General features: G+C 43.2%; 4 protein-coding genes across 7 annotated transcripts in view; 3 read left to right on the top strand and 1 right to left on the bottom strand.

The window, feature by feature from the left end:
- Positions 1 to 3,572, top strand: part of phlpp2 (PH domain and leucine rich repeat protein phosphatase 2) — a gene marked incomplete at its 3' end in the record, with an annotated part of 54,037 nt that extends 50,465 nt beyond the window's left edge. The window contains exons 16-19 of the mRNA XM_083650955.1: positions 329 to 442; positions 755 to 949; positions 1,844 to 2,075; positions 2,256 to 3,572. Coding sequence (XP_083507081.1) covers positions 329 to 442; positions 755 to 949; positions 1,844 to 2,075; positions 2,256 to 3,572 — 1,858 coding nt within the window. The remainder of the gene's footprint in view (positions 1 to 328; positions 443 to 754; positions 950 to 1,843; positions 2,076 to 2,255) is intronic.
- An 11,524-nt stretch (positions 3,573 to 15,096) lies between these two features.
- Positions 15,097 to 19,403, bottom strand: marveld3 (MARVEL domain containing 3). Its single transcript, XM_083650965.1, has 4 exons — positions 19,341 to 19,403; positions 18,607 to 18,864; positions 16,732 to 16,829; positions 15,097 to 16,031 (listed from the first exon to the last, which is right to left on the bottom strand). The coding sequence occupies exons 2-4, from the start codon at positions 18,852 to 18,854 to the stop codon at positions 15,424 to 15,426; spliced, it is 954 nt and encodes a 317-aa protein (XP_083507091.1). The 5' UTR covers positions 18,855 to 18,864; positions 19,341 to 19,403; the 3' UTR covers positions 15,097 to 15,423.
- A 1,233-nt stretch (positions 19,404 to 20,636) lies between these two features.
- On the top strand, positions 20,637 to 58,879 carry usp10 (ubiquitin specific peptidase 10). Of its 4 annotated transcripts, none has more exons than XM_083650959.1 (15): positions 20,637 to 20,835; positions 34,278 to 34,346; positions 36,916 to 36,961; positions 37,378 to 37,437; positions 39,992 to 41,248; positions 43,209 to 43,300; positions 43,889 to 43,998; positions 44,118 to 44,176; positions 44,427 to 44,530; positions 46,306 to 46,405; positions 47,099 to 47,279; positions 49,101 to 49,266; positions 49,747 to 49,891; positions 53,758 to 53,823; positions 54,819 to 58,879. In XM_083650959.1, exons 1-15 carry the CDS (start codon positions 20,815 to 20,817, stop codon positions 55,004 to 55,006), a joined length of 2,664 nt encoding a protein of 887 aa, XP_083507085.1. In that variant the 5' UTR covers positions 20,637 to 20,814; the 3' UTR covers positions 55,007 to 58,879. The 4 variants fall into 4 exon arrangements, with proteins under 4 accessions (XP_083507085.1, XP_083507084.1, XP_083507083.1 ...); XM_083650958.1 differs by having other exon boundaries at positions 39,989 to 41,248; XM_083650957.1 differs by having other exon boundaries at positions 34,278 to 34,367.
- Positions 58,880 to 68,917: 10,038 nt separating this feature from the next.
- The window catches only part of crispld2 (cysteine-rich secretory protein LCCL domain containing 2), a gene marked incomplete at both ends in the record, with an annotated part of 17,131 nt that continues 13,959 nt past the window's right edge, over positions 68,918 to 72,089 (top strand). The window contains 2 exons of the mRNA XM_083650657.1: positions 68,918 to 69,205; positions 71,833 to 71,951. Of these exons, the coding sequence (XP_083506783.1) occupies positions 68,918 to 69,205; positions 71,833 to 71,951 (407 nt within the window). The remainder of the gene's footprint in view (positions 69,206 to 71,832; positions 71,952 to 72,089) is intronic.

Genomic DNA, 72,089 nt, shown 5'->3' with positions numbered 1-72,089 from the left:
ACACCAGCAACACGCATAGTATTCTAGTGCCTTTTTACACACACACACACACACACACACACACACACACACACACACACACACACACACACACACACACACACACACACACACACACACACAAAGAAAGACAAAAGAAAGGAAAAGCTTTGTATCCCTTCTTAGTGGTAAACGAACACAGAAATTCACAAGTTAACGAGTGAAGAAGGAACATCTGACAAACATCTGAAAGGGCCATACACAAGTAAAACATTGAAAACAATGATTGTGTAATAATATGTTCAGTCGTATTTAATCTCTTCTCCTGTGGTTATTCTTTCATTTGTAGCCACATCACCACCCTGAAGTTAGACCAGAAATCAGCCACCACAGCAGGAGACTCGCTGAGCGCCTCGACTCCGTGGACCCACGGTTACTCTGAGATGAGCGGCCAAAGGAACAAGTAAGCAACGCTTTGTGTGTCTGCATGTTTCCAGTAGCCGAGGCAGAGGAAGCCAATACTTCTGCTGGATCTAATGGCTGTGAAATAGTGTTTAGTGCATCATTGTTGACAGACCGGTAAAGCCTGGCCACCCCTCCAGGGTCATGGCCACCACAGCGACCCACACAGTGGTGTCTTGTATCAGCTCTCACCCCATGCTGTGCTGCCTCAGTAAGCCTGGAGCTCCAGCTTCCCGTGTTGCAGTATGCATGATCTGTATGTGAGGGCTTGGCTTGTCTGTATGTTCATGCGTATCTCTTTCCGGGGGGGCAGGTTGTGTGTGTCTGTGTTGGCAGTAGACCGCTTTGGAGACGGCGCGGGGGCATGTTACGGCATCTTTGACGGAGACCGCAACGAGGAAGTGCCTCGGCTGCTGCAGTGCACCATGGGAGATGTGCTGTCAGAGGAGCTACAGCACTCCACGGTGGACAGTGTGTACATGTGCAACACCTTCCTCACCTCACACAGGTAGGACTGGTAGTGTTTTTAGCTACGGCCAGCAGCTCTATAATAAGTCACTCTGTTGGTCAGGTTGATCAGTTGGTCGGTCCGCAAAGACTTCACCACCCTTTAGCGGGCACAGTTTTCACCCGAGGATGCTGAAATTTGGCGTGGAGGTCAAGTGTGTGTGTGTGTGTGTGTGTGTGAGGGTGTGTGTTTGTGTTCAGGCCTAAAAGGTGTCAGTGGGGGAGGGGGGCCAAATTTCGAAATGCAGAATGGCAGAGACAGAAGGCTGATATTTCGCATGGAAGTCAAGTGTGTGTGTGTGTGTGTGTGTGTGTGTGTGTGTGTGTGTGTGTGAAGGTGTGTGTGTGTGTGTGTTCATGCCAAAAGCAGAGTAGGGTGGGCTGCCCCTGCCATCCTGCATTTTGGAAATCTGCATACATGTATGTGGTCACAGCTATTTTGCGAATTCACGATTGTTTGTTTGCAAACTAAGTCAGTCTTTAAATGAGTAAGAAAGTCCATAATGCTGGTGGGTAAGAAAATGGACCAAAAATAAGGCGCGTTGATTGCAAACAGGCTTATTTCAAGAACCCAAGAAAAGGGGAATCTGATATTGTGATGTAGCTTTGAAAAGACAATGTTTTGCCTGTAGGCTTCATCATCACACGGCATTGCCCGGCCAATGAGCTTTTAGCCTACAGGCAAAATGTCTTTTCAGTACATGTAAACATGTCAAATAAATAAATCAAGGTATCGTTTGAGAGTGCACATTTCCCTTCCATTGGTTCTCAAAGCCATTCTTTCTCAAATTAATAATAATAATAATTGTGTGCATGCAAATAAACGGATAACTTGCTGCTGTTAGTGAATCGAAGGCTTTATCGACAGATTGTCTCTTTGTTTTGAATGGTACAGGAAACTGGGTATGGCCGGCCAGAAGCTGGGTGCCTCTGCCCTGCTGTGTTATATCCACCATGAGCCTTCAGAGCCAGGAGGCACCTTCAGCCTGACTGTGGCCAACGTGGGCAGCTGCCAGGCGGTGCTGTGTCGGGACGGCCAGCCTATAGCTCTCTCTAAAGTGTTCAGCTTGGAGAACTGCACTGAGGAGATGGAGAGAGTGAAAGTCAGCAAAGCTATTATTACCGAGGTAATGTACAACTCAAGCATGTTGTGTTCAAGCGTTTACGCCCAAGTCACGATCTAAAAGCAAGTTATGATTCTCGTATTCCTGAACAGCTTTATATTCAGAGGTCTCTACTCTAAACTCGTCGACTATTCTTAGATCAGAGCTGAACCCGAGCTGTGAGCCGTGTTTTGTGTTTCGCAGGATAACAAGGTGAGTGGGGTGACATGCTGCTCTCGCCTGCTGGGCTGCTCTTATCTGTCCCCCTGCGTGCTGCCCAAGCCGTGGGTGCACACCGAACCCCTCTGCTCCCAGGACGAGTTCCTGATCCTGGGGAACCGAGCACTGTTCGAAAGGGTCTCCTACCAGGAGGCCGTGCGCACTGTTCAGGCCGTCCGGGATCCGCGCGCCGCTGCTAAGAAGCTGTGCTCTCTGGCGCAGAGCTATGGCTGCAAGGACAACATCGGTGCTGCGGTGGTCTCCCTGCATATCAGCGAGGACAGCTGTACCTGTGAGCCGCCGGTCTCCGCTACTGAACCCCGGGGTCCCCCTCCGGCGCCTTTGCCGGTGACGGTGACCCCAGGCCCCGGGGAGCCGCCCGCCACGCTCTCCTCCAGCAGCGGCCTTGTCTCTGAGTTCAACAGCGAGACGTCGGCCTCGGAGGTGGGCAGCGAAGCCGGCTCCACCGCCTCCGATGAGCACCCGTCCTCCTCGGGCCCCGCCTCCCGCCCGGAGAGACGCTGCAGCCTGCACCCCGCTACCACCACGCTGTGTGGGATCATGGTGCCCGGCTCCAGTGGGGTAAGTCCTCATCCGGTGTTGTTCCAGCGCCAGCCCTCCTGCGCCACATTCTCCAGTAACCAATCTGACAACGGGCTGGACAGTGACGATGAAGCTCCCCTCGAGGGTGTCATCTCCAACGGCAGTAAGCTAGAAGTGGAGGTGGACATTCACTGCTGTGCGTTCCAGCTGCGGTCGGGGGCGCCCGAGAGCCCCAAAGACCTGGACTATGACAAGCGAGGCTCTGATTATCCAAATGGGAAAATGCGCAGGCAGAACAGCGTGGTGGTGTCGGCGACAAACGGCTGCCTGCTGGCTGTTTGTGGGAGAGAGATCTCTGACCTGAAGAAGTCGCCTTCCACCTCCAGCCTGTTTGGGAAGAAGCTCTCCAATGGCTCCGTGGTGGCCCCCGAGGACAGCCATAATCTCATCGAGGTGGCCCTGGAGGCTCCTAAAAAGAAGTCGGGCTACTTCACTGCCCCGGCCCAGCAGGACCCCGAGGACCAGCTGATTGTGCCCCCCAGTCTGGAGCAGGATGTCCGGGAACAGCTAAGAGCCCAGAACCCTCTGGTCCCAGGCCCCCCAGCACCATCCACGCCCCCTTCCATCAGAGACCCAGTGTGGGATCATCCACACCCCCCTGTCTCCATGCTGCATCCGCGGGAACTTACGCCCACCCTGGTCCAGGCTTCAAACCCTGCACCCATGCTACAGCAGGAGGTCTATGATACAGCCCTCTAGAAGGGGGGAGGGGGCCCAACACAGCGCCATGCGGCGGCAATCCTGTGACCAACGCCATACCAGGGAAGTAGAGGAGACTCTTCTCATACATGTGGGATATTCCAGTTCCAGTTGCCATTCAGATGTTTCATGAAGACAAGTGAAGACCTTGATGGCTACTAAGCGATGGCCGCTGCGTGCCATCGGTGTGAGGCACTAAACCAAGTGTTTGTCTGCAGATGAGAGAGCCGCCAAACATCACGACCCATGAGATGAGGTTGTGAAAGGAGAGGCGGGGTATCACAGGCCAAAAACAAGCTCCTGATCTGAAATGGAATACCTCATGTGTTTAAAACATTTCAAAACATGTCCGCAACATTTCCCTTTACTTGGAAAAGACAAGCAATCTGGAGGGTGTGTACCATGAGATCCTGTTCAGTAAGGTCATTCATGTTGTGTAAAGTCTCCTCTCCAGGGGCTCCACGGTCTCTCAGGTCCTGGAAAGAAGCCCTATGTGACTGAAACTTGAAAAAGTGCCTACTGCAGATGACTCGGCCTGCCGCTCCCTCGCTGTGTTTGCGGATGTGAGCTTGTGAGTTAAATGTGGAGGAGGGGAGAGTGTGTCCAAGAGACGACCACTGGCACAGCTACGTCTCTCTGGCTCCCCCTGTGGTTACAAAACATCAAGCAGCACGCTTACTAATAAGGCACATACGATTAGAAGAGCAGAAGACACAAATAACGGCATTTAAATCACCAGAAAAGTTATGGTTGGATTTTCTGAACATTCCCACCCAGTCTAGAATCCTTTGTATAGGATACATTTATTCTATAAAATATGGAACAGTTTTGCAACTAGCAGGCAACTGACACAGTGTGATTGAGTTGCTGACATCAATGTTGAAAAGTACTGCTAGAGGGGGCAATGCATTTTGAATAGTTGTCAAAAATATTAAAAAAATAAGTCATTCACTCAACTGTACAGAGCTGACGTGTTATAGGATTTAAAAATCTCTATAACACTATCTGTGACAATGCATGGTGGAATGATCTCCTTGCAAATTGCATAGATAAAAAGTTCAATTCTAATTCGGGAGGTTTTATAGTCAGTGGAGAATAGCCTGAAGATCCCAGGATGTTTGGAAATCATTTTATTTTATTGAGTCATTTGAACAAAATAATCTATCCGAGTCCAAAATGAGGGTATTGCTGGGTGTACTGTTGAGATGTAAGCTAGATCAAGTATGTGTGTGTATGTTATGAAATATCTCCACCGGTACCAGGATGGCACATTCTAGTAAGTAAAGGCTCCCCCCCCCTCCTTTGTTTTGAGGCTGCTACACATTGAAATACATTTTTTTGTCATCTGTACCCATCCTTGGATAGCCTGGTTAAAAGCATCCGGATCCATGAACTCACATTCTGTTTCGCTACGTGGCTCCACAGAACCAAACAGAACGTGAGTCCATGTGACCGGAAGCTAATCCGTGGATCCTTCTGCAGACAGATTCAGTTATGGTTTGTGGAACATACTGTGGTGAACTACAGTAGAAGACATTTATACATCTCAGTGAGTCCCCCCCCCCTACCTACAGATCCAGAGCAAGTTCAGATTGTGCAACTGTTTGGCCCTTTGTAAACCGGATAGAAACCCATTGTCTTGACGGCAATGAGATCTGGTCTCTGTAGGTGTGGCGTTATGAAACTTGTGGGGCAGAAGTTAAAGCAATCAGTTCCACAGGTGGGTGTGATATTGTTACTGGACAATAGCTGGCAGAACATTTGGGACACAGGGCCATGCTATGCCTTGCTATTGTTTGGCATAGTTTTCTCTTTCTCGTGGACACACACACACACACACACACACACACACACACACACACACACACAGAGCATGGCCGTTTTTAGAGGGCAATGCTTCTGTGGCACCAAACCCTTTGAATATATAAGTCAGTGGTTCCAAAACTTAGGGTCGCGACCCTAAGTGGGGTCACCTGGAATTTTTTATTTTTTATTTTTTTACACCACACACAATTTAATATTACCGAAGATGATTAGGGTCACTTGCGATTTAGTTTTTTTTGTTTCGTTTTGAGTTTAATGTGATAATCTCTAAGATTTCAGTTTTGTTCTGTAATGTCACATAATGTCACTATATATTGCAAAGGCTTCATCCAAATGGACATAGCCTCAATCAACATTGCGAGTGACTCTTTTTTTTTAGATGAAAATCTTTTAGGTTATAACTTTAAATCAGGATTCTGAGAATAAAGTCAGAATTCTCAGATTAAAGTCAGAATTCTCAGATTAAAGTCAGAATTCTGCGGGGGGAAAGAAGCATAATATGTGACATCACTGATGATATTATCGATGGTCTACTGGAATTTGAAACGTCTCGGGTCCCTAGATTTTTGTGACGTCAAAATAGGGTCACAAGCCAAAAAAGTTTGGGAACCCCTGATATAAGTTATTATGATCAATGTAGTACTGTGAGGTTCTCTAATAAGAACATTTGTATGTCCCTTGCTGTGGGAATATGTAGTTCTTTTTTTTCTCCATACAGTAACATACAGTGCTTTACTTACAGCACAAAGACCAAGACAAGAGTTGATATCATCCATTCTCAGTTTGTGTGCTCTTGACATGCGGTTTACCGGTTGTATTTAACACAGTTGAATGCAGGTTGAACACCTACGTTTTTAGCAACTACATTATAAATGGATGGATGGGATGATGGATGGATGGATAGATAGATAGATATAGTGCAGCTCTAGAAAGCCCATTCCTTTACACCCCACCTTGTGCCAAAAGAGAAAGCAGGTCTGCTAGGGCTACCATGGTTGTAACAAAGGCCAAAGTTGGGAAATTACTCTTATCAGTAATTACTACATTAGATGTATATTTTTGGTTGCCACTGCTAATTGGCGGTGGTGTGATTTTACTAGCATTCCACAGTTGTTGCATAGCTGGACCTCTCAATGTTCCCTTTAGCCTTAAAGCAACACTCCTCCGTCTTTTTGTGAGGAGGAGGAGCCCCTTGTTTCATCCCACCTCCCACTCATTTTCTGTTGGTCACTGTTGGCATGAGAGGGGAGGAGGAGGACTTACTTTACTCCACACAAGTGGTAAATATATCAGTTGTGAAGCCTTAATTGATTTATGAGTCGTCTAACTATTTTGTCATTATTCGTAAATCTTAAGTCTCTTGCAAGGATTAAACACTGTTAAAAGCACTTTGTACATAGAAAATGATTATATTCAGAGTTATATATATTTGAGTTTTATGTATGGGATATTTATCGACATGGACTCCTATAAAGCGGGCTGGGATTATTGTGGCCTCCCTCAGCCCAACATATCATCTCTTATGTAAGAGAACATAGCCAATAGAAATGATGATTATGTCACGTGACATCATGACGAGTAATTTGCTATGTTCGCTTTTTGGTGTTTGTTTTTTTAAATGACAGGTATTTCTTTTTTTTCTCATCTCTCTCTCTCTCTTTCTCTCTCTCTCTCTCTCTCTCTCTCTCTCTCTCTCCAGCTTTAATTGTAGTATTGTGATTTGGGGGTTGTCTGGGGCAGTGGTTTTCAAACTTTTTCACGTCAAGGACCCCTAAACTGGCAATTACACCACGGACCCCCATTTGATAAGATTTTGTCCCAGGGTCCCCCATCTGATCAGATTTTTGCTTTTAGATGTTTTATTACAGAAAGTGTATGAAACCCATGACCAGAATAGTCATACATTAAGTCGTTATGTTACTTATGGATGGAATTATAATGAAAATCAATTATTCCCCTTTTTTCTGGGGACCCTCTGGAACCCACTCAGGGATGCCTGGGGGGTCCCCGGACCCCACTTTGAAAACCACTGGTCTGGCGTATTTCTCTCCCTACCCCACATACTCCATTGAATTTTCAACATCAGCATAATATGCTTTCTTGACTGCTCCGCTGCAAAAACTATTTGCCAACATTGCTATACTAAATGATATCACTCATCCAGAGTCCCTTCACTTATTGAAAATACTATATTTCCAAACATATAGTGTTCAAAATACTTCTTTTTGGATATTATGGGGCCCCCTCCTGGTTGGAATTAAGTAATATCTGAAAATGTTGTGCATGTCTTTCCATTAATAATTTACTTTATTTGGTAGCCATTTTGTGCCAATTGATTCCTGCAATAACCTTCTGGTATACCTGCAAATATATCAACATAGCATAACAACACGACACTTGATGAAAACTGTGGTCTGAGATTATCATTTCTATCAAGGCACACACACACACACACACACACACACACACACACACACACACACACACACACACACACATACATACACACACACACACACACACACACACACACAAATCAAGATCCACATCAAAGCACTGGCATTGACCTTAGTCTGCTTATTCAAAAATCCAGTGAATGATTTGAATGAAGTTTTAGGATGACCCCCCCCCCCCCCCCAATTAAGAATGGGGAAAATGTCATTCTTATACGTGTGCAGGACTAAACTCCATGTGTCCAGAGCCCTGTACTACGAAACTAGTTTAACAGATCCGCGATAAGTCCCTTTGATCTGGTTTGACTGAACAGGATCAAAGCTATCTAGTTAACTGATACTACGACGCTGGTTTTTTACTAGGTAAGTGGACCTGGGATCTGCCTGTGCACGCGCACGTTTTTCGCTCGTGCACAGGCGCGCGTCCACGCGAAAGAGGTGCGCCAGCCAATCACATTATGAACAGCTGAGTTTATCCACGCCCACACCCTTTTCCACACCCATTTCCTCGTTCAATGAAGCGCAGTGCATGATCAGAGTTTTAGCGGATATTTAATGTATCCGCGATTTAATGTCAGAATGAAAATCCGCGTTGGATAGTCTGCTGAAGGGCTGTCTAAAGCAGCAGCTTGTACTCACATCAGTCATTTGATTTACTTTGATCAGCGATTGATACAGCTGCATTGATACAGGCAGCAGCAACAAATCTAAATGTGTAATCTCAGTCTATACATTTCCACAATCTGTAAGCCTATTTAGACCATAGATTTAGAAACGCATGCTCAATGAATAATGATCTCTATCACTCATGTGTGTGGTTGCACTGATCGAATAATTCATATATAAAATAGCCTAGTATAAAGCCTAATAGCCTACTATAAAAGAGAAAACTGCTGAACTGAATTGAGACGTATAGGCTTTTCTGGCATGTAGGAGAATATCACCCTCACTCCATTTGAGGGTCCATTCATGATATGCGCCGCGGTGATTAATAGTGATCATATTTCTCCACGCATCGTTGAGCTGTTAAGACATAAAGTGGTAAGTAGGCTTAATTTAATTATGTAGCCTACAGAGCCACAAATGTTTTTCTTGTTATATTCTCAGTTGACTGCAATCTATTTTTCATATGGCGATCTTATATGAACGGTGAGTGACTCCAGAGAGCCGATTATATGGGTCTGTCATGGATTTTGATCTTATCCTCTGAAGCTAACCTGGTCGCGACCAGGTTAGCTTTGCAGCGTCAGTTGCCATGGTGATTGAAAGTTAACTTGCTTTGTAGTACGGCTAAACCAGGTTTAAACTCAAACTTACTCGGATAAGGCATTAAACTAGCTTCGTAGTACAGGGCTCAGGACTTACTGTATATAAGGCTGATAACTAGTTCTCGATGGCTGTAAGGATCAGACTATTGTGTTGAGTCTGAGATGATAGACAGCTGGTGGTGAGATGAAAGCCTCCCTGTGGCTCTGACTGGACATAACGTTGCTATCCGAAGCCACCAACACTGTCAGCCATCCTGCCTGATGTCGTGAGGCACTGCAGGTCTTCTATAGAAGGCACTAGGAAAGCTGTTGGACAGAGGCGTATCGTGGGCAAATATTACACATCTGACATTTTCATACAGCATTTATAAGTTGCGAGCCTGGGAAAACTGAGAAAGGTTTCTCTTTAGCAACTTGGAAAAAGAGAAATGGACTTTTCCCATAATATGGTTTATTATAAACTGGTAGTGTTCACAACGGAATTTGTGAATTTCCTCATACAAATATGCAAAGTGTCATCTGTACATATGTATTTCAGAGCTTCATTTTCCATAACCTAAAACTACAAGAATCCTATTTGTCAAGATCTGTGAAAATGAATATTAAATATGGCACACGTGTGTGTGTGTGTGTGTGTGTGTGTGTGTGTGTGTGTGTGTGTGTGTGTGTGTGTGCGCACGTGTGTGCGCACGTGTGTGTGTATAAACATGAAGTGCATTGCTCTGTTGTTTTGCGGGTTCGTCCAGTCTTTCTGCACGTTTTCAGTTCCCCAGCTAGGTAGTCTCACTAGTTTGACTTACTTTGCCAAGTCCGAGTTGCGTAACACTGCAGTGCAACATTCAGTAGGCTTCAGATGCACTCATGTCATGTGCAGCCAAAAAAGCATTATGGAGGTCAGAACATTGCTTGGACACATCCTTAGCCAAGTTCCTTTCTGTGTTCCCCCCTTAGTTTGGATTGGAGTGTACACTCATCGTCTGCGTCTCTCTCCTTGTTCTATGAAACCAAATGTTTAGCCACTATCCAGACCTATAGACAGTTTCAACATCAGGACAGAAACCAGTGTGTGTGTGTGTGTGTGTGTGTGCATAATGCATACATATGTGTAGATACAGCAAGAGGGAGCACGGGTAGTGAAGTACCCTTTAATTCTTTAGTGGAGGGGGTCCAATAATGCTCATAATCTATTGGGTGCACCAAAATAGATGATATGTGTATTTGAGTAGGCTACAGTGTCAATGTTGTTCAAGTTGCTAATTCATTTATTAACTGTGGATGATCTCCTTTGCACAGGTTAACATGCTGCCTGTACAAGTATGTTGCAAAATGTGTGTGTGTGTGTGTGTGTGTGTGTGTGTGTGTGTGTGTGTGTGTGTGTGTGTGTGTGTGTGTGAGTGTGTGTGGGTGTGTGTGTGTGTGTGTGTGTGTGTGTGTGTGTGTGTGAAATTAAGCTAAAATGCACACGTACAGTATGTATGTATGCATGCTCTTGTGTGTGTAACGGACTGACTATAATTCTGCGAGAATATGGTGAAAGAAGCTGATGGTGATATTATGGGATGCTCCAGTTTTAACATGTGACCAAAGTAGCCATTGTTTAATCTCACAGTTCCTTTCTGTACATTATTTTCTAGAAATGTGTGAATATTTTTTCCTCAATGCCAAGAAGCTGAAGTTTATTTTTGTAATTCATTGTTTCATGCAAATTTATATTTCCCTCTCCACTACAGAATTTAAAGTGATAGGGATTCTACAGTAAACTGTCACTCATTATGGTACTTTAATTTAAGGTACTAATTATAACTGTATTTAATGTTGAAAGCATGCCCTATATAAATCAATATAAAATACATAAGAGTACATACAAAATGTGATTTCTTCGTACAAAATGGAGCATATCTAATATTTTTTAGTTTTTATTCTAGCATGCAGAATACTGCTGAAATTTTGTTTAATGTTTAATAATTCGAGACGTTTTATTATTTGGGAATAGGACTAACAATGAGCACTTTTGCTGTTTGTCAGCCAGAATTGTACTCCCTTGAACTTTGAGAGTTGATAGATGGACATTATTTTATTTGAAATGCTGCTATGATTAGTTTCGAGCAGAAAAAGCTGTTTTTTAATTAACTTTAAGCCAAGTAGCAATAAAACTTTATACTGTGAAAAAAAAAAGTTTTTATTGTCCAGTGTCCATTTTGCACACCCTTCATTTGATGATGACCCCATGCCAATAAATGTCATTTGAAAAACAATTTTTGTTCATTATTGTTGTAGAATGGAATTTGTATCAATAATCATCATTCTTCTCCCACATTAACCAGAGCATTTCAAGCCAATATGAAACCAGTGAATAAAGCCAGGAGTCCAGGAAAGTTTGAAAATATATTGTAGCCAAACATATCTTTGTAAATATCAGGGTTACAAAGAAATTACAGAAATGTGGAAATTCATAGTTGCAGGCTTCATGAGCACATTTGCACATAACTGTTATACAGAGAGGAGAGGGGAGGGGAGACTTGGAGCACAAGGCACACAACATGTTTTGTCTATGAGCTGCAGCAGAGGCTGAGCAAGGTCAGAGAGCGTCAGCCACGTGTGAGATGACCCTGTTACTGTGGGCAGAGGGTGAAATCTGCTTTAACCTATGTGTGCGTGGTTATGATTAATAACTAATACCAATAACTATTTGTATCTGTTATAGCTTATTGATTATGAAATGAAATCAATGGAACTTAAATTTTCTCCATCAAGTATGTTGTAATACTGTATGTATATTGTCATCAGGCTATTTTGTCATTTTCAAATAACAGAATCTTATTCTCAGGCCCAAAAAGCACAACATCCAGACATATTTTATGGGATTTGTTTTTTCTCCATGGGAAATTTCTCCACCTCATTTGGCCTAGCCTAGTATAGTAATACTATCATGAAAGGGTCCATAAATAGATGTCATTTATTGAATTTGAGTTAATTCTCCTACAAGTACATTTGCCTACTTGGTGATTTGAACAGATTTAGTGTCAAACCAACGTGGAGAAGGAGAATACTCTTATGTGCAAATGTTTTTCATTTCCATGTTGGTTGTATCAATGGCAATGAAGATATTTTAACCCGTAATTAAACCAGACACTTTTTCTACTATTCTACTTGTGTGGAACTGATCCAACTATTCTCTGGTGGGAAAGGGTTAAACTGGTCCTATGTGGGAGACTAATATCAAAGGCAGCAAATCAAAAGACGGCTAGACAGGATATGTATGCTGGGATTTGGAACAGCAACATAAGAGTACGAAAGACACAGGGATATTACAACAAATAAAAGGTATAGGAAAAATGATACATGATATTCTCCAGAGTGAAACTGGAAAAAAGATGAGGTATTTTGAAGCATATTATGAATCAGGGCCTGAGGCAACAAAACTCCAAGCCAGACATTTATGGAAAAAAAACAAGCTGCAATTACAATATGTAAGATCAGAGACTCTCAAGCTAACCAGCTGTTATATGAAGCAGACGAAAACAGAGAAGGTGTTTCAACCAACCCCCCAGCTGATGGTGAAGACATGATAAGGTTCCTGAACACATTCGATCTGCCATCTATTGGTGAGCATCAGAATGACACCCTTACCTTATTTAAAACAGCTGAGGAGTTAGAATAGGCAGTAGTAAACGCATTAAAATCTAAGAAAAATCAAGGCAGCAATGAATGTAGATTATAAACTCTATGTACCTTAAACACTTCATAAACATTTGAACCCTGTATGCCCGACCTGATTCATGAAGATCAGGCATGAAGGAACACTATACGCTCAGACAACATAAGGAGAACTTTACATAGCTTATCATAGAGCAGGTTCATAGTGTTAATAATTTTACATTTCTGTATCGAGTGCTGGAGAGATGTGGATTCAGGAAAGAGACAATTCAGCATATTAGACCTACATATCAAGATGCAACTGCTAGTATTAAGAGTCACTTTGTGGGACTGTTTGGATGATGTCATCACCTAACTGTAGAAACCAGACACCTCAATTCCTAATCACTCCTAGAAAACGGCCATTAGTCGGGATATAAATTGGACACAGATCCTACTCTCCAAGTCAAGAAATAAAAGAAAACGGTAGTGCTAAGTAGAATGCCTATGCCAAACTGATCACATAACCAAAACAAACAAAAAGCTTCCTGAATTGTAGGAAACATAACTACAAGCTTATTAATAGCTATATAGGAAAGCTGGGGAAGTAGCCTAGTTTACCATGGATTTTGGTTTTGGTTCAGGGGCTCTGATTAGCCCCCACACCCAGTGTGTGCCCCTGGACTGGTGCAGAGAAGGCTGCCATTTTTTTCTCTTGTTTGTCCTCTCTTCAGATGCATTATTGAGTACAGTAAGTTAGTTGTAGTTTTGTTATTGTTTCCTTTGTGCATTGGCTTAATGAGTATTCTGATCTGGTTTAGATTTATTGGATTACCTTTAGTTAAAGCTGTTGTTTCCCTTTGTTGTTTTAACTAAACCCTTTGCCCTTATCTGTTTCTGTTATAGACACAACTCATCTGTTCTGTTGAGTACATCTACCTGTGTCCATCTGTATTCATCTGCAACATCAACAAGGGATTTTGAACTTGTGAATAAACACCCTTGAAATGTTCCTCTGGTCCTCTTCACTCTGCTCAGTGTCCCACTTGCAGAGGCTAAAAGGGTTAACCACATTTAGTAGTTTTTACACCTGCGATAATCCCTCAAAAGCAATTTATATTCTGGGTTTATCTGGGCTGGTAAAAGGCCAAGAGTCAGATATAAACACTTCAGTTAAGTATCTCCTGATAAAGGCAAGTGGGGAGAATCGGGTTGAAAAAACCTACTGTGCGACATGGATGCTTGTCATTCTCATACGTCTTGTGAACATGTCATAAACCTGGGTGGTATTATATGGATGTAGATCTTAACTTTCAGCACAGCAAGATACTGAGGCAGCTTTTTACCCCAAAATTACACGTACAAACTTTGAAGCTTCTTGTCCCAGTATGATTCAAGGACTAGGAAAATTAAACATTACTCCCAGTACTGAAATCAAGGTACGGTATGATTGCTTGTTTACAATATTAAATGGTTTAGCTCCTAAACACATTTCTAACCGGCTCACTGGCTACAAACCAATCAGATCCCTCAGATCATCAGGCATGCTTCTCATAACTGAGGAACTATTAAAACCTGTGAAAGGACATATGGACTGCTGGCTTTTTCTCACTACTAAACTCTTTGCTAGCTCTGCGTGAGTTTTTAATCCATTTTGAGTGTGCTCACTACTGGTGAGTTTCTCATAACTGTACCTAGAATAAAATCTGGTGATGGGTATTTAGTCACTATGGTCCTTTTCTTTGGATCAAATTGTCTGACCTGAGATATTCCAGCAATCTTGAAACCTCCCTTTTTCCTCAGGCCTTTGGCTAGTTACAGACTCTGTGTCACTCTGCTGTCTGTGTGAGTGCTGTTGTAGGAGTGGGACAGCGGGTTATAAAAAGCTGTATTGTACAGTATGCGTGTGTGTGTACAGCTGGTATTTTATTCATGTAGAGGGTATGTATTTCCTATCTATTTATAGTCACAGCAGTTTTGTCTTCTAATATGGAGCACATTGCGCTTGTGTATGAAATGTGCTATACAGATCAAATTGACTTGTGAAAAGATCATTGTGGTTTGGGACCCAATCTACTCGACACTAAAAGATCTCAAGCTATATCGCCAAGGATTGTACCACACTATACATGTCTGGGAGTTTGGAGTGTGATGGAAAAACGTTAAGGGTGACCTGTTTAATAGAAATGGGGGCAAATGCATTGCCTGTACAAAGAGGACACTACCGTCTCATAATATTTACCAAAAATGTTAGATGGCTAAAAAAAACATGTATCCCACTTATTGTTTGCAGTTTGCAAAATTATCTTTATTTACTATTTACTTTATGTACTTCCTTGTTACTGTACAAAACAGATAAAAATTACTTATCAATGACACATTTAGAGCAAATGTAACAGACACCATACACCAGTATGTTAACTGGAGAAGTGGTACGAATAAAAAAAAGAAAAGAAATACAAATTGATCATCATAAAAGTATGTTATCAATTAACACATCACATAATTATATAAAATATATATATACGAAATTGATTCACAGATCACATTTAACGAGTTGATGTACAGTAACAACTATTATAAAAATACACCTAAAAACATCCATAGTTTTTGTTCAGCACAGGGATTTCAACTCAATCCTGCATTAATGTGGTAAGAAGAAAAGGCCTTTTAAAAATGGTTGTCCTCGCTTGCTCTTTGCGCCTTCAGCTCACGCACCGACCTGAACGCTTTGACAGCCAACACCGCAGTGAAGAGGAAAACGATGACTCCCAGAACGCCGAAGAGCCCTCCGGCGATGTCCGCCCCGTGGAACTGGCACCCGAATTTGTGCCCTTTACTCTTGTAGAGCTGCTCCCGCTCCTTGCAGACGGCGTTGTCGTAGGTTTCCCGCAGCTTGATGAAGTAGAAGGCCAGCGCGGGGACGTAGCCCAGGCCGATCAGGAGGTTGAGCAGGGCCTCTCCCAGCAGCACGGGGGGCCAGCGGTAAGGCACCCTGAAAACCCCCAGGGCAAGCATGGCACAGGCGTACACCATCACGGCCCCGCCGCAGGCCATGGTGAAAATGTATGGAGGCCGCTTGAGCTGATGAAACAGCCGGTCCAGCTCCTTCACCCGCACTGCCTCGGCCCCGTAAAAGGCCTGCGCTCCACCGAAGTGATATTCGTAGACTCCTCCGAGGCTGGCGAGGTCGCGGTAGCCCCCATTGTTGCTATACGGCACGCCTGCACAGATGACTAGGAGCAGATTCACAAACACCTCCATCAGCTGGCAGAGACCTGGGGCAGACAATCAACATGGTTTTTGCCCTTTGATCTTTCACAACCAGATATGCAGGAAGCATTCTCATTGGCTGACATTGGCTTTACAACAGTTATCCTTGTTGCTGGTGATATCACACTGAGATCACAATCCAGCTCATAGGCTTGGGTGAACTGAAACTGATTTTTTTTCCCCCTCCCGCATGGGGATCAACTGTGGGGAAAAGGTCAGGCAATGGGAGACTAAGCTATTGATAATGCTTTGATGTTGGTTAATTTTGGTTTGTTATATCAAATGTTCCAAAAAAGAATAGTCCAATTGGATATAATGCAGAGTTTTTGAATAATGATTGGCTGTGAGACGAGTGGCAATAAAACTGATTTCTCTGGTGATATATGTATTTCACCATTGAAACTTGGCACTGAAAGCCATTACATTTTTCAGTACTCTGTAGTATTGATGTTGTTTTGTTGGGAGGCACGACCTAAAAAAGATCAACATTTTGACACTCAACCCATGCACACATAATGGATTCCCAAAGTCTAGAATGCCTTATGAACAAGACCGGAGGAAAACACATTTTTTAAACTATGTAAATAAATTGGTAAATAAAACATCATAAACCTATTATATTGGAAAACAGAAATGCTTCTTACAAGCAAAACTGGTCCCATCCCAAAGAATGGCAGAAGATCACACAACATAAAGGTTACTTGCCTCTACTTGTTAAAATGTATTTGAGGTTGTAAAGAGCCTGTCTGTGCTGTGGCTCATAATACTCTCCTTCAGAGGGATACATTGAAGACTCTCTGGACCTAAAGACAAGAAGACAAGAGCATTTGTGGTGTGAGATGGCTTTTTTTCTACAAATATATACTGGACAGGTGCAGCTCAAAAAATTAGAATAGCGTGAAAAAGTTCAATATTTTTTGTCACATATTTCAGAAAGTGGAACTCATATATTATACAGATTCATTACACAGAGTGAATATTTCAAGCTTTTATTTCTTGTAATTTTGATGGTTATGGCTTACAGATAATGAAAACCCAATATTCAGTGTCTCAGAAAATTAGAATATTACATCAATAAATCAATAAAATCAAAAAACCAAAAAAAAAGTTAATTTCCATGCACTCAATACTTGGTTGGGCCTCCTTTTGCATGAATGACTGCATCATTGCGGCGTGGCATGGAGGCGATCAGCCTGTGGCACTGCTGAGGTGTGATGGAAGCCCAGGTTGCTTTGATAGCAGCCTTCAGGTCATCTGCATTGTTGGGTCTGGTGTCTTTCATCTTCCTCTTGACAATACCCCATAGATTCTCGATGGGGTTCAGGTCAGGCGAGTTTGCTGGCCAATCAAGCACAGTAATACCATGGTCATTGAACCAGCTTTTGGTACTTTTGGCAGTGTGGGCAGGTGCCAAGTCCTGCTGGAAAATGAAATCAGCATCTCCATAAAGCTTGTCAGCAGAAGAAAGCATGAAGTGCTCTAAAATGTCCTGGTAGATGGCTGCGTTGACTGTGGACTTCAGAAAACACAGTGGACCAACACCAGCAGATGACATGGCACCCCAAATCATCACTGACTGTGGAAACTTCACACTGGACTTCAAGCAACATGGATTGTGTGCCTCTCCACTCTTCCTCCAGACTCTGGGACCTTGATTTCCAAATGAAATGCAAAATTTACTTTCATCTGAAAAGAGGACTTTGGACCACTGAGCAACAGTCCAGTTCTTTTTCTCCTTAGCCCAGGTAAGACGCTTCTGACGTTGTCTCTGGTTCAGGAGTGGCTTGACACGAGGAATGCGACATTCGTAGCCCATGTCCTGGATTCGTCTGTGCGTAGTGGCTCTTGATGCGCTGACTCCAGTCTCAGTCCACTGCTTGTGATGCTCCCCCACATTCTTGAATGGATTTTGCCTGACGATCCTCTCAAGGCTGCGGTTATCCCTGTTACTTGTGCACCTTTTCCTACCACACTTTTTCCTTCCACTCAACTTTCTATGAATATGCTTGGATACAGCACTCTGTGAACAACCAGCTTCTTTAGCAATGACCTTTTGTGGCTTACCCTCCTTGTGGAGGGTGTCAATGACTGTCTTCTGGACAACTGTCAAGTCAGCAGTCTTCCCCATGATTGTGTAGCCTACTGAACCAGACTGACCATTTAAAGGGTCAGGAAACCTTTGCAGGTGGTTTGAGTAAATTAGCTGATTAGGGTGTGACACCATGTGTTTCCAATTTTGAACTTTTTCACACTTTTTCACAATATTCTAATTTTCTCAGACACTGATTTAGGGTTTTCATTATATGTAAGCCATAATCATCAAAATTACAAGAAATAAAGGCTTGAAATATTTCACTCTATGTGTAATTAATCTGTATAATATATGAGTTTCACTTTCTGAAATGAGTGACAAAAGATATTGCACTTTTTCATGATATGCTAATTTTTTGAGCTGCACCTGTATATGTACACGTCTCATTTTATATAGCCCTGCCACTGAGAGTCTCTGTCTACTGTGTGTGCTTGACAGCAAGGGCATGTGTGGGGGAGCTTTGTATAGAAAGTTATATGGTCTCTTACAGTCTCGAGGGCCCTTGATGGTGGCGGTCTCTGTTATCAGGCGGGTCCTTGTGAGAGGGACTTGTCATGTCCCTCTGTCTGCTGGAGAATTCTTTGTGTTCGGCTCTCCTGTCAGCAGCAGAGCTCCTCTCCTCCCGGTCTCTCCTGCCTCGCTCCCTGTCTCGGTCCTCCTGTCTGTAGTCATCTGGAGTGTCCCTCTCTCTGCTCCTGTGCTCTGCTGCGTACCTGTGTCCACCCCTCTCTGGCATCTTCCAGTGACTGGGGGGAGGAGAAAAAAAAAAGATTGTGGACATGAATCTCATGGCAGACACAGCCAAAGAAGTGTATAGTTGAAGTGCATCTCAAGGACCAGCTGTGGACAAGAGGAGAATGATTTAATGAAGATAACAGCTTGGTGAAAGGATAGACTGAGGTTCCTTATTAGTAAATTAAGTTTTGTTCTTTCTCCCCATTTCCAATTAGTTATTTCTCTAATTTTAAATAAACCTAGGATACTGGTTAATAATAATGTATTCACACATGATGAACGTTGGAGTAAACCAGGTACAATCGAGAGATATGTAGGCTATGTGATGGGCCCAAACTAATAAGAACAACCAACAGGCAGCTACAGCCAAACACAACATACACACAAGTTGACAAAACACAAAGACAAAACCTAAGTAAAAGTAACTAAAGAAGTTGGTTGAAGGATCCTGCAGAATACAAAGATATATCACATTATCATTGCCTACCTTTTGGATCCCGCACACAACAGGTTGTTTTCTTTTACACCTCGTGAAAATAAACCTTTTGTAGCTTCCGGGTTTGGATAGTTTTTCCTGTGGGACTACTCGCTCACCTGTCCTCTGCCACGCCCACTAGTTGCGATGCAGTTTATGCTGTAATTTTTATTTTTAATGACTGTAGGCCTACATTACTACATTTGTCATTGAGAGGACACGGCAGTGTTAGTAGTAGTAGAGCGGAACCGTCGCTTCGTACTTGCACGGTTGAAATCAACAAATCAGTGCAGGCGAAGTAGTCTGGCGTAGGCCTACATTGTGAAACTTTCACGCAACTTTAAATTATTGGTTGAAACTGAGGTGAAACTAAGTTGCAAATGATTCACATGGTAGTCCTCTGTACCACACTTGAAACTTGTCTGAAACTCAGCTGCAACATTTGCAAAACAATCAACTTTGTGAAACGCAGATAGATGGCTGTCTTTCAAGAAAGTAGCCAGCCTGAGCCCGGAGAAAACCCGATACAACACATCCGAATTGAGTAGCGAGAGAAAGGAAAAACAATACGACATTACCAATCTAGCTATCTCGTTTTAGTGAAACAAACTACCGTGTTGCATGCATGACATGAGACTTGGTTATGTTTTAATTGCTTTGCAATTACAATTTGCTTTCAAGTTGCATGACATTGACAAATATGTTTAATCCAATTTGCAACCTGCGAAACTTTCACCGTGTAAAGCCAGCCCATTTCATTCATTCATGTCAAACACTTTATGGTCAGTTTCAGTTTGGTCGAAATAGCTAAAGTTAACACAGACATCAACTTCACTAGAAATAATAAATAAAATAAATGCACAAAAGTGTACATGAATTGTTGGTTCAAGTTGAGCTCAACTTTAGAGAAGGAAAATTTGCGATTCATTCCCGAACCCGGACGTAAACGCACACGATGAAGTTCACTACAATAGTCCACGATGCGTTTTCCGGTTCAGATATCCCTTTCAAAATAAAGCTAATTTGAAATTGGACAGTCTCTAGTCTATGTTTTCTCTATTATAGTCCATTTAAAAAAGAACTCAATAGGTAAAACATGATGGTACTGATGCTGCCGAGACACCGAATGTTCCCAGATTTGAGCAAGGGGTATCTGAAGGCAAGGATGAAGACTTTAATTGTGAAGTCGATGTCAGTATTCTTTGGGCTCAGGCTGCACTACTTGACTACAACCGACCGCGCGCTGGGCTGGCTAGCAAGCGAGGAAGATGCTACTGCTAGACAGAAATGGCGGTGACGGCAAGGGAAGCAGCATGACGTGCTGATGCATTATAAGGATCTAAAACCACGATTGACAGGACATTGATGGGAGAATGACAATGATGTCGAAGTAGGACACCTATTGTAATTGTTATTACAAACCTACAACACCTTCCCGGGAGAGTTTTCGTCTTGTCAGTGGAGGAGAGAAAATCTCACCGGGAGCATGGCTTCTTACAGCAACCAGGTAGCTAGCACGTTAGCCTACAAAACAACTCTGCACGCTGTTATCTAACGTTATATATGACTCTTAACTGTTCATTTCTAGAATAATTTGACCCAAAACAGTGCTTAACTGTAGCTGCATTTTGGTTATGCGTGCGTGTTTTTAATCTCAAACGTCACGTTAGTCGTGTCATTGTAACTAAAATTAACGTTACTGAAAAGTGCTTGCTAATGCTCCCCTAAGCACCGAAAAGCCAATTTCCCCATTGAAACACCACCAGCATGGTAACAGGCCCGAAGTACCTCCATTCAAATTAGCCAGTGGTAGTGCAGTTCATTGGGAAATGACAGCTTCATTTAGCTAAACAATTAGAACTTGTGCTTTATCTAAAGACAGCGACACTTAGGTGTGAGATCTCACAAGTGTCATTTGTTTGAGTAACGTAATGTTTGGTGAGACAACTGCTGCGTGTATGTCCATGGCCCACCTGCTCAGTTCTGCGACAGGCCTTGCCCAAGTGCCTAGTTTCATAACTGATAATGCTAAACCGAAGTGCAAATGAGCTCCAGTCTTGTTAGTCTGAAGAAACTGTCACAATTTTGTGAAATATTTTGGATTGAGTCTACTGTTTCTAAGCAGTTGTGAACTGGGGTGTATAATCTTATCCTGTTATGTTAGCACTTAGCCAGCTAGCAGGATTGGACAGGTGGTGTGGCTACAGTTAACAGACAGTCGGCTAGCTGGTTAACGTTAGCTAAAAAAAATGCGACAGTGTGGGCCTTCGTTGATAGGGAATATGTATTATTTGATCTCGAGATGATTCAGAAATCGGGTTTCGAGCTTACACGCTGCTGGGTGAGTGCCAGTGCTAACGTTATATCCACTGGTGCAACTTAGCTACCCAACGTTAGCAAGTTAGCTATTATTTCTAAGGAAGTTGGCAATCATGTGGGCAGGCCCATTTTGAGGTCCATGCAGGCGCAGGCATACCATGTCATAAGTTCCCAGTTGTTCACTAAAGTAACGTTACTGTATCACGTTTAAACCCAGACAGAATACTCGAATTGAAGTAAGTCATTTAGCTAAATGTCGCTGGCCTCGTCACATGCTGCAGGACTACTGGCTCGCAACGGGTTCAAAAGCTAGGTGACAAATCAAGATCCACAATCGACCACAGCTAGGGAAACCTCATGGAAGTCCTCTTCTGCATGCTTTTACACTTCTCCCTGAAGTTGGAGACTATTCCCATTAGTTTACGGTCCAAAGTCGGACGCTGACTAATAATGGGAAAAGCAATCGCCACTTCTTTAAAACAAGGTTGCATGTTTAAAAAAAAAACAAGGTTGCACGTAAAAAAAAAATACTACATGACTCTTTGTCTAAGTGAATATGTGACATGTCACGTGAATGATCCAATGCCTAATCAGGCCATCATGTCAGTGAATTTCTAATTATCCAATCACATGGTTTTCTAGTTAACGTTACTTGAGTAACTGAGTTATATTTTACATTCCATTTTCCCTGGGAACATGGAATTCACCACGGGAATTACTCTCTGGAAATTTTGATAAAGATATGACACTGACAGCTAAAGGCCAATGCAAATAATGCAGCTGTGCTCCATTATTTGCATTTATAGTAGTTAAATAGCCCAATGTCCATTTGTGGATGGTTGGCAGAATTAAGTTTGTTCTGTCAGAAGAACAGTGAAGCATTCTGTTGTGTTCTTGCAATATGCCAACAGCAGTTTGCTAATACGGTAATAATTTTCAAACTGCCACAGTGATATAGCTTATTGTCAATTAATTTGGTTGCTTTGTGTGAATTGTGTACATAAGCTATTTGGATATTCGGTCATTGGGGTAGGTATTCGGTAGGCCTTCACGATATGAGGAAAATATGTGATAACATTGTTCAATATTGCGATGACGATATGACTTGCGATAAATAGATATTGAAATATGTCTTTCTGCTGAAATACTGCTAACATAGACCCCAAACATTGAATAGCCTATGACCACAAGCTCTCGGTTACCGACTCAAGTTGAAACTACACTGTTTGAGCTTTGGCGGAGGAGGGGTGGAGCACACCGCTGCAAGGGAATAGTGTGCACTTGATTTACAACACAAGACAAAACGATCACATGCTGAGTGTGAATTGAGTTGAGAATTGAGTGTGAAATTATTTTTGTTATTCATTGCGTTTCAGGCAGTCTTTGCGATGTGTTTATTGCGCATGTTCATATTGCAAAAATACGATTTATTGTTGTGCAGCCCTAGTATTCGGTTTTCTATTCTGTAATTCAGATATTTGTTTGTTTTTTCATGCAAAATGTAGGCGCGACATGTGTTTACTTTCTTTTTTAATGGCGGACGAACGTAACCGGGTGGCGGCCTGCGGGAATTGACAAAACGTCAATGAGACCGCGTTGGGACATGGACGCATTCATCACCGCAAATCAGTCTTTACTCTTTTTTTCGTTTTCTATTTTTATAACGTCGTTGACGTACCAAACCAACCCAGTGGACATAAATCTATCCTTTCTGATGGCTCACTGTGGCTGCAATTAAGTCCTCCCCAAATCCCTAGTCAAACTTACAGCACACAGACACACTGCCTATCTTATCTAGTAAAGGCTGTGTATGTCTGTATGTCCTTCGCATATTTCGAGAACCGTTCGTCGGATCGACTTCAAACTTGGGGAGTGCACTTAGTAGGGGGTCCTGACTGAGTGCAGTGTGGGGGGAAAAAGTGCCCACAGGGGTGCTACAGTGATATTTAACAGACCAATCACAGCTCCGCTGCTATGACATCATCTTACATAGACCAATCACAGCTCACGTTGCTATGACATCACTAATGAAGTCTAAATCACTGTTTTGTCCGTCTTCTAACTTGGCAGTTGTGCAGCTGGGGACCTGCGAAAAGTGCAGTGTCGAATTTTGTGCAATTCAACCAATCGGGGTGAAGAGCGGGGAGAGCATGATGTGTGAATGGGCGAAGGGGCACTGCACTACAGGCACTGCCAAGGTTTTCCATAAGTGCCAGCTAAATGGCCGGACATTAAAACATTCCAGCTGGCTACTTTCTTACTGTCACAATAATGCAACCGCCACAACCGTGCTGTGTTATTGTGTGTAATTCAGAGGTGTCGCTTTGTGAGATGCCTCTAGTTTCCCAGGTGGGCGGTGTTTGGACTTTCAGGCCAATCACAGTGCTTAAACATGGCAAAAGGTGTTGAATCACACCACAGCGCTTCCCACACAGCTCAGCCCCCTCCCTCCGCTGCGAGCGGAGACTGTTTGGCGTGTGACGTCAGCTATCCCCCTCCCCCAAGCTGGCTACTGTTTTCATCCAGCTGGACATTATATGCACGCACTAGAGCAGGGGTCTTCAACCTTTTTCAGCCCAACGACCCTCTTGATTGATGGAGAAACAGAGCAGGGAACCCCTACGATTTAAAAATGAAATTGTCTTGCATTTTAAGCGTGGCCTATGATAGCATTTATATTCCAGTGCACACCAGGATATCAGGATTGACACTTATTGTTATTAATATATTACATTAAAAAGCAAGAAGGAGCGAACGTGTTTCGCATTATTGCTTCATCAGATTCGCTTCATTTTTGTCAAAAGTAGCTTATTATTGCCTACTAATGCTTGGAGTTTGCCCAATATTATTATTTTTCGTCTAAAATACATTTTTTAAATTTTCACAAACTACTTTGGACTAAAATCGGCGGACCCCCTGCAATCCCTCACAGACCCCCTGTTGAAGATCACTGCACTAGCGGAAATCCTGTACTCCACTAGTAATACAGTATATTCATTTCTATAATCCTTTTCAGTCATTTACTATATATAACTACTGTGTACACGTTTCTCCCCCAACAGCGGCATAGACTGGCAGAGCAACGTGAAACCGGGTAATAGCTGGGTAATAACTGGGTAATAGCTGTGCAAATGGGGCTCTTCCCAAAAATCCTTTTTAATTGAACTCTACTTGAGGCAGAAGTAGGAACACATTAGAGCTGTGTCCATAAAATGTGTTTATTTTGGCAGTGGCACACACCGCAACATCCTGGGTTCAAATCCAGCCTGGGGCCCTTGTTGTATCCCATCCCTCTTTCTCCCATCTTTTCTGTCCCTCTATTGAACTCTCTCCAAATAAGCAGAAATACCATCATAATAATCATAAAGAGGTGCACCATGTGCAAAACATATGACACCAATGGAAAGTAGGCATACTATAGCTCTATCACATGAGTAACTTCTAAACAGCTGAAGTTCAGTCTCGATTAGCTGAAAGTGGTGGCTTTGGATGAGCTTGTAGGCTCAGCACCACAGCCATTGCCTGTCTATAGCCCGTTATCACAGAATACCTATTGTCTTTCTTAAATTAATTGTAACGCTGATCATCTTTTCTAGTAACATGGTTATTGATTTGCGAGAGCTGCCAAATAGTTTTATGCCACAGTCAGACTAATTGTAATACATCGCAGAGTTTTCATTTAGCATACCATTTAATTAACGAGCTTGCTGCAAAAGGTTTAATTGAATGTACACTGGTCTGTACAAGTGTGAAACCTTACATATTATCTCCGAGAGGGCTAAACATTAACCACTACTGATGAGCACCCTGGCGTGGCTTGTTAGGATCTCTAGGGCTGTCATGCTGCGAGGGTGATCTTCAGCCTTTGGTCACGTGCTGCTGAACTTCCCAGGCCATTGTGTCGCACACATTCTGAATCGCACCTGCATGATGGGGCATGTAGAGTAGGACTCAAGCCCAGGGCCTAAAATTCATGTTGCAAATTGGGGGGGGATTTCCCCCCTTATATGCTTCACATAGGGGGGATTTATACACTTTGGGGGGAGAGGACACTAGGGATGGGGCATTTCTAGCAAAAACGCTATTCGAAATTCACTGGGCCAAAGTCGACGTTTCGTCAAAATTCGTCCACCCCTAAAAAATATATATATATTTTGCCCCCCAAGTCAAATGTTATATGATATTAGGGCTGCTCAATATTCCCTATTTTCATATCGTCCAATCATGGTCATTAGAGATTGGCGATAGATGATCAAATCGCCATAATCTATTAATTGGCCGCCATTTTAATTATTATTATTATTATTGATAAAGAGACCTATTCCTGTTTAATGGCATTAATAATTTGGAGGGGAAAAACAATCGATCGTAATATATTATTGAATACAGCAAAGAAGATCAAACGTAGATTATGCGTTTATAGGAGAAAAGATGAAAGAGACCGGCCATGCATGTGTTGTGAAGCCGCCTCGCGCTTGCTGAAACTCTTCATGAAGCTTTTCCTGCGGTCTCCTTTTTCATGTTCATTTTGGATGATTTAACATCGGCTGTAAGGTAACGTAACTGTTGCACACTTCATAGCAAGTGTGCAAGTAGTACGGAGGCTGCTCAGGCTGCAGTCAACTTTGGAACGAGAACGCCATGTTATTCACAGGTGTGTGTACGGCTGCAGAGAGAACACGGAAAACGACACAACCACTTCCATTTCTAGCCTTAAAAATAAAGGCACGCAGTGCAAAATAAACTTAAATCACTCATAGCGCCGCGGCTCTGTGCAGGCATTTAGCGGAGGAATACGGTAGTTCTACGGTTGGGAGGAAATGTAGTGCCAAATGAGAGGGCTGTTTGACGGTAAAGTAAAGCGCTGAAAATTGTCAAAATAGAGCATACATGTACACTAATATTGATTTGTTTAGATGGGCGTTCTTTTAGGTGGCTAAGTTACGTTTTAGTAGCTCTTAGTAGCATCTGAGCCTGATGCATTGAGAGTGCCCGGATCTCCAAACAAGGTGCGTGATGGGTCCAGAGTGCTTTACCTAGTACACTGACTGTATGCAAGTACCTCATAGGACCACACTTCAAACAAACCCAACTATCCCTTTAACTACACATGGGTGGCAGAGCTCCATCTTACAGACTGATTTCATTCAAGCGTTAATTCCATTTCCTGTCCGACGTTTTGGGCTGGAGCTGCGTTAGCAGCACTGCTCCCACTAACTGCTAGCTGGACAGGTCTCTAGTTGACAGGCGCAGTCTCGAGACACAGAAACAGACACACACTTTTCTTCACCAACAGAAACGTTACACTGCATGGTGAATTGAAGTTGAGTTGATAATTTGGACTATATTGTTTATGCATCTTCAGTTCATCTTCGATTTGAATTTTCTAATATTTAAAAAAAACATTGTTATATTTAAAATAAATTCTAATCCTGTTCTGAATTTATTCTTTCTTTTTATATATTTTTGCATAACTATTCACCAACATGCAGGAAATTAAGTGTCTGATACTCAAAATCTCATGGAGGACCCAAAAAGTTAACGTTTTGTAGCATTGTCACAGCAAGTTACATTTGACAAATGAGCAGCTTATCTCACTTTAAATGTCAAGTCACTGATATTCTCAGCCAGTTGGCCTGAAACTTCAACTTGTCTTAGTTTGGAGTGCTGCTTCACCTAGTAATGTAACCATTGTCTGTCTGAGGTTCCGGACGGCGTAATGTGACTGTCGTTTCTTGCGCTACAATGGCGATCCGATAAATAATCGGCCGATATGGGCCATTTTACGTTATTGTTTATTATTCAGATAATGAAATTTTAGCCGATATTACGAAGCCAACTTGGCTTTGGTTTGTCTTGGCAGCGCAGCCAGAGTGCAGCTTGTTGTCGCACTCGTGACATCAGACAGCAGCTGTCCCTCCACTCGTGACATCAGACAGCAGCTGTCCCTCCACTAGTGACATCAGACAGCAGCTGTCCCTCCACTAGTGACATCAGACAGCAGCTGTCCCTCCACTAGTGACATCAGACAGCAGCTGTCCCTCCACTCGTGACATCAGACAGCAGCTGTCCCTCCACTAGTGACACCAGACAGCAGCTGTCCCTCCACTCGTGACATCAGACAGCAGCTATCCCTCCACTAGTGACATCAGACAGCAGCTGTCCCTCCACTAGTGACATCAGACAGCAGCTGTCCCTCCACTCGTGACGTCAGACAGCAGCTGTGCCTCCAGTTACAGCCTAGAGGCAAAAGATGTCCCCGCCATGGCCTGCCGTGTGGCTGTTTTTCCACATGTTTTGCAAGGGTTCAGAGAGGAGGGGAAAAGTCTGAGCTGGCCTTACATGGGGGTGAGGGGCAGCGGCGTTGGTTTTCGTTAATGTTATCCGATGTGGCTAGCTAGCTATCGTTAGCCGGCCAAGGCCCAGTCCAGCAGACAGCAGTGGCTGCAGGCAGCGGGCCTGCCGTTGTAGCACTCCCCGCTCGACAAGTGAACCGCTTGTTGTGGCTAACGTACCCAAATTAAAAACCACTTTATACTCCCAGACTGAGTCCAGGTTTCTGAGGGACGGTCACCCTCTTCGCTTCAGAACTGCGCACAAAGGTTCAGTGATGTTTAGATTTGGTGATGGGAAAGGGCATGGAATGCATTTAGCTTCATCCCTCCCCGTGTTTGTGAAAACCACTCCTGAATTTATTTAACAGCATCATCATCATCTTGGAATATTGGGAACATTGAGGGAAGAGTGTTGTTACTGTGTTGGTGCTGTAAAATGGTCCGTTATACGACCATGTAGACTGTAGAGCAATCCTCAGATAATTGACTCCTATCCCACAAGACTGCCACAGCATTACAGAGCCACTATGTCTTAACAGTTGGCAACAAACACAGTGGGTTGAAGGCATCCATTGAATTTTCCCAAACTGAATGTAGGGAAATTGGTAAAAAACAATCAGACCATATGACTTTTTGGCTATGCCAGTAGGTGGTGCAGCTGAAGCTGGCAACCAGTCCCCAAGAATGTGCTCTGTCCCATCATGGTAAACAAGTTGAACTGGAATATTTACCTCTGCCAACGGATTTGGCCGGGAGAAAACATGTTTCTCACCGCTGTTTGTCCGCAGGATATCTTAAAAAGTTAATGGATTTGCATGAAACTTTGTAGGAAAGTAGGTCATGGGTATTGTATAGTTTGTATAATTGTATAGCTTGTTTTGACTAGTGCAGTGGCCGTTAGTCCTGCTGTTGCACAGTGCTGATCACTTTTTTTTATTCAAAGTTTATATTGAACGTGTCCAAATTGCACCAAATCCGACACTGCACTTCCTCGGGTCCCCAGCAATACACCTGCCAAATGTGAAGTAGGGCTGCAAGTAACGACTATTTTGATAAGTCGATTATTTAGCTATATCGGCTTTAAAATTTAGCTTGAGGTCGTTTTAGGCATGTGCTAACTAACGATAAAGACAATGAATAAAGATGAATACTTCATTCAAAAATATGTCCAATGAACTTTGTTTATGTCCTACTTCTGATACAAAAAAAAATTCAGTGAGGGCTGTCGCTTGCTGTGGACTGCATTTGATATAAAAAGACAAACGCAAAACGGTAATACTCTTTTTTACTCCAAACTCCAGTTTTCCATAAAAATATATGTATGTTTATTTTTTACTCTTGATTCTAGAATCCTGTGTAGATATTTGAATGCACATTGAAATGCACTTAAAATAAATGTTGCCCCTCTATATATATACAGTTTCACGATAAATGGAGATATGAGTTATTAGATGTGACGTGAGTTATTATGGCTGTCACTTCAGCTTAGGGCTGGGCGATATGGCCTCTAAAGAATATCGCGATGTTTTTCGGCTATATCGCGATACACGATATATATCTCGATATTTTTGAAATCTCTCATAAATGCTCAATTTAACCCTTCAGGGTTCATACACATTTTGACCAATGGATTTCCATGACTTTTCCATAAGTTCTTAACCTGTATTTTATGCACACCTGGGGTAAAAAAGAAGAAAGGGCAGATAGTGAGCAAAGATGGATGATTTAATATTCCATAGCTCTGACCTACGCAAATCTGACATCACTGTGAACACAAACAACACTTCTGAATATGATTGTTTTAGTAAAGTGTATCACTCAATAGTCAATACAAAAAATAATGGCTTTTATAGAACCGAAAGCCTAGCTGCTTAGTCTGCAGATAAAACATAAAAAATTACATTTAGACTCTGTGGCTTTATTGGCATGACGGCAACATATAAGCGGTCTGAATTTTGCATTGGGGCCAGTTCTATAGTGGGGAAAGCCTCACTGTATACGCCATCATATGTGTCGTTTCACTTTTGACTGAAAAATGATGCCTCTAGTCTAGATTAAAGAAAATACACGCATGTGATGTTGACTTTTACAGTATGTAGGCTATGTGCGCATTCGTTTTCCTTATAGATCATGACTGCCCTGCAGCTAGCTACGTTAGCTTGCATGTAACGTATTAGCGTTAGTTGCTTTTGGAGACAAACCCTGGACGTTTCATTTTGAGTAATGCATGAGGTTCTCTATGGTTTACGCCAGCTCTGGGAGTATGAAGTGCTTTAAATGCGGGGATTTTGGTCACAACAAGCTTGTGGAGCGCTGCCCTGCAACTAGGTAGCCTAACCAGCTAGCTAACATTAGCCCCGACCACAACAGCTAACGTTAACGCTAAACAAATCCGCTGCCTCATCCCCACGTTTGGTTTAGCGTAACGCCAGCTCAGACTTTCCCCTAATCTCAGAAACCTTGCGGGACATGTATTGCAAATCGCAATAGTGGTTGTTTTGTTATCATTTGAAACTGTCAACAGCTACACTGGAGGCGGCCATGTTTCGCTAACTGCGCCTGCTTGGGTTGGTTGGTGCGGACGGGTGATTTCGAATCGCACATAGGTTAAGGACGGGTGTGTCTGACGCGGTTTGACGCGTTTGACGTATCCATGTGATTCCCCCTCCCTTTTGAGTGTGACAGAGCTCTCGCTTGAGAGGGAGAGCTGGCAAGAGGAAACGTGAAGCGAGTCATGCCGGCGGCTTAAGTTATAAACAATGCGTGACAATTATACTCGAATGTTCGCGATATAGTCATTTCTACATCTCACGTGGCACAAGCCGCGATACATCGAGTATATTCGATATATCGCCCAGCCCTACTTCAGCTTGGTATCAGCAAATATTGTATTGTCGTTGCAATACTGTATCGTGAATGATGAAACGTGTGATTCCCCACCCCTAATGGAAAGACGACACGTGTTGCATCATGATAGTGTAGTGTTTTATTTGTGTCACTGTATTACCACATCAGACCAATATGCAGGCACAGCACAGGCATGCTCCCAAAGGGTTATTGAAAACGTGTCTGACCTTATTTGTAGTGGTGCTGCAGCATTTTCAGGCTTAGCCAAGTTGTCCATTAATAATCTCTTTGCATTCCAATTTGAGAGAGCAAGCAGAGTAGCTTGTGTATTAGCTAGCTGTGTCCCCTATTATGGATCGAGTACATGGCTCACATTTTTAGCAGGGATCACTTTTCAGGTGTTTCATTTTGTGTGTGTTGACTTGCGTATGGGATGATGCAGCCAGGTGGCCACAGTTTGTTACCTCCGCAAGGAGGTTCTGTTTTTTGGTAGGGATGCGATACGATATATCGGCAATCATATCGGTATCGTAATTTTTTAACATATCCGCGTCGGTCCGATGTTGCAATGTTAATATCGGTTATCGTATCAGCCAAAATGTTCACATTGAGAGGGAAAAATGCGATAAAACAAATCTATGATTTCTGGGCTTTTCCAAATGTTTGGAAATAAAGAAATGCATTACTTTTTCGAATTCAGTGTTTACATTTGTTTTTCTGTATGAAAAGAATCTGATTATTAGGGATGCACAGATATGAAAATTTTGGCCGATGCCGATATCTGATATTAACATTGCTGTTATGGCCGATAACCGATATTTACCGATGTCGATATGATCTGTATAAAAACACATTTCTATGATAATAAAATTTTGTAGATACTGAAAAACACATGTAAACACTGAATTTGAAAAAGTAATGGATTTCTTTATTTCAAAAACATTTGTAAAAGCCCATAAATCATAGATTTACTGCATTATTTCATCTCAATGTGAAGAATTTGGCTGATACCGATAACCGATATTAACATTGCAACATCGGACCGATACCGATATGTTAAAAAATGACTAACATCGGCCGATACCGATATGATTGCCGATATATCGTGCATCCCTACTGATTATCATAGAAACTTGTTTTTATACAAACCATATCGACATCGGTAAATATCGGTTATCCTCCATAACAGCAATGTTAATATCGGTTATCGATATCTGCCAAAAATGTCATATCGGTGCATCCCTAGTTTTCGGTGGCGTTTGTCGTTTGTTAGCAGGATTATGGAAAAACTACTGTACCAATTTTCATGAAACTTTGTGGAAGAGTGTAGCACCAGCCAAGGAGCAACCCATTACATTTTGGCGCGGGCAAGGAAGGGGGGCGGTTCTAGTGAAAATTGTTCTGTAGCTAGGGATACAAAGGTTCGGGGTTCGATCATCGGGAAAATTAACGATCAATTACCGATTAATCATTAACAATAAATAAATAAAAAGTCTATGGCAGAAAATACTAAAGAAAGCATGTGGCCCTCAATGAAATCTTTATTCCAAGAGCGTATATCCAACAGCAATCCTCCGCAAAGCGGTTTGTTAAAACAAACAAGACCGAGCTTCTGGATCTAAATGGATCTGCACTCCTCATGTGAACAGGCAGACACATACTGGAGCTTAACTGTCCAGTGCTGCACGCCTGCAGCCTGGTGGTGACAGTCAATGCATCCGCTGAAACACACATGCTCCGCACGGGGGGAAATTGAAATAGTGTTGCACCAACTTCGCCAGCTGGCATAATGCATTCTAAATAGTACATTTTAGTCTTGTCGGTTAACTGTTAATGATCGGTTAACGAGGGTCGGTTGTCAGTCAGCGGGGGGAGAAAATCATTCTCGCCATCCCGAGAGCTCCATAAATATATCGTATATCACATTTTGAAATTGCTCCAGCTCTTCTAACTCTATAATTGCAGGCCCTCTCTCTATAGGCCTAGTGTGTGGTGTGTCGTCACTAAAGTGCGTTGAAATCATACAGATGGCTAATTTGTTGTAATCCACAGTCCAAACGAGCAGCAAGGGCAGCTTAGTGTGGTACGTGTGGCACGCCTGCAGAAAGCAGCAAAGGGACATTCTTTCTGTTGTCATTGTGTTAGCCATCCTGAGGCTGTTGGATTATAGCGGGCTGTTTGTCGCTTGTAGTGCCATTTCAGCACTGTGGGCCCTCGTGTGGGGCCTGCTTTGCAAAGAGTTACATCTGCTTCAGCTGCACTTTCTTTCTCTGTGCCTCCCCTTTCACGTGCCACTGTTTAATGTGCTGGGAGGATTAACCGTGTGGCTAGTGAGTTTGTTTCACCTTTCTCAATTGCTGTGGACAACTACTAGTATAAACGACCAATATACTACTACTACTACTAATAATGTTATTATTATTATTATACAAAACAATAAGGCATGAGAATAATTTGTCCACTCCAGATATGCATCTTGTGTAGTCCCATAAGTTTTGCTGTTTTTAAATAGGAAAGATTGACTCGCAAAAAAAAGACAAAGCCAACAATGATTAGTCAGAGAGAACTCGAGAGGGATTTTTCTGTTTTTGCCGTCAATGGGTAGGAAGTCTTGGTTGGAGCTGTTCAATTACAGTGTAACTGGGATTAGGTTAATTATAGCCAGCAGAGGAAAGCAGGTTATCTTCACAAAGCGATACCAGGCTGAGCCAGAGGGTAGCGTCCCACTGCTCGGGTCCTGAATAGAGGCTTTGCCTACGAGTTAAGATATTGGCGATCAGTACTGATATTGTGGTGGGCCGTCAAAAGAGTGTTTGGTCAGTAACGTGGAACCCCCAACCCCCCGCTGTCCTCTATCTCTCTCCTGTAGTCCTGCATGCAGGGCGGACGTATCACTGCAACCGTAACTCGTAGAGACTCAGGGATTGGATTCGGGGTGAAAAAATACATAGAGGCTTTTAGAGGCATCGCGATCTGACCTTGTCCTTCCGTTTCCCAGAAAATGTCAACAATTCTCTGATTGGATTGGTCGACCTCCCACTATCCAATCAATCTAGGTGCCGTCGTGCATCTGTGTGCCATGCTCATACATCATCACAGTTGCTCGAGTGACATCACAGTTGAACAAACACAGTTGCTCGAGTGACATCACCGATGATATCGCAGTTGCTCAACTGACATCACTGATGAGTCATGACATTACAATTGCTCAAGTGACATCACTGATGACATCACAATTGCTCAAGTGACATCACTGATGACATCACAAATCGTGACTGACACCGAGCCCACAGACAGACCTGACACAGAGCAGACAACGCGCCCACTTGGCCAATTTGAACTAATAAAGATATTATTACAACATCAGGAAAAACAACGACTTGGCATGTGCACATTGTGAAATATGTCTTTCTATTGGACTAATGGCTATATTAATTTCTTCCCACAGTACATCTTCGGGGAATTCAGCCCTGATGAGATCAATCAGTTTTTTGTGACTCCACGATGTTATGTTGAGGTAAGGAGCTGGGTTAGAAAGGTAAATATAAAATTCTTTGAAATGTGAGAAAAACATGTACGGTATGTTAAATTCTGTGTGTATCATTTTAACATCAATGAATCACCACTACAACAAGTTGTTACTATAGTTATAAACAGAGAAACACTTACATTAGTACCACTGGCATGAAATGGAGGCATCGATCATGGTCTCAATTGTTTACATTTATACCAAGGTAAGACTATTAATTTGACAGTGATATATTGATGTTAAGGGCATATTCACACATGCCTAGTCCGCTTCCTTGTTTCGGACCAGATGCGAGAAGGATACATTCGCCCTGTTGAGAATCGGTCCCTATGACAGAAATAGTGGACTATTTAGTGTGTTCGCCATTCTTTTATAGTGTCCGAATTCTCAACTGATCATTTGATTCACTGTATAGTCCACTATAAAACGCCCACAATGCACAGCGATTTCTAGTGAACAGTACATTTTCACCATGTATCACAATGCAATGCGGTCGTCTTTACCGAACATTTTTAAGCATTGCATCTTGTGATGCAATGATCTTCAGAAAAAAAAAAAAACTGTGTACCGGTAGTGTTCAAAACTAATTAGATCGTTCCCCATATAGTTCACTTACACGATAAACACTACATGGGGAGTAGTGAGTGAGTGAATTCCAAACACGGCGATTGTTTAGTTTTTCAGCTTGTTTGGTTCATTCCAAATAGGGCTGCCAAGACATTTTTTGACGGCTGAAATGATAAGAATGTGTGTGTGTGTTGTGTGTGTGTAGCGTGTGTGTTGGGCAATGTTGTAGCCTACTTCGGTTTTTTCCCGGTCGGGAGGGACCGGTGTGCGTATTTGGCATTGCATAATGGTGCCACCAGATTGCGCATCTGAACAGACCTCCATCATTAGACCCAAAATCCCCAAATCTCAACCGATTACTGTCATTCAACTTGCTCTGTATCCACAAGATCCCCGACCGACATTTCCATGTGCCAAGCTTGCTTCTATCACCTGTCAATCAAAGCCAGCCACCCGGAGCGCAAGAGGCAAGCTGATATGCGTCAATAACAAGCGGTATTTTGACTCCGGTAATTTGGTAAAACTAAAATTAAACCCTCGTCACAACTTCTGCCTACAGTAGGCTACTATAATGGAGAAACATAGCTGTCATGAATAAAATAATAATAAATAGCCTAATGAAGAGGCCGTAATCTTATCACAGAAGTAGCTGCTCTGATGAGACTCGTTGCCATTTGCCATACAAGATGTAAATTGGTCCCGCTTTCAGGACGAAATCTCGGGACACCGAACACTCACTTCCAAATTGTCCCTGTTTTCCACCACAACTAAAACAATAATAATCGTATTATACTGGTTTTTCAGTGCTTACATATCATGTTCTGTCATGTGGAATGAATCCATAATGAGAAAGGTGCGCCGTGAGAAGCAGACAGCAGCCAGGACCTGCAGCGCTACCGGGGATACTGGAATCAAAGCTGCATAGATCATGAGAAGAGGAGAGATATCACTCTGCCCCTAAAATAACGTCTTCTGTTCTGCAAATCATTCCACTTTGACCCGCAAAGGAAGATTGTAAGCAAAAGCATGTATTGGCTTACATTCTGATGCAGGACTTTGTGGGCAAAATGACAATGGAATGATATTAACGGTATAGAAAAAATTATTAGATTTATATTGTGAGCAGAGTGATGCATCTTCCCTTGATCTGATCTCAGCAGAACAGCCAGTGTGCACAGGGACGTTAGAACTGTCAATCATAGTTAAGAAATGCATGCTAATCAAATGGCAAGATCCAACACTGGTCACTGTGGTCAGGTGCCGTCGTTCGTGCGGTGGTCATCCCATCCCCCCCCCCAAAAACAATCCATGCAGTTTCACCAGTCACCAAAACAGGACGTGAAGAATGTTCTTAACGATAAAATGCTGGTCCTCAGCCTATCACGCACAGCGCAGCTGGCAGGTCCTCAGCCTATCACACACAGCGCAGCTGGCACCGGGATCTCGTTTCACCCCAAAATGTGCAAGGCTTCCTGCATTTGGGTTGGATCACGTTCACACCACAAAGGAACTGTACCAGAGTTTGGAACCGCACCGAGACCACCTCTTTCAACAGGTCTCGGTCCGCTTGTTTGGTCCGCTTTTGGTGCGCACCGGAGTTTGATTGCTGCACTCTCAACTGCCCAAATGAACCGCACCAAGGGGGAAAACAAACTAGTGCAATTCAACTGAACCAAACGAGGTATATGTGAAAACGCCCTAAAAATGCTACATGTTGCACTTTTAAAGGTCCATTGCACTGAGATTTATATTTCTCTTCTCGAATACATGGTATAATTTAACAAAGGATCTGTTAATATAAAGTTATCCAAATCATTATAACTGTCACCATTGTGGAAATTTGACTCATGCTTGTTGAAGAAAATCTCTCTCTGGTTGCCAACAGAATCAAACATACAGTACAGGTTTTGCTAGTGTGATCTCCTTGAGAAGATCATTCCAAAGATGTTCTTTTTTGTGATTTCTAATGTTGACTTTCATCTTCTCACAGCTTCCTCCGTTCAATGACAAAGTCTCTTCCATCAGTCAGTCTTCTGGTAAGTCCATTGCACCTACATAAGATTGACAAATAATTTATTTTTGTCACATAAAAAGTTATCGGTATCAACCTACCCTGCCCTCTCTCAGCTGCTGACTAAAGTCATGCTCCTACATGATATCACAATTTCTCAAAGCAGAGTTAGAGTTAAGTCCAGGCTTACCTTAGCTGACATACCTGGCAGGGAGATGCTTTCCACATTTTAATCATTTAATCAGAGATATCATTTAATCAGAGATTCAGATCCTAATAGTTTTTGTCCTTTTTTGTCATAATTTGTAAGGATACATCAAGCCTTATCATACCAAGCCACCACATTTAAAAAAAATGTAATATCGGCCACCTTTCTCTGAGATCGTACGTACCCACTTGCTCATGACGCTATCCTTACCTTGATTTGTATTGATTATTTAGGAAGTTACTGCACTCCTGCTGTACCTTACATTATGGAGTCTATGGGACTGCAGGTTTGCGGTGAGTTGGGGGGGTCTGACACTCTGTGGCTTGACTAGCTGTTGAACTTTTGCTGTAAAACTCAAACCCAGGTTTCAAAAACTGGCGGCTTTCTAAACCTTGCCCCTATATTCTTTCTCTTGCCTGTTGGTACAATCTCTGTAGAGCTTTGCATGCTCGGATACTGTTAAGTATCGTGTCCTCTCTTGTAATGCATTTGCACCACAGCCGGGCTACGAGTTGATTTGAGAATTTGTGTATGAATTTAACAATCCCTCTTGACTAGTCTTACAAGGGCAGTATGGTTTACTGTGATTTGCTAACATCTCTGTACCGAATTAGCCTTCCATTTTTAAGGTTTTAAACTCTGAATGCATTTCACAGTCATGAATTTCAATTTGGATAAACACTAACCGAGGACCTTCTAATCCCGATAGAGGAAGTGAATGTGGTGTGCTGTCTTCTTACCCTCTTAACCATGCCTTGCTGTACCTCAGGGTTTGCAGTTTGGGTGACCAGTCAGCTGTATCATGTTGAAGGGGCACTTGGATGATTTTTAAAAATCTGATTTGCACTTACTAATGTCTTCCTTTTTGTTCACTTCTCTACTTGACGCCTCTCACTGCATAATCATTTCCTGTTGAAGCTGCCATGCAACACGCTGAACTAAATGTTGGACACTGTTGTTGCTTTACATTGTTGAAGCAGTGCCTTGTAAAAGAATTCAAATCCTTTGACTTTTGTTATTTCAGAATGCACTCTGTTATGTATATCGAAGATGAAACCAAACTGAAGAAATGTATATGAACATTAGGGCTGACCCCTAACCACCCCCCCCCCAAAATCGAAGCTTCAATCGTTGCCATGGTAATCGACGTCCAAGTCAGTCAGTGTACGAATGCTTCTTTTATTTCTTTTCTCCCCTCCTATTAGGGCTGCAACAAATAATCGATAAAATCGATTATTAAATTCGTGGGCAACGAATTGCATTATCGATTCGATAGGTTGCTATTCGTTGGTTAGCGGAGCTATATAATTATATATACATTTATATATCTACTACGTCAGACTTGCTGTGTCTGTCGCGCAGCTGGCCACTTCCTGTGTCGCAGACTGACTACGTCACGCGTTGTCTCCATGGAGACGAGACGGGAGCCCCCATGCCGGCGCTAAGATGGCGGAGGCAGCGAAAACTTTCCAACTAAAGTCTATCTAAAGTATGGGAGCACTTCACGTTCTGTCAAAGTAGAACGTGTGTTAGCTGCAAACTACGGGGCTCAGGGCTCAACGAGCAGGGTAAGCTGGTTAACGTTACTACTACAGAACTGTCAATGAGATTAGAGCACTGCACTGCAGTGCTGTGTGATATTGGAGTCACTACACCGTGTCGTCACCACAGCTGAGAATGCACAACATTACCAGAGTTTTTCTTAATTTATCTCCCTGAAGCTTCGAAACTCTAAATAGGATATTCAGCACAGCCCTAATGAACATATAAAATTGAAATAACCGAAAAATCGTGTTTGCATAAACATTTTTTATCATCTGTTACTCAGATCTTGCATTTATATTTAGTGTTTCTGAACAATGTTTACTTTTCAAACTTAAAAAATTTTTTGCTAACAAAACTTACAGAATTTTAAATAAATAAAAATAAATAATACAAGATTTGAATTGAATGTTCTCTGTTGACTTCCAATGCATTTGGACTGGAAAAACAAATTGAAACTGCAGCGTCTTTATTTGCAATTAACCAAAACAAAGCAAAAGGGTTCAATATTTTCATGTACATTTCTACAAATGTCTTCTCAACTTGATAGAGCAGAGCGAGTACTAGAGAGAGTAGGGTACTTTGCATTGAGCTCAGACGAATAAATGCATTTTGGAATAACTTGTACAAAAAGTCAAAGGCTCTGAATACTTTCACAAATCACTGTATATACACATAATGTATATACAGATAAAAATGCCTGCTGGTTACATTGATTTCTTTGCCATATAGCACTCAAACATTTACAAAATGTCATGCTAATGGACAGGAAATTTCTATAATGATTTGTCGTGAATAATGTCTACCAGTGATTCTCAGCTGGTTTTACATGAGGGTTTGGCTTTGTTTACTATGTCTTGACCCAATGTATTAAAAATCAGGACGACAACAACCAAGTTTTTCTTTTTGGAGAAAAGTCAGGACCATTAGGCTTGTGAAATCATTGTAAGTCTAATCATGCGATTGCTGGATATTACTTTTTTTAATCTTATTCATATCTTCATACAATAAATAAGAGTACATTGCTCCCTTTGAACTCTTTACACTTTTGAATTTATTCGCAATATGAATAGCATTCACATAATGGGCACAACAACAGTAGTTGTAGGTGCCAGAAAAGAAACTGCTGACCATGTCAGAATGCTCCCACTTTGACCCCTTTGGGTGATTGATGGCTCACTGGTTGAGAAATGTTGATTTATGCTAAACTCAGCGGCACATCTTGTGTCAAACACAACAGTGTTTTTTATTATATAGGCCCATATATATTTGCTTCTAACTGATTTGAGATGTTATCTGCAGCAGAAGACTATCAGCACATTGAGTTTGGTGTGGACGAGGTGATGGATTCCGAGCATGTTGGGGTGAAGGATCCCCTGTTCAAGGTGTCCAGCACCCTCAACCCCCAGGCTCCAGAGTTCATCCTGGGCTGCCAGTCGCCCCAGATGGCCCAGCAAGCAGCCTCTCCAGCAGCCGATGTCCCAGACGGAAGCCACTTCGACTCACTGGACTGCCCTGACTCGGAGGCCTCAGCCATGGACAATCAACAGGACCAGGCCTGCCAGGACATGGACGGTGGCCCCGGCAGCCTAGGACAGCGAGAGAGGAAGAAAAAGAAAAAGCGGCCACCGGGATACTACAACTACTTGGAAGGTGCACCTGGACACACCAGCAGTAGTAGTGGTGGAGTAGCTGCAGACGGGACACCTGTGACAGCACTGGTGAATGGACATGCACTCGGTGCCCCACACCACGGTGCTGAGGGTGTGGTCGGCAAGGCGTTGTCAGGGGCTGAACTTCCCACCCCTGGCCCTGTCTCCATGGCAACGTCAACGGCTGCAGTGGCAGCATCGAAATTTGCCTCCACACCCACTGTCAATCAGAGGACTTGTGCTAGCCCTGATGACTCTTCTTTGGACTTCACAAGCGGAGCTGCCTCTTTGTTAGATGGTAACAATGCAACTTCCTCATCTTCATCCTCCTCTCAAAGCAGTGGGATGACAGAGGGACCCAGGACTGTAGATCAGCAGCCAGATCATTTGGCTCCACAGAGCCCTGAACTTTTGGATAGCGGCGCACACAGCCCCTGCTCCAATTCGCCTCTTCCTTCTTCGGCTGCTGTGGCCAGCCCTGCTGCCACCACTGCTACTGCTACTACTGAACTGGAGGGGAGCGGGGACGGGGACGGGGACAGCGGGGTGGCCAATGGGCTAGCAGAGCCGGACATTGCTGTCAGTGCAGATGGACACAAAGAAGACTGTGAGACTGGGGAACAGGCTGAGCAGGTCTCCCCAGACTCTGCCGCCCAGCCGCTGGTGGCAGAGCAGGCCACCTCGCCTGCCCTTCCAGCCGCACCTACTGCCAACCTCCCCAAATCCTGGGCTAGCCTCTTCCACAACTCCAAGCCTCTGCCTGGGGGCCCTCAGGCCTTTGTGGAGGTCAAGAATGTTGTGGAAGTTGCTGCTCCCGCCCCTGCTACGCCAGAGCAGCCTGAGAAGGTTGGGGAGGTCAGAAACAGCCCTGTCCACGTATCAGAGGATCCTATGGCCCCTAAACTCGCAGGTAGTATGTCAAGATGCTCACAATATCATTTAAAAAATTGTTAATTTTAAGAATTGTTTTCCAGGCATGCAGCAGTCAGTGAATTGTTGTTAAATTCAGGATTGCCACTTGGTGGCAATCTTGAGACGATTGTACTTTCCTTACTCCCTATGCAACTTATGCCAGAGTAAACATAAAATGTGCAAGGTTTGAAAAGGGTAAAAAAAAAAAAAAATGATGATCGCTGCAGTCCATCATGCTCAATAATGATCAATAATAGCTTATCCTAGGGAAGGTTTTATACATGTTGCTTTTATTTACAAGATATCAAATGAACACTAGGTGGTGGTAGCACATACAGAATAGCTGTTAAATATTGAGTCATTTGTCATATGTATAAGCCACCATAGCTCACTAATGTATTTGTACTGTTCACACAGTGTCATTTGGCTGGGGAAATCCTTTCTAGGCTCACACCTTATGAGCCATATATTCCTATAGCAAAGTTAGATCAGGGCTGTTGAATATTGCTCAAATGAGAAGGTTTCGACTTTTTGGAAGAGGTGGGCACAATGGGGTGTTTCACCATTAGATCAATACATTATTTCAGGGTTCATTTCAGGGTTCAGTTCAGTATCAAGAGACATATGACGGTTCACTCTGCATAATTGAATATAATCAGGACTTTACCTTCATAGCCAGAATTGGAAGATACATTTGTCATACAGGTGTATAACTCCATGAAAAGGAAGGAGAAATAACTGGATAGCCTGGATGATTTTATGGGGACACGGTAGCGTGACACAAATCTTTGGGACACTGGTGCATAATTTGCTATATTTACAAAAAGAGCCAGCCTGGAAACAACAGTAATAGCTTGAACAGTCAGTTAAGGTAAACCAGCTGAATTCAGCCAACTTAGAATTTTCCAAGAGGATTTCTTGAAACATCCCTTTGACCAGGTCGGTCAGGAATGCACACCAGGATGGGAAAATAACTGTAGCCACCAGCCAAATGCTGGTCAATGTTAGCCAATTGGAAAATGGCCAAAGTCAATGGATTTTTCAATCCATCAGCCACTGTGGCCAGTGGCAGAAAAAAGTGAAGTGTTCTGTCTTGTCGTACACATGCATTCACTCTCCCCCACACCCTCTTCTGTTAGAGCACCACACAGTGCTGAGTATTAAAACACCCTCTTCTGTTAGAGCACCACACAGTGCTGAGTATTAAAACAACTTCACAATTACTCTCATCCTGTTTAGCTTGTGCTTTCCACAATACCAGACTTTGGCCTTCAAATTTCGGCTGTGCCATTCAAGTTGTCTTGCCCATAGCAACTGGGACTTTGCATCTCTCTCCTAACAGCAATGTGCAGTATTTGACTTTTGCCTGTTCAGATAAACCTGATTATTGTGCATACTATAGTTATGAACAGGCAGTCACATGTTTCTGCACATACACTAATTGTTAGACAGTTACATGTTTTCTCATGCTACTTGTAGTCTAAAATATGTACTCGCAGCAGCATTGTCACGTGAAAACCTTGTAACTCCAGTTTTGGTGATATGACTTCATGGGCTGATCAAACCCTTTGAAAACCCATTGGCTAAAGTCCGCTTTTGGTAAAGCCGATTTTTATTTGATGGCTTTTGTGAAATGATGTCCACGTTACCATGGGAGCTGTGTTTTGAAGTGACAGCCTCCCTTCCTAGGCGTGGTACAACATATCCTTGCTTCCACTCAGCCAGTCTCTTGTGCCGTTGTCATTTGAGGCAGGAGTGGAAGAAGGGACATTGTTTCTTTTGCAACCAAATGTCATTTTCATGCGATCCGTGAATATCCTGCATCCGCTGCAGAGTCGAGGACTGAGAAGTACATGTGCTCACAAATGATACCTTTTCACCGAGGTGCCCAGTGTTTGTTCTACTTATATGGAGAGATACCTGTTAAAGAAGATCTGTCTATTTGTTTGAATCCCCAGAACTTATTGAGAATGTGAAGTTGATACATAAACCAGTGTCTTTGCAACCAAGAGGACTGATCAACAAGGGAAACTGGTGCTATATCAACGCTGTATCCTTTTATTCATCTTCTTGTTTTTGATTATTCGTCTACAATGGTTTATTTTTAACCCTTCAAAACTGTTTGTTTGCATATTTAGGGGTTAAATGCCCTCGTGCAGTGCCCGCCTAAGAGTGAGATGGGCATTGTGCCATGATAATTCCTGGAAAGCCAGCAAAATTGTATTTAATTTTATTAAAGGACATGGCTAGCTGCAGGCTTGGTATCAATGAGTCATGTTGCCTCGCTATTTTATGGAAAAACTTTCCCCGTGTCCCTTAACAGGAAAAAACGAAACTTCAAAATGTCAAGGTATCTCCTCAAGACATCCTAATTATAATAGTGATGGAAGGCAACTGTGACTACAAGGGTTTCGATATATTAGTCACTGAAGCACTGAAATCAGATTAAGCAGTGCATTGAACTAGAATACAGATAGTTGTTTTTCTTCCTTCAACCTGGGCAAACTTGAGTGTTCCCTTAAGTTGACCCACAGTTTACTAAATAGTTCAATTCAAAGATGGCATTGTGCCATGCATGATATTATAGTAGCTTTGCTTTCCCTACATGCATATTTTCGTACTGACTCTGAGCACTCAGACCCTGCAGGCCCTGATTGCGTGCCCCCCCATGTATCACCTGATGAAGTCCATTCCTCTGCATAATGAAACGCAGAGGCCGTGTACCTCCACACCCATGATAGACAACTTGTAAGTTTTTGTTTGTAAGTTGATATTGAATAAGACATGAAGATGCAGTGCCAAATGCAATTTATAAAAGATGCCTTTTGCCCAGTGACATTGGCCTTTTTCTTGTCTGTCCGTAACAGTGTACGGCTGGTAAATGAGTTCAACAACATGCCTGTGCCATCTAAAGCCAAACAGCAAGGTAAGGTTTTCGACAGCAGCCCCCAAACTACTTTGATGTCACTTTCCATCAGTGTGTCACTAATGTCCACGTTACCATGGGAGCTGTGTTTTGAAGTGACAGCCTCCCTTCCTAGGCGTGGTACAACATATCCTCGCTTCCACTCAGCCAGTCTCTTGTGCCGTTCATCATTTGAGGCAGGAGTGGAAGAAGGGACATTGTTTCTTTTGCAACCAAATGTCATTTGTAATTTGCTCTTCTGTGTCTACAGCTGTTGGCGAGAAGATGATGAAAGACATTCGGCCTGGTGTACCTTTTGAACCGACTTACATTTATAGGCTCCTCACTCTAATCAAGTCAAGTCTCTCTGAGAAGGTAGGCTGTGCTGCATCAGGAATCTCTGCAAACTGAGTAATGGCGTGTTGCACAGGCTTTTCTTACCACACTCTTTGAATAGGTGTTCTGGAACGGACAGTCACTGAAGGGAATGTTCTTCAAATGTTTTTCAGAATCCCACATTTTGCATAGTCTGGAACAGAATTTGGGTCAATCCTGATTCTTTTTTTTTTTTATGCCTACGCCGGCGATAGCCGTGGCCAGAAGAATTATGTTTTCGGGTTGTCCATACAGACCTATGTCCGTCCGTACTTCCGATGCTCGTTAATGCGATAACTCAGGAATGCCTTGGCGGAATTTCTTCAAATTTGGCTCAAACGTCCACTTGGACTCAAGGATAAACTGATTTGATTTTAGTGGTCAAAGGTCACTGTGACCTCACGACCGCCCGTATCGTTGATGCGATATATCAGGAATGCCTTGAGGGAATTTCTTCAAATTTGGCTCAAACATCCATTGCACTCAACAATGAACCGATTAAATTTCGGTGGTCAAAGTTCAAGGTCACTGTGACCTCACGATATCTCAGGACCGCCTTTACAGAATTCAATCAAATTTGGCTCAAACATCCACTTGGACTCGAGGATGAACTCATTCGATTTTGGTGGTCGGAGTTCAAGGTCACTGACCGCGTGTCTGTCCGTTCCATCAAGGAAGCGGGTGGGGCTAGGAATGGCTTGGGGAGATGTTGGTTTAAGGGTAGGGGCAGGATCATTTTCAATGTTGAAAATGATTAGCCGTGTTGTTGAGGTACCCACAAACATTGCCTGAAGTCCCATAAGGCTGAATGTCCACACCACAAGAGCTTCAAGGTGTTTGTGCTTGTATGAGTCTGGACAGACATGGATTTAGACTGCAACTTGTTGGCAGAAGCATACAACCGCGAGGGCGGCAAAAATTACTTGTGAGCATTTCTGTGAGGGGGTATTTCTAGTTATGAATTAAATTAATGAATCCCACTGTTTCTGATGAGGTCTAAACTAGGGCTGGGTTCAAAAAATCGATTCTCCGATTTTTAATCGATTTTTATTTTAATCCTCGATTATCGATTCATATGTCCAGAGATCGATTTTTTTTAATAAAAAAAATACTAATTTATAAACAGGCTAACATATGCTGTGTGTGGTAGTTGAAACATAGTTTCAAGTTGACGTTTATTTATGTTTGTAGTTGAAACAAAAACATAAATACTGTAGGCTACATGAATGGAAATGTTTGATCATTAATATCTACTTTTAGAAATGATATAGGCTGAAATCAAATCATTGTGCATAATTGTGAAAGTGTCTTTATTGACGGATGAAAAGGCTGTTATTTACCCTTTGTCACCACCTGGTGAGTAAATATATGTGTAACTAAAACCATTAAAATTGACAACAGGTCTGCAACTTTTTTTCCCCATGTATCTACTTGGTGCAAAAAAGGTTGGGAACCCCCTGTGTTACATAACTGGACAGTCATGTAATTCAGGGTACAGCTCAAAAAACACGTTTTGGTATCACTAACCAAATCGAATCGAAATTAATCGATTCGCAACCTTGTGAATCGGAATCGAAACCATTCTTGAAATTTGAACCAATACCCAGCTCTAGTCTAAACTCATCTTATCTCACCTGGGAAATATGCGTCTCTGTCTGTGCTTACGCATGTGTGTGTGAGTATGCAGTTGCGTGTGTGCAGGCACATGCTGAGTCAGTGGTGTTGCCTTTGAGAGCATGACGGCACGTTTTAATTAATTGGTGCTCTGCTCTCAGGGTCGACAAGAGGATGCAGAGGAGTACCTTGGCTTCACCCTCAACGGATTGCATGAGGAGATGCTGGCTCTGAAAAAACTCATCTCGCCTCAGGAAGAGAGTAAGCGTTTTGATTTCCACCACTTCCTTTCAATGTGATATGTCATAGCACAAAGCAGATCATATCATTATGAATATACTGTATAACTGATTTCGCATTCCTCTCTACACCATTAGTTTTCCTTTTGCTTGATTTACAGAACAGTTTGCCCTAAAATGAAAAATTCTGTCATCTACTCCTCGTTAGTTAGAACCTTATTTAATTTCCTATGACCATTAAGAGTGAGTTGGTGACCACAGATCTGTCTCAGCCTTCTCCCGAACAATTAAAGTGAACAGGGTCTGGTTGTTTAAAGCTTCACGTTTATCTAAACAACTTGTGCAGAAAATTCCCTAGTGTTTGGTAGCCAAATGATTGCACTGTGCAAAAAAAGCTATAGTTACCCTATTAAATTGCATTATTCTAGGTTGAAGAAACGGTAACTTCTTGTGTGGTGTCAACCAAAACATGTAAATGGGCTGATTCTGTTTACAACTGGCCAGCCAATCTGTAAACAACCACATTCACCTCAGTTGTTTTAGGAACTAGCCTGAGACAGAACAGCAGTCGCTAACAAGCTGTGTGTTTGAGTTGAGCTACAAAATTGCATGTGGCGCTGAGTAGATAATGACATTTTAATTTTGTTTCCAGACCAATTTGTAGTACTTTTGGTTTGGCCCTCTGAAGTGATTTTCTCCTATTTTTAACCAACAGAAGCTCCCACACCCAATGGCCCAGAGGCCCAGCCAGGTGTGGAAGAAGACGCTGCTGATAAGGAGGAAGAAGGTAGTGAAGATGAGTGGGAGCAAGTTGGCCCCCGAAACAAGACCTCCATCACTCGCCAAGCTGACTTTGTCAGCACACCTATCACGGATATATTCGGTGGGCACATCAGGTAAGCTGACAGCTGAAGAAATCCTCATGGCTTGTTGACACCTGACCTCTTTCTCCTAAAACCAAAGTGATCGGCAGCCACTGAGTATTCAGTGTTTCCCCTACCATTCTACAGCCAACGACGCCCCCACCAGGCTAGAAAAAAAAGATTTGTTTTTTTGTTTTTTAGATTTTTTTTTAAAGATTTTTTTCCCCTGCTCTCCCCAAAATGTCAATAAACCTTTTTTGGCATATTATTACAATAGAATAATACCGGTGTTGACGGTAATAGAAGATGTCAAATCTTTCAAAACAAGAAGCATTTTGCTTTTAGGAGCATCGTGCCAGCGTGCGGCGCTGTTCCAAAATGTGTCAACGTGTGTCGTTGCCTGGGAAACGCGCATCCCATAATACAACTGTTCGCATCGCTTCCCATAATAGTATGATGACACTTGGGATGCCATTGTGAACATAGATGCGAACTGGTTAGCTAAAAGCCAGCGAGGGCCCCCACTGTTGCGGTCGGGGTACGTTTCGAAATCCCTCCAGGCCTGAAGAATTTTCTAGAGGAAACACTGGTATTTCATCATTTTTCATTGGCTGTGGCTTCATTGACCGGTAGGTAATACACGAGAGCTGGAAGACGGCCGCTTTGTCTTAATCTGCGCCCCCTGGGCTGCCTACACAGCTTCTCCATCCAAGCTTTGAACCTCTGTTCATGGTGCCATCACAAACCTCCAACCAGCACCACAGCCCTTTACAATAACAGCCATTGTGGTCAGAAGCCTCAACAGCAAGATAGGGGGGCACACATTCACAAAGAATCCCAAAGCGAGTTTGCAAGGCTGGAGGCCAGACGGTCCCGCAGAACGCAACAAAATGTGAGATCACTTGATGGGATGGTGTAGCACCAGGCTAGGTGTAGCTTGCCTAAATAACATACTCTATGAGGTTTGGCTCTGGCGTGCTCCTGGTCTGCTGTCCTGGTTGCACCGACCCTCAGAGGATTCTTTTCTTAGAAGTGGTTGCACCCAGAGGGCAACGGTGTACAGGGGTGTACGCTTACAGAGTGTGGTGTAGTGTACACCCACTGAGCTTGGCTACAGACCGTGGATGTTTTCAGCCGCTAGTCAAAGTAATTGGTTTGACTTGGGGGGAATCACTGCAACAATTTAGAAAGGATTTCCCCCAATTTGAAGTCATTTAGTGTGGCCATTCCACTCTTAGGAGCAGCCAGGATATTGGGTATTTTTTTCCTTTCAAACATTCTGGATCAAATGTTGCAATCAGGACATGCTTGGAATAATTAACAAAGGCCTTGTCAACTTGTGATTCGAGTGTCAACCTTTTGCTTCAATCTTGAAGGACTAAAGGATCAATTATATTCACACACAGTATAATTTAAATGGGGATGCCATCAGTTACTTCATAGATGGGGAATGGTCACGTTTGATATTGTAGATCCACAGAATGTTTCCGTTTTCAGATTCAGCTGAGCTTTATTTTATATCATTTGGGTGAAACTGTATGCTAGCTTCAGGAAAGTCTCACCTTAAATTGACTTCAGACATAGCAAAGGCAAATGCAGCTGATGATGAAAAGAGAGATTAAAGAAGCGCCGTAAACATTGAAAGTCTTGGCCGAAGGTTTGAAGGGGTGCAACTCGATAATAAAGTGAGTCCTAATATTTTGCACACTGGGTAGATTCCGAATCCTATTCCCCTTTACGGGTCAACATGAGCTCTAAACACCATGAATCTAGTACCTTGGTATGAAATCAAAGTGAATGAAGGTGTTGTCCTTGATCTAACTTGGTGTTGCGTGTGTTTTGTGTCCTCGTCAGATCGGTGGTGTACCAACAAAACTCTAAGGAGTCGGCCACCCTGCAGCCCTTCTTCACCCTGCAGCTGGACATCCAATCGGAGAAGATCCGCACTGTCCAGGAGGCTCTGGAAACCTTGGTGGCCCGGGAATCAGTCCAGGGCTACACTTCTAAAACCAAGCAGGAGGTAGGACTAAAGTCAACTTTCCAGCTACCTTTCAGTTGAGCGTCACATCTGCTCCACAGCTGTACAATGGGCATGGTTTTACTAATGGACATATCTTTATTGGCTACAGTTGTTACTTTTTGTTGTTTCAGAGAGAGTAAAGTTTGCCTCTCTGGCACTTTTAAAAGCCCACAAAGTAATTCATGATCACTGATCAAAGCTTTCAACATGCTCTTGCATTTCTGATAAATGGCGTGCTAATCCTGTTCTGTTCTTGTTCTGTTCGCTCTGCTGTTTGGTTTTGTTTTGTTCTCACTGGGTATTAGCTTTAGTCCAGGGTTAGAAATTAACTTTTGTGGTCCATTTGATTTTTCTTTTTATGTACTTCCAGAACAATGTTCAGATTTAATTCTTTGTTCTCCCACAGGTCTTTATTATTCTGACAGTGTTTTCTCTCTGCACCTCTTTCTGTCTTTCTTGTCCTGCTTTTCTCCCCGCTAGATCGAGATCAGTCGGAGGGTGACTCTGGAAGAGCTGCCTCCTGTGCTGGTGCTCCATCTCAAGAGGTTTGTTTTTGAAAAGACTGGAGGCTGCCAGAAACTGATCAAGAACATTGATTACCCCGTGGACCTGGAAATCAGCAAAGGTATGGGGCCCCCACCTTGCTAAACACACCAGTCCTTTTAAGTTGTCCTACTTACTCTTGATGCACATATTTCATTGTTATAACGGAAAGGTAGTAATTCAGTCTCAACACTACAGTAGAGGTGAATTATCTCTTCTAATAGTAACTTGCTAGCTCTATCTTGCCTCACACCTCATACGTGCTGCTCCACACGTGGCTAACCAGCAGGCGGCAGCATACCGACAAGTGGAGAGATTTTGCTACGTGTTGTTGTGTCTGAACTCCGACCCCTGTCTTCTTGCCTGTCTGTGGCATAGGCGTGTAACCAATCAGATAATTCTGTGGGTGGGACATTGACATTGGACAGAGACAGACAGAGAGAGGCAGCTGCATCAGAATAAGAGTAGCAAATCATTTTATATTAACACCTAAGGCACCCTCTAGAAAAGCATTCTAAAACCTAAGGTGCGTTTGAAACTACCTCCTAAAGCCTGATGGACAGGTTGTAAAGTATCTTTGCTGAAAGGGTTAATGACGCAGACGCTGCATCAGGTCTTATTTATCCAAACTATTTGGGGGGGCGGGGAAATTATGTTTATTTATTTAAATTAATATTCTTGTTTCTTTGTATATCACTTATGCTGAGCACGTCTGCACTGGTTGCATAGCCTAATTGAATGTTTTCCCTACCTGCCATGCTGCTACTCTGCTTCAAATGCTTCAAATAACCCTACTGGGATCTTTTCTGTTTGTAATGGGCTGCTGCAGCTTTGCATGGGGAACAGACCAGCCCATTATTGGGTTTTTGTTGGCAGTATTCCCAAACTTTAGACACTCGAGGTCAGAGTCTTTATGGAATTCTCCTGTGTATAGTCAGGGTCACGGCTTGCGGCAGCCATGTTAAAACGACTATTATTCTAAATTCAATGTAGTCAATGATGTCAGCTAATCGTTGCAGCCCTATTTCATTTGGGAACCATGTACACAAGGCTCCACCTCCCATCATAACAACTCTATCCTCCATCATCATCATCATCATACATAAAATTGCCAAAGTGGCGTCTTTCTGTCTGTCTGTGATTTCGGTCCCACATTGTGAGATTTGTGATGATTTTACATGATTTGTGATGATTTTGGTCAGTAATGATGTCACCGATCGAGCAATTGTGATGTCACTGATTACTTTTCTCTCACTACGGATCAGTCACTGACGTCATCAGTGATGCGAAGTTGGGCAATTGTGCGCTGAGTGATGTCACTCGAGCAATTGTGATGTCATCGGTGATGCGAAGTTTCACAATTGTGATGTCATCAGTGACGCGAAGTTGGGCAATTGTGCGCTGCGCATGCCAATAGTATCACATCTATCAAACATCGGCCACGCAGCAGCCGAGCTGCATATGCGAGCTCAATTTCGCTCAATTTCTAGTACTAGAAATCGCTGCATGGCCTCGCCCGCCCTGCAGCTCACCCGCTCGTGAGCTCATTGCTCGAGTGACCACATCATGGAGTGCTCGAGTGACATCACTCAGCGCACAATTGCTCAACTTCGCATGTCATAGACATTGTGACATCATCAGTGATCACAATTGCTGATGACATCCAATGTGGGACAAAAATGGAAACGGAGCCCACTTCCTCCCTTTATTATGATGATGATGTAAAATGAGTGAGGAATTTTTCTTCAGCCCATTAATCTAAAAACAACAGGCTAACACTGCATCACCACATTCTACATGTAACTATAACTCATTCTACATGTAACTATAACTCATTCTACATGTAACTGTAACTCATTCTACATGTAACTATAACTCATTCTTAGGGATGGGTACCGTTCACATTTGAACCGGTACCGGTACGATACCGGTACCTGGAATTCGGTACGGTACCCAAAACGGTACCATTTTCGGTACTTTACACACTCTAATAACAAAAAAAATTACAGTTGTAAAAAAAAAAAAAACTCCAAACTTCTCAATTTCAACATTGTTCTTTATTTAGCACATTATTTATTTAGCACCAGACAAAATAAAACTCCTCCCTACCTCTCCCCTCCCAAACCAAGAGTTGTAGCAGCAAGGTTAGTTTAGTGGGGTTGGGGAAATGGGGGGAATAGTACTTAGGGGCAACTGATGTCCAACACAGCTTCCAGCAGGGCCTGGTCTTCATCTTCAAAGAGCTCCCCAAGTGCTGAAGGTTTCTTCTGCTTATTGAGTCCTATCTGAAAATAAAAAAAGGCATCGTGATTCATCAAGCATTATTTGTGTTATCAATAGAAAGAAGTGTCAGGGGAGGTACGGTGGTGCAGTGGTAAGCACTATCGCCTCACAGCTCGAAGGTCGTGGGTTCGATTCCCACCTGGGCCGATGTGAACACTGAAGGAATGCGTGCCCGTCCGCATGTCCTCGAGTGCCCACCACCCGGGTGGGGGTCGGCAAAATGGCCTTTCTGTGTGGAGTTTGCATGTTCTCCCCGTGCCTCCCGGGGGTCTCCTTCATATAGGAACCCCCTTCACAAAAACATGCAACATCCTGGTTGCTTATATGGTTCCTCCTCTGATCGTTAAGGGCGCCTGTTCAGAGGGAGGGGAACTGGTTGGAATAGCGTGAACCTCCCACGTGCTATGTCCTACCGGTGAAGCTTCCTCGGGCAGGTGAAAAGAAGCGGCTGACTTGACTGCCCATGTCTCGGAGGATACATGGAATCAGTCTCGGCTCTCCCCAGATCGGCAGAGGATGGAGTAGCAACCAGGATTGAGTAATTCAAATGAGCACTAAACGGGGGATAAAAATGGGATAAAAAAATCGGGAAAAAAACAAAAATAAAAAAATAGAAAGAAGTGTCAGTGCTATGCACATCTTAATAGAAATGACAATTTATTGTTAGTAACATAGCTTAGGCTACACTACGAATAACACCCATTATCACTCGTCATTATGCAAAATAATAATTTACCTGAACCACATCCACCGCTGAGAAGAGGGTGAATCGTGTCTCCTCCTGTGCGGCTGTCACTGGCACATGGTTACCTAGCAATGAAAGAAAGAGTGCAACGTTAAATAACACGTCTCACGGTCGGTGATACGAGCTGATGATAATTATTATAGAACGTTAACAACGCTAAGCTATAAAGCTAACTCAGCCAAGACAGTGAAAAGCCCCGTTATCTAACAACCACAACGGCAGTGGAACAACTTATCCAGCTAACGCTAGCAAATGAAATAACGTTACCTGATGTTGTAGAAGTCGATGCCTCTCTCAAGTTCCATCATCATCCTCCTGCAAGACTTCAGCTAACGTTACAGCTGAGGAGGTGCTGCTAACGTTAGCTGCGGTGCGGTGTCTTCTTCATTCACTCAGGCTATCTAACACGTTACAGTCTTCAGCATTTAGCTAAATACATCTTGTGTTTGACCATGCTTCCTCAAGTTTGAGGTGTTTCCCTAGTCAGCTTTGCAATTCACATCACAAATGTTGCAACCAGTGTTGTCTGAGTCTATCTTGGTAAAGTGTAGCCACATTTTTGGACCGCTTTCGGCTGGTCCTGTTTTGCTTTCAGGACCTTCAGGTAGAGTGACGTACTGACGTAACGCACTCTCGCGTGTTGCCTTAAGGTTCCGTCGGAATTTCTATTTTACCCATTCTCTTTCTATTACTCATATGCGTTCAAGTACCGAAATTAGGTACCGTTCGTTTTTATGTGAACTGGTACGGGGCAGTACCGACGTATTTCGGTCGGTGCCTGTAAAAGTACCGAGTTCGGTACCCATCCCTACTCATTCTACATGTAACTGTAACTCATTCTACATGTAACTGTAACTCATTCTACATGTAACTATAACTCGTGTCATCAGTGGATTTGCCTCATTTGGATTTTCTTTCAGATCTCTTGTCCTCTGGAGTGCGGAGCAAAGTCGTGAAAGGCCAAAGAACTTACAGGCTCTTTGCAGGTCAGTCACAGCAATAAGTGTGCCCAAGTGATTGTATTTTTTATTTTTTTTTGCTTGCTTGCTTCTTGTATTGTTGCATTTGAATTTTTCACCCACCCAAATGATGATACTGCCAACAGCAGTTTAGAACGGCTGTCCTATCCATATTGAAACTGAATACATCTTGATTGAAGCAGGTCTTCATTTGACATCAGGAAGTACTTTCAGAACAAAATAAATATGAGAAAAGCTTTGTTGGAATCACTGTTGTCATTTTTCCAAGAAATACTTAATCCCGTGGGTAAGTAAATTGTAATTAATCAGCCTTTATTTATTATGCCTCCGCCGGCGATAACCAGGCCGAGCATGATGGTTTCAAGTTGTCCGTCCAATGTTCGTTAATGTGATATCTGAGGAACGCCTTGATGGAATTTCAGCAAATTTGCCTCAAACGTCCACTTGGACACAAGGATGAAATGATTAAGATTTTGGTGGTCAAAGTTCAAGGTCACTGTGGCCTCACGGACGCCATTTCCAAGCTCATTAAGGAAGGCGAAATCATCTCAGGAACGCCTTGGCGGAATTTCTTCCAATATGGCTCAAACGTCGACTTGGACTCAAGGATGAACCGATTAGATTTTAGTGGTCAAAGTTCAAGGTCACTGTGGCCTCAGGCCCGCTCGTTTCATGCTTGTTAACGCGATATCTCAGGAACGCCTTGAAGGAATTTCTTTGAATTTGGCTCAAACGTCCCCAATATCCAATTATTTTTGGAATGCCTTTGGCTATAAGTGTGCCAAATGATATGCTTTTTATCACAAAATGCACTATTGTTAAGCTGAACTGCCCCACTACTCGCATTGTTTTAGCTATTGCCCAGCGTTGTGGGGCACTAGCCTGAGTACTGCCTGGAGTAAAAACACTGCTGACCCATGTATTAAGAATGCTCAACTTTGAAGTCATGGGTGAGTCGGGTCAAAGAAAAATCCTAATATTTATTTGGTCACTCCCTCCAGTTGTCTATCACCATGGGAACAGTGCGACAGGCGGCCATTACACCACGGATGTCTTCCACATCGGTCTAAACGGCTGGCTGCGCATCGATGACCAGAGCGTGAGGGTCATCAACCAGTACCAGGTGGTTAAGCAGACTGCAGAGCGCACCGCCTACCTGCTGTACTACCGCCGCGTCGACCTGCTGTAGACACCATACACACACACACACACACACACACACACACTCACACACCCGACACACACACAAGCATACACACACACACACACATATATTCACATTCATACACAGACACGAAGACATACTTACTCAAAATGCACTCATTGACAATACAGTTGCAGATATACAGTGACACAGACACACACACACACACACACACACACCCCAAACTAATGAACAGGAACACTGCCCAACTTCTTCTCTTGCAAGATTTTCCTCTCCCTTCCCCGCTTTCCAGAGAACCAGCTTTTCCAACAGCGTTTTCCTTCGATCTCTTTTTGGAAGAGCCAGAAACGAGCTGCGTTCACAAAGAATTCCCTGTGACTGCTTTCTCTTCTCTGTGCACCACTGCTGTTTTTTTGTTAGTTTAGTTTTTCTTTTTTGTTTTTAATGCTGCAAGGAAGGACTGTTGAATAGACGGGTGCGGGGGGGGGGGGGGGTGTGTGGGCTTACAGGTCGGGGGACCTGAGACTCACCTCTGAGCCCACACTGTGGCTCAGATAGGGAACAGTGGATTCACACGCAGGAAGAACTATGTACCACATCAGGCTGCAGTTGGACTGCTGGGGTCATTTATTTCTTTCTTTTCTTTCCCCCCCCCCCAATTTTGATTACTTTTTTTTTATGGTATAGAAATATCAGTGTTTTGCCTTTTAGTAAGGAGAACTGTTGGCCTAATGAATATGCAGCAGTGAAGAAGCCTGTTTTGAATTTGCCCTCGTGCATTGGAAAGGCCCAGCACCAGCAAACTTCACAGCATTATCCTGAGTCTCTACTCCCAAGGCAAGATTGTCTTCTTTGCCACCGCTGCCGCCGCCTCCTCCTCCTCCTCACTTGTGATGCTTTTAAATCTAGGTAATACTTGAGCCATCAAAAAGGAGAAACACAGGAGGTGCTACATTGTATCGGAACATTATAGCCTCCTTGTTTGAGACGACCTTGTATGGTATCTGGATTTAGAATTAGAACGACTAAAAATATTAATGCGCTATAGAATGTGATAACAAAAACAAAAAAAAAGCTGCTGTGCACAAAATATAACTGATTGATGATTAAAAGACATGGACGTGCAAATGCATATTTTTGCAAATATTTAGACTAAAATGAAGAAAAAAGGAACAAATAAATCTAGGTGACTGACAAGTTGTTTGGGTCCCGGAGGGCTGTGCTGGTTTTCAAGCTTTGAGTTCTTGCACTGGAGAGATGGCAACCAATCAAGACCGATTCCTTTGCAAAAACCTGCCCTTGTTTACTTTGTACATTTCCTTCTCTCCCCATTCTTCATCTGTCCTTTTTCTCTGTACTGGTCTGAAGGTTCCACCTGTGTATAGGTGGTACTGGTCTGAAGCTTCCACCTGTCTATAGGTGGTACTGGTCTGAAGGTTCCACCTGTGTATAGGTGGTACTGGTCTGAAGGTTCCACCTGTCTAGGTGGTACTGGTCTGAAGGTTCCACCTGTGTATAGGTGGTACTGGTCTGAAGGTTCCACCTGTCTATAGGTGGTACTGGTCTGAAGGTTCCACCTGTCTATAGGTGGTACTGATCTGAAGGTTCCACCTGTCTATAGGTGTTACTGGTCTGAAGGTTCCACCTGTGTATAGGTGGTACTGGTCTGAAGGTTCCACCTGTCTAGGTGGTACTGGTCTGAAGGTTCCACCTGTGTATAGGTGGTACTGGTCTGAAGGTTCCACCTGTCTATAGGTGGTACTGGTCTGAAGGTTCCACCTGTCTATAGGTGGTACTGATCTGAAGGTTCCACCTGTCTATAGGTGGTACTGATCTGAAGGTTCCACCTGTCTATAGGTGGTACTGGTCTGAAGGTTCCACTTGTGTATAGGTGGCTGGCTTATCAATGTCGTTTTGAGCCACATCACCCCTTTACCCCCAACTCAGCAGAAAGCGGGGGGCTGCCTTAGGTTCAAGATGTGATGTTTCTCCACTCAGCGTACGAGTCTACCCCTAAGCGGGCGGCACCTGTAAGTCTCATGTCTCTAAAGTGTTAGGAGAATGTACCTGACCTCTGTATTTACTCTTTTGTGGCTCAGAAGTTCCTCCCAGACGAGGGAAACTAAAGGCCTTTGCACACCAAGTCCATATTTTTCGTCCGGAAATGAAATACGACCTCATGTTGTGTCATTCATGTTTACACACTGACTCCGAAACCTTTGTCTGTCATTAAAGTTTTCGGAACAGGTTGGATTTTCTGCGTTTTTTTGCATCAGTCAATAGCCTTTTGCGAGCTGTTTGACCCGTCTGTTTTCTCAGATGGCAGATTTAAAAAAAACCGCATACGAACAAAAAACGGACTGTGCAAAGACCTTAACTGTTGAGGGGAAGTTGGACAACACCTGTGCTAAGCTCTAAACAAGGCCCCCGATATGCGCACAAAAGAAAATTGTTTGCTTTTGTTGAAGACATAGATTTTTCATCATTAATTGATTGTGATGATTTTTGTTTGAGTTCTTAAAATGTTTTTTCTTTCTTTTATTTCTTTGTCATTGATCATTTGTTGGATGTCCCCATTCTCTCTCCCTTTAGAAATATACTTGCATTTGACTTGGTGTTTGAAAGAAATTACCCAGGCTAAAGCACAACAATGAATAAAATTGAACACATTCTTTGCTTGATATTTATTTCCTTTTTTGTGAGTTTCCCCCCCTTTTTTTTCTTTTTTTTTTAATTCTTGCTAAAGAGTAATTTCATTCTAACCAGTGTCGGAATCTATCAGTATTAAGACTACAAAAAGTAATTGGCTAAAATAATTGGTTCATCAGGACTTATGCTTGGTCTTTTTTGCCCTTAAAAGTGGATCCTTTTCCAAAGAAAAACATTATCTGCTGTCTCATCCAAACTATGTTGCTCTTCTCACACATAAGTTGGCTATCAATGAAAACGAGGTACACAGCTGGGAGTAGGGCCCTCTGGAAGGTGGTTGTCCACCTTTCTGCTTCTGACCACAGACATGGTGCAGTTCCCTATATTTCAATATCAGCAGATGTATTTAAGAAACGGGTGGAAGAACTGAACCCATCCCCTATGTGTTTACTGACGGACTAAGTTCAGTCCTATAAGATTTATTTTCTTTTTCTCTCCCACCTGACATGACATTCTTGAGTTGGTGCAAATGTAGTTTTCTCTATATATTTTTCTTGTGGGCTTGTAAAGTTATAAACCCTACCCAGGTAAACCAAAGGACGATGACATAATTGGCCTTGCTGCCTTTCCTGCAAATGAAGATCCACGTTTTATTTTGCCCTTGACATCCAAGGTTTTGTTGCCATCAGAGTCCATATGACTCATTCCATACAGGGAGCTGAGATGTTCCGTTTAGATGATTGATACTCATAACTTCAATGTTGGTTCAATTGTGCTACTGGCTTTGTAGTCATTTCTACACTCATTGTGACATTGTTGGTTTGCATATTTTCCTTTCCCTTTGAAGAACGTTTGGAAGTTGGGACTTTTGACATGGACACCTTAAGCAGTCTGGCTTTCTGTTGTGCACATTTTTGATCTTGGGCTTTTCTTATGACTGGTCAGGAAAATGTGCTGGTGAAATGCTTCAATGTCTTTCTTTTCAGTATGTGCTCCTAACACTATTGTCTGCTGGGACTTGTTGCGATATTGACCTGAAAACAAAATCTATACTGTCTTTTAATTTTAAGCCTCCAGCATTCTATTTTGTTTATTGTTGAAATAAAGGATTGTGCAAAAAGCAGTTTGCTAACGAAGTGTAGTCAGAAGACTACTTGGCTTTCTTATAATCCTGAAAACATCTGCGGTCTCTAAACCTTGGACTGGCCTACAGAACAATGTGCACAATAAACCAAAACAAAAAACGTATGCAGAGTCTTGTCCTCCCCCATATTGCTCATTTTTTGTCTCTCTTGTCTTGTCAATATACAGTATGAGTAGTATTTGTGGAATGTATCTCTCCCTCCTGTGGTAGTTGGTCTCTGAGACTAGCTGGCTGTTGGGGGCAGTGGCCGAGCTTGCCTCTGTTTAGTTTAGGGGAAGAAGGCCCGTCATTGAAAAATCTGCCAAGTAAGGATTTTTCTCCTTTGGTGTTCCGTTGCTAAACTATAGTTTTGGCCATCTGCTGAGTGTGGTTTTGCTCTCAAACTTAAACATATCGAGTAGTATTTTCCTTGTTAATGTCAGGACACCACTATAAGATCACCTTTTTATACGCCCACAGCATACATGGCAAATTATAGCCCTGGACACGCAGTGATAGACCACCTATACTCCAAAGTATCTCTTTCAGCCACTCTTGAGGACTGATGTACTGTAATGGTTGCTCTTGACTTTTTTAAAGACTTAGAGTGGTCGGGCATAACTACGCAGGACATACTTCCCAACACAAGCCAGTCATTTCTAATGGACACATTGTGGTGTTCACGCAGGCATAGAACAAACAGTTCCTACAGATTTCGGGGATGACTGTACATGTTCTCGTGCCTTTTATACAAGCCTGTTATTGTGCTGTTTTTAGGTGATTTAAAGCACCAGTGATCAAAAGAATTACTCGCGAGGAAGGTCATCCAAAGATTGAGTCCTGCCTTGGAGCCAGAAAGTCATCACACACGTATGTACGCAGCAGCAGACAGGAGAACAATGGTGTCTTGTGGCACTTGTGTTATTATATCTGCTCCCCCATCAACTCATCCTCTTCCAAGTGTGTTCCTCAGCCTATCAGCTTTCATGACTCGTACAGTAGGAAGCAGGAGATGGTTGTTTTCGCCTTGTAACATGTTGAAGGGTACCAACTTCAAGTCAGTGAAATGGAGAGGAAGGCAACATGGTCTCAACTTAAAAACATGTTATCTGTGTGGAATGGCAGTTTACGCCCCCCCCCCCCCCCCCCCCCACGATTGTTGGCTCAAGAGTATCTCGGCCAAACAGCTGGCCTTGAAGCTGGCATGCTGCAGGCACGCCTCCACGTGTATGCCGAACACTCAACTCATCGGTCCTTCCATAAACTCAATAGTCAGGAGCAGTGTTGGGCAAGTTACTTTCCAAATGTAATATATTACTAGTTACTTTCATTTGAAAGTAATTCGTTACTTTACAATGTTATTTTCCGTGTAGAGTAACTCATTACTTATTCCACTACTTTTGCATTACTTTTACCAAAACAACAGCAGCAGCAGAATGACATCGCTGCCCCGGAACCATCCCCCAAAAAATTTTCAACCGCCTTGAAGTCAGTGTAAACAATCCAAAATTCTAAATGTTATTCTTTTCCTTTGTTATTGTCAGCTATAGTGGTTATTTGCATAAAAACACAGTTTGATTAGGAAATGATTGTATCTTTTTTAAATATGTCCTTTGATTTAATAAAATGTAACTCAATTTGTAACTTGGAGTTACTTGACAAAGTAACTGGTATAATATTACTTAAATCCTATAAGTAATAAGTTATATTACTGAGTTACTGCTAAAAATAATATATTACATGTAATATGTTACTTTTGTAATGAGTTACCCCAACACTGGTCAGGAGTCACTGCATTTCCCTGTTCCATTCTTGGTTCCATTAAACCCATTGATTGGTTTTGTAATAGGCCAAGTAGATCTTATGGTCTCTTCACTCCATCTCCTCTTTCTCCCTGTGCCTCTCATCTTCTCCCAAGAAACGTCTTATTTAGGGGTTCAACAACACTCCACGGTTACTAAGGCAAGTAAACATGGCTACCAGTTTCAAGGAAACCCCTGTCCAAATAAACAGTGCTGTATGGGGAACAGCCCTGGAGAATGTCTTTGTGTGTGCAAGGGGGGTATGTATTGAATGGTGGGCACATGTAACTCTCAGCCAGTGTCATGGTTGTCTTCTGACTTGAATTTTCCAAAAAGAGCACCACCAGGGTCCCACCTGCTCATCGTTACATAATGACAAAGAGTGGAAACGGGTGGTCAAGTTGTGTGTAATGTTTCTTCTCTTGTCTTAACCTTCAACAGAGACTAATTGCACAATTGTGAGTCTTAAATATCCATCAGTTCTGGTCTGAATTATGTCTGTGAAGTTGGTGGAGGTGAGTACCATAGGGATGAATTCTGCTTCTGAGAAGAATGCCCTCTACTGGACATATGATGTATAGCCATCAAGTACATTCAGACTGAATGCAAAATCTTCAATTGACTTTAATTTTTTTCAAACATATCTTTATTGTCATCAATAATCCATCATCCTATTCAAATATACACTTTTTTTTTTAAATAACATCAACCCCCGCAGAACCTCCCCTCCCTTAACAAAGTCTACAAAATTGTACACACAGCACTGTTTCAGATCACAAGCATGGTGGGATATCAGAAGGAGATTTAACATTATTACCAGTAGTATAAATTAGAACATAAAACAGACAACAGAGCCTCCCTTCACCATTCAGCCATCTGTTCTTGTTTAGGAAGTGCCTTCCAGAAAATAGTGGATAACCCGGTCTCAAGGAACGGGGACCACACATGATAAAACATACATTTTTACCTCTAGACCAGTATGTCAGGTTTTCCATGGGTAAAAGGTCAAATATGACTTTATGCCACTCTGAAATTGATGGTGGTTTCTTTGAGATCCAGTTTAGCAGTATGATTTTACGTGCCGCAGAACACATTCATCAGTTTTTGTCTATAAATCCCCTTGACTTGAGGGTGTGGCAATCCCAACAAACGGCATACTGGAGCTAAATCCAATTGTTTATTGAAAACCAAAATCAACTTTGAGACTGCTTTCACCCAGAAAGCCTGAATATGTGCACAGGTCCACACCGTGTGTATAAAGCTGCCAACCTCATTACTGCACTTAATACACATAGCTGACTTTCTTGGCTCCATCTTATTTCCGAGTTCAGACGATATCTGAAGACTGTGTAGTCATCTGTGTTGTAGTTCCTTTGCTCTATTACATAGAGATATGCTGTTGGCACATTCCCAAATGTATTTCCCTGTAGCTTCATCTATCTCCACCTCAAGGTCTTCAGCCCATGTTTGTAAGATTGTATCATTTACCCTGTTGGCCTTGTAGAGCGCCTCAACAGCGTCCCAGAGTAAACCCATTGCTTCGCACTTGATAAGGTAATTGTTCAGTTGGTCACAAATTAAATCTACACCCAGTTTGAGTCTGAACAAAGCTCCTAACTTGTAGGAACCTGAAAAGAAATGTGTTTGAGGCAGTTTATATTCCAGTCTTAGCTGGTCAAATGCCATCATTGTATCCCTTTCAAATAAATCCTTTAAGACTGCAATACCCGCCCGTTCCCATAGAGACAACCCGTCATCTGTCATCCCTGGGAGAAAATCTGCCTTAGTATTGGAGTTATTGGTGATAAAACCCCAGTTCTTTCCCCCCATTTCTTGATCAAATCCCAAACCTTTAGTGCAGATTTAACCATGAAATTATACCCTCTGCAACCCCTGAATATTTCATGTTTACAATAAATGGGAAACTAGACAGTGTTAGGATTTTACCCAGATTGAACGCCTCAATGTCTAACCACACCGAATCTGAGTCATTTCGTACCCGGTCCACCAGATATCGAAATTGGGAAGCTAGCTGGTATAGTTTAATGTTGGGAACTGCCAACCCTCCCCTGTCTAATGGCAATTGTAATTTAGCAAATTTAAGTTGTGGTCTATATGGTTCGACTTTAATTATTGTTTTTAACCTTGGCCACAGTGTTGAAAGGACTGCTTTAGGACCAAGAAGTGCATATAGTTCGTTTGACTGTGGTTTACCGGTCAATTTTATTTATTTATTTTGTCAAAAGCAGAAATTATAACCCTGAAAATCTTAAGCACACCATTCTGGCATCTTAGGAAACAAAGTCAGTAAAAAGTATAAAGATATAATACCCGTGCTTCTGACTTCTTTGGACATACAAGCAAGCTCTCAGAATATGCATGCATAGAAGCATGCATACATACATACATACATACATACACACACATACATACATACATACATACTGTACATACATACTGTACATACATACATACATACATACATACATACATGCAGTACATACATACATACATACATACATACATACATACATACATACATATATACATACATACATACATACATACACACACACACATACATACATACATACATACATACATACATACATACATACATACAAACAAGGGCTGGACAAAATAACAGAAAGCCCCTGAAAAGGGGCTTTTAGCTTTGCGGGAAGTGCATCAGTTACAGAGGCAGCTACAGAGATGAGTCATGAAAGACAAATAGCATCGACGGCTTTAAAAGGTCCGTCAATCACTACTTTTGTGTAGGAGTTTTCCAAACATGACGCAAAGAGCTGCACACAAATTGTTAAATTATGGGCGTAACCATTTTTTAAATCATGTCAACATACCACACAGTACAAATTGAATGATGAAAGAGGAACGCTGGCCGCAAGTGGTCGCTCGACAGGATAGTTGACAAAAATCACACTCCAGCCTCAAAAATGACCACAGAATTGAAGTCCGCACACACAGCACCTCTGTGACAGTTTCTACAAAAACTCTACGTCACGAACAACACCAAGCTGCTGTACATCACGAGCAACACCAAGCTGCTGTACAGCAGCGCTGTCGTTTGGGAAACCACTTGTATCCATGGACACTGACTGCACAAAGACACAACCCTGTGGAAGGAGCACCAAACAGTAATAAAGTCTGTTTGGAGGAGTCCTCTTTCACCCTTTTTCCTACATCCAGATGAGTTTATGCAGAGAAGGCCACATGATGCCTTCAACCCACAACATCTGCTGCCAAGTGTTAAACATGGCGGTGGACCTGTAATGTCGAGGGAAGCCATCTCATAAATCATTAGGATCCAATGATTGTTCTGCATATTCTGTCAGGAATATGAGGCTATTTCACGGGACCTGGTGCAGTGGTGCAGGCTCTGCTCACTCATGAAGTTCATACATTCCAAGATCAAAATGCCTCCATACCCACTGCTAAACACATCCAAGTGGTTCGAGTGGTTTCATGAACACTAGGATGAATTCAAATTCCTTCCATTCAAATTCCTTCCAGATCAAAATATCATTTAACCTAGATTAAGATTTCCTTCGTCCCACAAAGGAGGAGTTTCTTCCAGAGGAATGATCTAGGTAGGAGGTTATATCCCACTACTACACACAATTCATGAGTTGTAGGATGAGAGCTGAAGCTGTTCTCAAGGCAAAGATGGCCCTACATCTTAGGTACTTGATATGCATATGTTGTCCACCACATGTCATGTCAGACGATTCAGGCCAGAGTATTATTTCCAGGCTTTTTGCATAGCAACGTAGAGACTGACCACATGAGGTTGTCCAAAGGCAGAGCTGAGCATCCTAGCTTTCCCCTAAGGATTATAGGATCAAAGAGACATTTTCTTGTGTCTCAAAGATAGGGTCGGTCTTTCCACGCAGACACTGTTATTTTCCTATGAACATCTGTGAGTAGACCATATAGTTACATCTCTGAAGGAAATTCAAGAAAGAAAGCAGATGGGTGTAACGCTGGGCAGACTTCCTGTTAAACATGTATTTTGACTGACTGCGGATCATAGACTGGCAGAGTCCACGAGGGGGGGAGGTTTCTTCACTTGTTGGGATTCATTTTGAGTGCATGTGTTCGTGTAAATATGTGTGATGTTTCAGAGAGATATGGAGCTCATGACAGATAGAAATGTTAACTATTTGGGTCACAAGACAGCTAGCCTTCTGGATGGTATAAGTAAGGAGACATGATAGTCAGCCAGTGACAACATGATGAAGCCTATTTTCAGCACATGAGGATCCTTGGTCCCCTTGTGCCAGCTCTCTTCCTGGAGCTCCCGTAGCTCTTCCTGTAGCCTGGTAAGGCATACTGAACTCACACTGTGTTTGGTTCTGCGGCTCAGACCAAACAGAATGTGCAGTTTGCATGATCAGTATGGTTTACCAGATGGTTTACCAGATGATCAGTATGGTTTACCAGGTGTGATGTCATAAGAGGCATTGTGATGTCATCAGTGATGTCAGGCATTGTGACATCATCAGTGATGTCATAAATCATCTTATGACATCAGCAGGGATGTCACAATCCCGCCCGCGACAAGCTAAGACGCGGGCGAGGCTGCGCAGAGGCTGAGCTGCGTATGCGAGCTGCAGGGCCAGCTCGGCGAGGTGCAGGGCGGGCGAGGCCGCACAGCGGGCCTAGGAAGCCTAGGAATCAAGCGCGTGTAGCGTGTGAGTGGGGGGGGGGTAAACCAGGTGAAATATAAAGGGTCAGAGAGTGTGCAGGTTATGGTGTTTGATACCTATTTGTCTATAGCATCAGTGCGGTGACAGTGGGCAGAGAGAATCTGATCAAAATAGTCATTATTATACATAGACCCCCTGGAATAACCCATGCAAGTGATCCCACATCATCCCAGGTAGACTACATTATAATGCAAAATCCATTACAGTATATCAAATAGACAGTTCTAATAAAACATAAAATCAATATTCAATCCTTTAAAATCTAGGGCTATCACGTTTCTTTTGCTGAATTAAACTGCAGATTATTTCCACAATTCAACGTGTTTTATTGCAGGCTATTGGAACAGTAAAAATGCAATCAACTTTAATAGCAATAATGTGGTTCTTTATTGCAGTGCCTCAAACGTTTTCATGTCAAGGACCCCTAAACTGACAGAATAGACCACAGACCCCCATTTGATCAGATTTGTCTCAGGGTGATGGCCCATCTGATACGATTTCTGCTTTTAGATGTTTTAGTACAGAAACCCACGACCAAAAAATAGTAGGCTAATAGTTGCTACTTGTGGATGAAATGATAGTGAAAATAAATTAGCCTATTCCCCTTTTTGCTGGGGATCCCCTGGAACCCCCTCAAGGACCCCTGGGGGTCCCCGGATCCCACTTTGAGAGCCACCGATCCCTGAGGGGTTCATTGCTGCCCCAATGCGAGTGTTTAATAAAGACCTTACTGATAGACAGTGTCTTGTTAGTGTCTGGCTCTTTAGATGCACGTCATAGTAATAAAAGTCATGATTCAGAGTAGAAATCACCACGCTGACTCGTCTGATTTACATTATTTGTGTTTTCCTGCCGACATTACAGAGCTCTGCCTGCTGGCTGCCAAGAACATAGCCTACTTTAGTGTAGGGAGGCTGGTGAGGGAGAGAGGGGGAGTGACATGAGACTGTAAGCTCTCTCTCTCCCCCTCTCTCTCTCTCTTCCTGAGGGGGTCTCCTTGGCTATATAAGGCTCTCCAATGCGCTCAGAAGTTACAGAGTTTCTTTGCCCTTCAGGAAAACCACCAACAGGCACACAGCTCAGCAGCAGACATCCTCACACAAGGGAATATAGCCAACCTTTAGCAGAGGACCAGAGGAGACACTTGCACCGAAATACCCAAGCAACTGGATACCTACAGCAGGGCTGAGATAGAGGTATTAATGATAACACTCTAACACTGTTTTGAATGTGATGTGTTGATTTGAGGATTTTTCTCTCATGAAATTGCAGCTAAAATGATAGGATGGCGATCGGTGTGATAAGCTGTGTTCTTGGTTGGTGTTGCTGCTAACATTACATGATTGGCCTCCACACATCAGAGAGAGAGAGAGAGTGAGAGTGAGAGAGAGAGAGAGAGAGAGAGAGAGAGGATGTGTGTGAATGAGGCCAAATCTACCATCTTTCATTTACAAGCAAGTCAACTTCCCCTCCTCTTTTATGAGAACAATTTAGATACTTAAATGGTTGGTTACAAAGTAAGCATGTCCTATTAAAATAAGCTGTTGGCAAGACACTGCCATTCATTGTGAGTCTGCAATCATGCCTCAGTGGGGAACATGTCAATGGGAGTCCAGTCTTAGAATGGAAAATATACTATAATCAGCTAGCCACAGTAGCCAGCAAAGCATGTATTTCAAAATGTACTGGCGAGAAAGATTCTAGATAATAATTATGTGCCATAATAAACCAGACTGTATGTCAAATACAATGAAAAAAATCGACACACCTGAAGGTGCTTGGGGCAAAATCCTTTCAGTTCAGGATCCTGGGCTTAATGCCAATTTCTTAAAGCTTCTTTGGCATGTAAACATTGTGTAGGCTATATTAAAGTCAGAGTATATTGTGTGACAGGAGTTGTGTTTACATGCCACCTTGTGGTGTCTTTGGGACTACAGGAGGTCAGTCCCTCTTCACAGGATCAGACGCGAGTCCAGCTGTGGCAAGAAGGACTCTGTTCTCATGGGCAGGGCTACGCGTGCATGTGCAGTGTGTGTGTGTGTGTGTGTGTGTGTGTGTGTGTGTGTGTGTGTTCATGTGTGTGTGTGTGTGTGTGTGTGTGTGTGTGTGTGTGTGTGTGTGTGTGTGTGTGTGTGTTCTGCTCCGTCTGCCACTCTGGTATAACATTCATGAGAGCGATGAGAAGGGCCCAGACAGAAAAGGCGCTGGAGGTTGAGTGTGAAAAGGGGCACAGGGAGCAGGGTGTGGTGCCTCAGCTCCCGGTGGCCAGAGCTGGCACCGCGTGTTGACACAGAGCCCCCGGTGGCCAGAGCTGGCAGCGCGTGTTGACACAGAGCCCGAGCCAGACCTCGAGCCGCCTTCAGTCTCAGCCAGAGGGAGAGAGGTGAAGCCGGGATTCAAGGAGGAGAGAGCAACCAGTGCTCGGACTTTCTGCTCTGATCTCATTGATCTTCTCTGCCTCCCTCTCTCTTCTCGCTATTGATACTAATCTATTGATTTTTTTAAATTAATTTATTAATCAATTGTTAATGTGATATTTGATTGATCTCTGTTCTGTAAGGGGATCCTTACTTTGCTTGCCCCCTCCAAAGGGAGGTCAGAGGTCAGAGTAGGCCCAGTGCATGGATGTGTTCGGAATGCAGTGTCTTGCTCAAAGACACTTCAGCAGGGCGAGGGCCCCCCCCCACTGCCCAGCTTTGTCAGGAAATAATCAGAGAGAGTCGATATAGCTGATGATGATGATGATGATGATGATGATGAAGAAGAGGTGGACAGTATTTCTCAGGATCTGAGCTATGCCGCAACAAGTCCTACTAAGCAAAGTCAATCCTATATTTTACCAGCTGGTCATTCATCAAAAGGCCTGAATGACAGGACAGAATTAGCATTAGGAGTTTTTCTTTGTGAGCCAGTAACTAGGCATGATAATAATGGAGTTGAGTTGTTTAGTTATTCTTTGGGAGCATTATGGTAATAGCTATATTATTACTGTGGAGCAAGGCTATTTAAAAGGCTTTGACTAAACTGAATAAACGGAGCAGTTGTCTTTTCAAATCCTTTGAGACAGAGTTGCTCTTTCAGATAATGGAATAAAAGCGGTGTCTTACACAGCCCTCCATCCATGTTATTTGGTGTTAATTGGAAGAGCTGTGAAGCTAATCTCATTTGAGTTCAACATTAATATACGGCTCATTCAAAGTTGCACAATCTTGCTATGCATGTCATGACAATTTATAATGAATACAGTGAGGTATGCTGTGTGTGTGTGGGTGCAGAGACTATTTATTATGACTCTTAGAAATACAAATGAGAGAGGCAGGTAACAGCCATGGATGGAAACCGTTGCTGTCCCACCCCTGTACTACAAAGTGTGTATGAAATCGGACATGTCTGTGCGTGCTTGTGCACTAAATTGCGTACGATGTTTGAGCAAGCACTTCCGACGTTAGCTTAGTTATCTGTTTGGCCGTGTGTTAAACTCTGCGCTCTGCCTGGCTGGCTGACTCACAGAATGTTTCCTCCCTGTAGGTTGTGTCCGGGGCACTGAGCAGCAGCAGCAGCAGCAGCAGCATTCCCACAAACCCCCGTGTACTGAAAGTCCCGTCCCAGACATCCAGACTGCCCCGGTGTCAGGATGACCTGTGCTGCCACGGCCTGGCTCTCCCTCTGCCTCTCCCTCTGCCTCTCCCTCCTGTTGCTGCTGTGTGCCAGACACTCAGCAGCTCTCTTGCTGCCTGACTCCAAAGAGCTCAGGCAGCTGCTGAGCCGCTACCAGGAGGAAGCGGAGCAGGACAGCGCCAGCAACACGACAGGCAGCAGGACCCGACGTGCCATCCGTTGGTCGGACCGTGAGGAGATCCTCCAGCTGCACAACAAGTTGAGGGGAGGAGTCTACCCTACTGCCTCCAACATGGAGTACATGGTGAGACCCCACCCCTGTTACCTGATTTAATTGATTCATTTGACCAGGAAGTCCCACTTTTCCAAGGTAGACCCAATACACAGTGGCGATTCTAGACTCTGAGTCTAACCAGCGTTCATCACCATTATGTCATAAATAATCTGACACAACAACAAAAATTATGAAGTCTAAACATTTTTTTTTAATTCAAAATGGTTATTGTTATTACCTTGTGGTGCAACCTGGATCTGACCCAGCCGGGGGTGATCAAGCCCTGACTTGTGTCCAGGTAGCGCATTACGCCACGTGTCACCACACTAATTTTGTGCCCTGCTTTCATAGCATTCATAGCTCAAGTGTTAGCTTAGCTAGCCAGGTAAAAAAGACAAAGAAAACGACACCATTGCTCACTGAGGTTATTCAAGTATCCTCTCCAAGGCAGGCGACGAAGCAGCATTCAGTTATCTGCTTCATCAGCATCTGCTCCACTGTCTTGCTTCTCTTTTCCTTATCCTCTTTTTTCTGTTTTTTGACTTTCAGATAACTTCTTCATTGACGTTCACTGTCAATTCAACATAATGTATGTGAATCATGTGTTTGACGGGAATGGTTCACAGTGACACACAAGCATTCCCGTCAGACGTACATGATTTATGTACATTCTCATGAATGTGGGTTTCACTTTAAAATCAAGAGAAGTACGTGACCAAATCGTCCAGGGAATGACATGAGGTCCCTTTAGGGAGGTTTAAATTGTATTGCAAATTGACCATTGGTTGTTTAATGGGTAGGGGGTTGCAGTCACTGCTGTGGAGTCAAGTTTGTTAGCCCTCTGGGGGCCCTAATGGCCTGGGGGCCCCAAGCAGTTGCCTGCCCTGCCTGTTCACAAGCTGCGCCAATACAGTAGAAAATACAGAAATGTGTAGGTATAATAGGAATAATAACATATGTACAATTAAAAAATGCTCAGAATTTAGATTAGAAACACGAACAGAGAGTAGATCATTAGGACACGTCACTGAAGGTCTTATTCATTTGAATGTGTCAGCAACATTGAACCTAATATGAGGTTTGCATGTTTCTATTCGACCTAAATGAGGGCTGCTGCTTCAATAAAACAGCATTTCTCTCAGCTGGAAACATGATCTCATGATGGTGAGCTACTGCCAGCCTGCTGTGCTACTCTGCTCTTTTACAAGGGAGGAGAATAAACGCGCTGACTGGATCCTACCTGCACACAGCGAAGTGCTGGACGAGAGAGAGGGAGAGAGAGAGAGAGAGAGAGAGAGAGAGAGAGAGAGAGAGAGAGAGAGAGAGAGAGAGAGAGAGAGCAGGGGAGTGAGGCGAGGTGAGGCGAGGAGGAGGGCTGGGTCAAAGGAGGACAGGAGGAATAAGACCAGACAAGGAAAATTATAACACTACGTGGCACATTCATGGCTGAAGTAGCAAAGGGGATTATCTTTGAGACACACAGAGAGAGAGAGAGAGAGAGAGAGGGATGTTGAAAAGCACTGGGTCCAAAAGGTTGAGAGGGGGCCATGGTGGAGAGGGGGCCATGGTGGAAGAACTGGGGAGGAAAGTATCTGAAGTTTGACTGCGCTTAGTGCTTTTTGGAAATCTCCGGGAACAAGCTGTGTGTGTGTCTGGCTGTCTGTGCCAGTGTCTGTCTGTCTGTCTGTCTGTCTGCATGCTTTAGCGACCACCAAACGGCTGGAAAGTTACTGAGGTGATGTCCTGTGAGGGGACGTGCTGTACGCAACCCTCCCTCCTCCTCCTCCTCCTCCTCCTCCTCCTCCTCCTCCTCCTCCTCCTCCTCCTCCTCCTCCTCCTCCTCCTCCTCCTCCTCCTCCTCCTCCTCCTCCTCCTCCTCCTCCTCCTCCTCCTCCTCCTCCTCCTCCTCCTCCTCCTCCTCCCCACGCGGTGAGGGTCAGGTGTCCTCTCCTCTTTCCACCCTCCTCTCTCCACAACTGTACAGAAACCCATGGAGGAAATGTGGATAATTCTGCTGTGATTGCTGGAGGTTTGTAGTGGAGCAGGGCCAGGCGCCAGCAGCAGCCGCTCCACTCACAGGTTCCCCCCCCCCGCCTAAAGTGAATGTTGTACTAGCATCCAGCTCAGTTTCAACTCCCTGGGAAGGCAGGCAGCACCGCCCGGAGCGGAGGCCTTGAACAGGTTGCGGTTAGTTGGAGCTACTGAGTCAGAACAAGTTGTGGATTATACAGCTGCATGAGGCCGTGCATAATCTCAGACCAACGGCAGGTGAATACTGAAATGTGAACCATACGTAGGGACACGCACGCGTGGTCTGAGCTTCGGTTTTTAGCCCGAATATTAGAAAATACCCCACTGATTCGTAACAGGTCTAAAGTCATGTTATAGCAGTCGGGCGCACTTAGTGACAAGCAAGACAACAGTAAAACGGACATGTTTTTGGATTGAGTTTGGTGTCAGTGGGCGTAACCCATAAGAGAGCGAGCCCCGATCCCCCAGTAAAAACAGCGGAAGTAACTCCAGAGTGTCCCTACGTATATCCCATATCCTTTCTTCTTCTTCTTCTTTTAACCTTCCATATCCTGGATGGTGTGTGCGTGTGTGTATGTGTGTGTGTGTGTGTGTGTGTGTGTGTGTGTGTGTGTGTGTGTGTCTAGGCATGGGACGATGAGTTGGAACGCTCTGCCACGCACTGGGCGGAGCAGTGTGTGTGGGACCACGGACCCCAGGACCTGCTCATGTCCATCGGGCAGAACCTGGCTGTTCACTGGGGCAGGTGAGGTGCACAAACACAACACACCGCTGGGTCAGCTCTTTTATCTGTGCACACAGTGGAGGAGTTCTAGTCTGTGCAAGTCTGTCAAGGTCGGCGTATGTGTGTGTGTGTGCGTGTGTGTGTTTGCGTGTGTGTGTA

Source organism: Poromitra crassiceps (assembly GCF_964638095.1).
Source record: "Poromitra crassiceps genome assembly, chromosome: 14".
Lineage (NCBI taxonomy): Eukaryota > Metazoa > Chordata > Actinopteri > Beryciformes > Melamphaidae > Poromitra > Poromitra crassiceps.
Note: the sequence above shows the minus strand (reverse complement) of the source record. Positions and strands in the feature narration are given on the sequence as shown.

Bases quoted from the DNA above. Each gene is read 5' to 3' on its own strand.
- marveld3 (XM_083650965.1), bottom strand. From the start codon at position 18,854: ATGCCAGAGAGGGGTGGACACAGGTACGCAGCAGAGCACAGGAGCAGA. The intron at 16,830-18,606 runs GTAAGAGACCAT...TCTTGTCTTTAG, and splicing joins CATCAAGGGCCCTCGAGACT to GTCCAGAGAGTCTTCAATGT. The intron at 16,032-16,731 runs GCAAGTAACCTT...TGTCTGCCCCAG, and splicing joins ATACATTTTAACAAGTAGAG to GTCTCTGCCAGCTGATGGAG.
- usp10 (XM_083650956.1), top strand. From the start codon at position 20,815: ATGGCTTCTTACAGCAACCAG. The intron at 20,836-34,277 runs GTAGCTAGCACG...TTCTTCCCACAG, and splicing joins TGGCTTCTTACAGCAACCAG to TACATCTTCGGGGAATTCAG. The intron at 49,267-49,746 runs GTAGGACTAAAG...TCTCCCCGCTAG, and splicing joins CTTCTAAAACCAAGCAGGAG to ATCGAGATCAGTCGGAGGGT.